Source organism: Acipenser ruthenus, chromosome 28 (assembly GCF_902713425.1).
Source record: "Acipenser ruthenus chromosome 28, fAciRut3.2 maternal haplotype, whole genome shotgun sequence".
In the NCBI taxonomy this organism is placed as follows: domain Eukaryota; kingdom Metazoa; phylum Chordata; class Actinopteri; order Acipenseriformes; family Acipenseridae; genus Acipenser; species Acipenser ruthenus.
In genome coordinates, this window is record NC_081216.1 from 3,125,116 (window position 1) to 3,197,204 (window position 72,089).

The 72,089-nt window shown below is 45.6% G+C and overlaps 2 protein-coding genes across 4 annotated transcripts in view; one reads left to right on the plus strand and one right to left on the minus strand.

Moving 5' to 3' along the window:
• Positions 1-6,831: 6,831 nt before the first annotated feature.
• On the minus strand, positions 6,832-50,060 carry LOC117434764 (thyroid hormone receptor alpha). Of its 2 annotated transcripts, none has more exons than XM_034057407.3 (9): positions 49,665-50,060; positions 19,635-19,870; positions 14,295-14,356; positions 13,682-13,782; positions 12,472-12,619; positions 12,088-12,293; positions 9,101-9,247; positions 7,917-8,175; positions 6,832-7,457 (listed from the first exon to the last, which is right to left on the minus strand). In XM_034057407.3, the coding sequence occupies exons 2-9, from the start codon at positions 19,688-19,690 to the stop codon at positions 7,207-7,209; spliced, it is 1,230 nt and encodes a 409-aa protein (XP_033913298.1). In that variant the 5' UTR covers positions 19,691-19,870; positions 49,665-50,060; the 3' UTR covers positions 6,832-7,206. The 2 variants fall into 2 exon arrangements, with proteins under 2 accessions (XP_033913298.1, XP_058858885.1); XM_059002902.1 differs by having other exon boundaries at positions 13,682-13,803; positions 49,665-50,059.
• Positions 50,061-70,971: 20,911 nt separating this feature from the next.
• Positions 70,972-72,089, plus strand: part of LOC117434810 (uncharacterized) — a 23,127-nt gene continuing 22,009 nt past the window's right edge. For both annotated transcript variants that reach the window (XM_034057473.3, XM_059003226.1), the window contains exon 1: positions 70,972-71,117. The gene's annotated coding sequence lies outside the window, so the exon portion shown is untranslated. The remainder of the gene's footprint in view (positions 71,118-72,089) is intronic.

Below are 72,089 nucleotides of genomic sequence, written 5' to 3' on the forward strand. Positions count from 1 at the left end.
TCACCTGTTAAAGCAAATGACAGCTCTGAGAACGCCAGCTGATTGGTTGGACCTCGACAAGCCTTCCCAGCAGCCTCTGCGATCACAGTGAAGCGGGGACTCGGTTTGAAGAACACTATAGAAAAGACTTTATCATCTGAGCAATAGTAGTTACATTTTAGCTTTTTTTTTTACTGCTGGTTAATATCCTTTTTTTTCTTTTTTTGTAAATCAACACCAAACATGTATTTGTTTTTGCTGGATTCTGTTTTGCTAAATGGGTTTAAAAAATAAAAATATATATACATACATACATACATATATTATATCACAAACAGAGTAGATGAGAAATTGAGGGTATTCCTGCACGGTTTTTGTTTTGAGTGTAAAATCAGAGAAACGCACACACAGTGCAAAAGTGGAACACAAACGGAACATCTAGCAAGCTAGCCATTAAAACAAAGACCCATATTATTAACCACACTGTTCTGAACACACAATGGAGACGGGGGGGGGGGGGCATTGTGGGATTCCCCTTTTCAGTTCTGGGGACCAGTATTTTAAACCAGATGCACCCCATTATGTTTTCGAGTCTATCCAAAGAGAGGCTGTCAGTATTATCCGTCTATTATATCCCCTTCAGTCACATTTCTTTAAATACATTTTTTTTTCAGTTTGTGTGAACTATACGAGAAGTTGCCCTTCTATGCATTACAAAATAGATGCATAGATTGGAAACTTAGTATGGCACGATCATACACACACTGCCTGAAGGGGATAGACAGTTTAAAAAAAATAATTGTAATTAAATTTAGATTTTTGGCAATTTTGTAAATAAAATGGAAAAACCTTCTTTAAGATCCTGAGAAACTCTGGTGAACAATTTAGAAACCGTAATATCCAGTCTGCTTGAGATCACCTCATACCATGGCTTGTACATTCCCTGTAAAGATGAGGGAACACAGAGTCACTGTGTGGTTTGGAACTTGGTTTCAGGAGTCTAGGTTTCAGGCCCCTGCAGGGCACACCAGGGGAGACTTGGGGTTTGATACAGCCACCTCAGACTGGATCTCCCGGTCTCCTGGAACCAGGTTTCAAGCCGCTGGTCCTGAAAAAATTTCTTCGTGTTCCCTTGGTTTGCCATCTTGATTACATTTGGATAGCCCGATTAAACACAGTCTGGGGGTGGGTGGGGGGCTGGGGTACAGCAAAGGGAACCTCTTTGTGTTCTTGGCACTATGAGATCTGGCATCAGACCCCCTCTGCTCTGCCCCACTGCAGAACAGGTTAAGCCACTGGCCGGTCTCTCGTCTCTCTCTGGATAGGTGCAAAGGGACTGCAGCTGTTTTAAAGACAGTCCCAAAAATCAGGACCTACAAAATCGAAAGCAGGAAATGCCATTATCTGTAAACTGGCATTGTGCAAAACAGAGCATTTGAGTTCAGCTCACATCGGAGGAGTCAGGCACTGCAGCCTCACAATGGGTTCAGGTTCCCTGCCCAGTTTGTCAGTTCAGTTCGCTTTCTTTTCATTACATGCTACTTGAACACTGTTGTTTGTTTCTTGGTAATGCTGGTGGATGCAGCCGCATTCCCAACACAGAGTCTGTACCCTTGAAGCACACAGCACTGTGTGAGCTTACATAGGAATGGCAACGAGTCAGGAAACGCAGGGTCACCAATCAGGATCGCAGACAGTAGCAGCAGCAAGATTCTCAGAGTATCCACGGCTGTGTGTGTGTGTCTCTGTGTGTGTCAGTGTGTGTGTCTGTATATGTGTCTCTCTTCCTGTGTGTGTGTGTCTGTCTCTGTGTGTCAGTGTGTGTGTATTTCCAGCTACACCATGTAAACACTGAAATGAAAAGGAGCGTCAGATCCCTTCCACAAAGTAATAAGTACAAGTGAAATTAAATACGGTTCTGCACAAAGAACCAATCACCACGGGGCTAGACTCTGTTTGGGAGACTGCCACACCCACCCAACAACCAATCACAAGAGAGATAGAGCACAGAGCAGAAAATACAAAACAAAATACACAAAGAGAACAGCTTCCAATGTGCAGCGAGACGAAGAGCGACAAATACAACGGATTGTCTACACCATTTCTCTTTTACCTGAGATATTCATTCACAAGTTTTTTTTTCTTTTTTTTTCAGTCCAGGGGTGAGTGTGTGTTTGTTTAATTCAGCTCACGTCCTGATTGGTTGTTCGATCAGTTCTGCATCTGCATGAGTTACGATTGTGATGTCATAATTGTCATTCCACGTTCCGGATGAACGATACAGCCAATCAGGGGCTATCAAGTCTCTTTGACTTGTGTGAAGCTGAACTATACATTATCCGAGACGGAGCTCTCTACATCATTCCTTTAGATTCGTAATATCATTTAGAGACAGGAATAACTGCATTCGTTTCTATGCTAAGGGTCTGCGGGTCTCTTTTTGTAGCGAGTGACCAAGATCAAACAGCACGCTGTACTTTTCAAAATAAACAGACAATATAAATCATTTATGTATATATATATATATATTGGGGGCATTTTATTTCTTTGTGTTTATATATTTTTTCTTAATCTAGATTTATTATTATTATTATTTTTTTAAGTTGTCGTGCGTATCTTAATACACGATGCCTGCCTTTCACAGACTGGACTGAACCTAGAGGAGACTTAAACAAACACGTAAACACACCCCTCATCATCATGCCCAACAACAAGGTCACTTTTCAATCCTCAGTTTCTTCATACAGAAAGGGTGAGTGTGTGTGTGTGTGTGTGTGTAGCTCTACAAGTGTGTGCTGTGTTTGTGAGTCAGGCTTTGCCAAGCAGTATAAAGCGAGCTAAGCAGAGCTTAGAAGGGATTACTTCTTAGTTGGGAGATATTTATATATCTCTCTCTGTATATACACAGTGTACATTATTTTTGGCTTGGATACATGGTGACAAAAGGTCTACTATTATCCAGGAGATGCAGCGAGCCAGCCACGTGAGAATGCACTGTGGCCACCGTAGTGGACTGCATAGTGAGCAAACACACCACGTGGTTTTGATATCGTTTGAAACGTTACATTTGGCATCAAAAATCATTGTCAAGGACTCTTCCCCCCCCCGCCCCGCCCCGCACAAGCCTGTCTGTCGCAGCAGTGGAGATGGTCTCTCAGTCTGCTGCTAATCAACTGTGACGTTAACTCCAGTCACTAGGCTCTGCAGAAAGGGAAGTCAAGCCAGGGAGCTTCACACAGACCATGCCTCTCAATCTCGCAGCCCGTCAGAGACACACACACGTTGTACGTCTCAGTGCGCACCTGTGATACAGAGAGCAGGGGGTGAACTACGCAAGTCGCTTTGGATAAAAGCGTCCGCTAAATGACAAATGAATAATGTGACAATAGAAATTCCCTGAAAAGCAGCTTTTTGATTCATTTTGATGACAGCGATTTTCATGCTCAAGGATCGCTAGGTTTTTGGAGTGGCTGGATTGCAACATCCTCCGAGCTGTGAGTGAGCGGCGAGGTAGGGTTGGCAGTGCCAGCGCCACAGGGCATCCCTTTCTGAAAAGCTGGCCACGATTCGGGGCACAAAGTTAACAAGACGAGACCCCACCCTGATCAGTCAACTGGAACCCACATTCTCTTTGACATTACAACCCTGGGCAGCTTAATACAACTCTCCGGTTGTGTAGTTGCTGATGTCCCCCCCCCCCCCTTCAATCAAATGTTACACAATGGGGTAGGAAACAGTCAATTGCATCTATACAATTTGAGTTGCCCCATGTTAGAAAGCCATTGGGGTGCCTCTTCCCATCCAAACCAAATAAAGTTGAGGTAATAATACTTAAACAATGCATAAGATAGGGAAGAAAAAAGTGCATTCTATTGTAGCTTTAAATAATCCCGCCCCTCACCATATCCTAGCAACACAGCACCCTGCCCAGTTATAACACATGGGTTTGTGTTCACTGGCTTGTGCCGGAACTGCCATCGTAAGAGACTGAAGACAAAAACATGAGCAAAGCAAATAACAGCCAAGACTGGATTGGCCTCCCTACCCCCCCTGGGGCCCCGTCCCTACCCCGTCTCTCCGCCCACCTCAGGGCTTCTCTCCCTTTCCATTCCCTCCCTTTCACCCGAGGGCCAGCCTCCATTCTGTCCTCTGTTTTATAGTGCCCTCAGACTCTCACGGTGGTTACCCCAGAGGGGTGACAAACACAGAGGCAAGAAAAAGAAGAAAATCACATGGAGAGAGAGAGAGAGAGAGAGAAGTCAAAATTGATTGTTACCTGTTGCACTATTCTTTACATCCTTGGTTATGGCCAATAAAAAAAAAAAAAAAAAAAAATAAAAATCATCTTGTAATACTGTCAGTTTGTTGTGTGTGTGTGTGACCCAGTTCCTAGAGGCTCCTGAGGTAGGCTAGGCTGGGATAGCGCCCCCTGCTGCCTAGCTCCCACAGTTGTCCTCAAATCTCTGTCAGCTACATTCATTCAATACCTTTGTTTTAGTTTTGTTTTCTTAAATTTTTTTCTGCACTCGTACTTTCAAAAAAAAAAAAAAAACACCCGAGTTTTGTGTTTGTGTGAGGTATGTGATTCATGACTCAGTCAGCAGAGTTTTATTTTCAGTTTTTGTTTCATTAGGTTTTCCTGTTGTGTGTGTTAAAAAAAAAAAAACAAACAAAAAAAAACAAAAAAAAAATGTTGACTACTTTGTCACTCCTCTGGATTTGAAAAAAAAATATTAAATACTGAAAAAACAAAACAACCAAACAGGGACGGACATTTGGACAGACAGACAAATAAAAACAACAATAAAAGCTTGCTTTTACCAATACAATCTAGAGGTGATGTGCTAGGATAATAAAACTACACGCATGATAAAGTGATCACAGCCCATTTACACGGAGCAGTTTGCAACGACAACGGAAACTAAAACAAAATCGAAAAATACTAAAAAAAATCAAATAAAAAAAAGCAGCATTGGAGATTGCTTAAGTCATGAGGGTTGTTCTAAGTGCAGACAGAACTCACAAGGATACAGAAAACCATTCTAGAGTCTTGCTCCCCTCGATTTCTGCACCTGCACCAATGCAATGCAATCTCTCGTTTGGGCCAAGCTTTAATCTTAAATACAAAAAAACAACGAGAGGGTTTCAATACAGCGGAGGAGCAAAATTGCCCTTTGCATCCTTTTTTAGTTACTGAAAGATGGATGAGATTGGTTCTCCAACAGCTACGTTGTGGCTTGGAACTTGGTTTCAGGAGACTAGGTTTCAGCCCCCTGCACGGCACACCAGGGGAGACCTGGGGTTTCATACAGCCACCTCAAACTAGGTCTCCTGGAACCAGGTTTCAAGCCTCTGTTCCTGGAAAAGTGGCTTCGTGTTCCCTCCTCAGCTTAAGGGAGCTTGATTGAGTCAAGTCTCAGAGGTTTTCCTCGGCCGGCTTAGTGATGGGGAAACTGTAATCCAATGAAAAAGGACTCCCAAAAAATACGATGAATGAAGACGGGGGGGGTGGGGGGGGGTGTCGGAGGTAATCTGACAAAGAGAAGTGTCAGGAGTTCCAGAAATACAGAACAGTACAGAATTCAGCACGTGGAATCTGAGAACCAGCAAATTCAATGTTAGGGTGTCCACTTGCTTTTAATACCGTACAGTGCATTTCCTTCATAATCCATGAGATTTCCGTGGTAGAAAGCCACGGAAAATGCCTCGCCACGGGGCACAGGGCTAGTGCAAAATACTTGTGGCTTGGGATGGAGTGTTGGAAAAACCCACTTGACATTTTTCTCAAGTTGTTGAGTTTTTAATTACAAGAAGAGAGACAGACAGGCAGGATGGCAGCACTTAGAGGACTGGATCCACGTGGATTAAAATCAAACTGACTGCCTCTCTTCGGATGGCTGAGATCTCCACTCCCCCACCAATAACTGTATGGCATGCAAAAGCAGGCTGGCCCCCCCCCCCTTTGCAATGTGACAGCCTCCCTGCTACGGATCCACCAACCCCTCCTCTAGCTCAGCAGGAGGGTCCCAAGTGAATTCTTTTTTTTCGAAAAAAAAATTATAACAAAAGTTTTAAGAAAGTAAAAAAAAAAAAAAAAAACAGTGTTAAGTGGCAGCTTCTGGCTTTCGCACGATTAAAATAAATAAAAATAAATAAATAAATAAATAAAGATGGATTTTCGGACCGGGATAAGATCTCTGGTTCTAACTCTACACTTCAATAATCATCATCACAGGCCACTGCTGTAAAAGTCTTTTTTAAGGAACAGTGGCTTGAAACCTGGTTCCAGGAGACAAATGGGAGACCTAGTTTGAGGTGGCTGTATCAAACCCCAAGTCTCCCCTGGTGTGCCATGCAGTGGCCTGAAACCTAGTCTCCTGAAACCAAGTTCCCTCAGTTTCAGAGACAAAGTCACTTGCACCCTATTTAACCCTCTATTGCATGGCTTTTAAAATATATATATATATTTATATACAAAATATTTATATAGTTTTATATAGGTTATGTTTTTAAAAAACATGTTTTCGTTTTTTTTCTATTAAATATTCTTTTTTTTTGGTAAACTCTGTCTCTCTAAGGTAGTTTGTCCATTCTCTTGGACTGAAACAATAAACAAATAAAGTGCAAATTAAATGCAAGGCTGCTGCTTGAAACCACAAGTCCCGTGGCCCGATGCGAAAACCAAATACCCACGCCTGGTCAGGAACAGAATGGTCTTAATCTGAAACCACTGTGTTTCTGCACAGGGCCACTGGCAGCAGTTGGATCTGAATTTGGAGGGGGGTTAAACTTTTTTTAGTAGTACAGCCCCCCTACCCCCTACCCTACCCCACCCCCTACCCCCTACCCCTCAATAAGTGGCGACTCACAGGTGATTTTATAATAATACCAGACACCTTTGACTTTATAAAGTATTGGAAAGGAGGGAAGAATCTGAGATTTATCCACCGGTCCAAAAAAAAAAAGAACAGAATGTTAAGGGGAGGAAGTCTTCAGCTGAAAGAGTGAGAAAAAAAAAGAGAAATAGCAGGAGAGACCGTCGCCCTGGTGGTGGCTGGTGGTTGTGGATTGTGATTTAGCGGCAGAGCCCTGGTGATGCGTCATTGAAAAAAGGCAGGTTCCCATATCGATTCTCTCTCATTCTCTTGCTCAAACACCTGGAGGCTCCGGGTGGGACACTGAAAGTGCGACCATCAGGTCTTCAACCTCCCCCCCTGCCTCGGCCCCCTAGACATCCTGGTCCTCAAACACCTCCAGGAAGAGCGGGGGGAACAGTTCCGTGGGACACTCCACCTTCATGTGCAGGAAGCGGCTGGCGTGACACGCCCCGATCATGCGGAGGTCCGTCACTTTCATCAGCAGCTTGGGCCAGAAGTGGGGGAGGCTGTGCTTGCGGTAGTTGATGTAGTGTTCAAATGCCAGCAGGTATCTTTCCTGGCACTTCTCTATCTTATCCACGCAGAGCAGCCCAGACCGGTCTGGGAGAAGGGGGGAGAGAGCGAGGGGGGGGGGGGGGGAGAGAGAGAAAGTTGTTGCCAATTCAACCTCCTATCCACGGTACTAAGGTCAATGAATCAATAAATAAATACAAACGGCTGGTTTCACAGACCCTGATGAGTACTAATCTTGGAATACCTCACCTAAATGAATACTGGGCAGTCCATGATTCATTCTAAATCGGGGTCTGTGAAATTGGTTATTGTGCAGATGGGCCATGGATGCTCCCCAGGCTGCCATACAGTCCGACTGTCCACTGACGTCGTTTGCAGCGTTTGTTAACCCTATCCTACATGACGGGTCATTAAATACACACAGTCATTTTAAATGATTGTTTTTCATTATTAATTATTATTTGCTGAAATTTAGGTCTGTGTTACCCCCTTGCACCCCTACACCCCTCCAGCCTCTCACCCCCATGCCCCTCCACGGTCCCTCACCTGAGCTCATGAGCAGGACGGCTTGCAGCAGGGCCACCTCTGCGTCGTCCAGGCTGAACTGCGCCAGGCTCTTGCCCAGGTCGAAGATGGCGTCCGAGACCACCCCCAGCCCCCCGTTCTTGAGCTGCTCGCGCTTCACGGCCATCTCTCCGCTGAGCGTGAGGGTCTCGCTGTCCGGGTCGTAGCGCACGGCCGCGCGGAGAGACATGATTTCCATGCAGCAGCCCTTCAGCAGGATGATCTGGTCTTCACAAGGCAGCTGTAAGAGGGCAGTGGGGCGGCTTGTCAGAGTCACGCTACACTGCGACACACACACACACACACACACACGTGAATGGGATGGGATGCTTATCCAAGCTTATCCCTCATCCCACCCCAAGGGTGGGCATTCAATTCTCATGTATCACACACTACCCCATCCAGTGTTTTTTATCTGTGGTGAGCAATCTGTTTTCTAAGGTTCTGTGCTGCTTGTTGTGTGATTGCTTTCATTTTGATGGCTCGCGCTGGCTCTGGGGTTAATGAGCGTGTGTTAATGAGTTGAACATGCAGGAAATGTTTGCCGCCCGGAAAAACCTGAAAAATCTGAAGAATTCCATTCCATCGCCTGGATTTCACTACGAGACTGTTTCTGTTTTATTTTTTTAATGAGAAAAAACCTACTTTATTTAAGTCACTAGATTCCGTTTCTTGTACAAAACACAATTAAATTCATTTTTTTTCAGTCTGCATATGAAAAATTCTGGCTTGTAAGGCTGGATTTAAAACAAAAATATTAAAACAAAAAAGTGTGCTTGCAGTCTTTTCAAAATGCATTAAAATATAGGAGGCTGTGTGGTCCAGTGGTTAAAGAAAAGGGCTTGTAATCAGGAGGTCCCCAGTTCAAATCCCACCTCAGCCACTGACTCATTGTGTGACCCTGAGAAAGTCACTTAACCTCCTTGTGCTCCGTCTTTCGGGTAAGACGTAGTTGTAAGTGACTCTGCAGCTGATGCATAGTTCACACACCCTAGTCTCTGTAAGTCGCCTTGGATAAAAGCGTCTGCTAAATAAACTAATAATAATTATAAGCTAAGCATTGTCTCACATGTGCTACAGAAATGAGCATTACAGGGTTAATTATAGACTGAAGGCATGTTGAATATAAAATAGCCTTAGTGTTTAACATTTCATTTTGCACAAACCTCGGAGAACATGGGCAGTTTTTTGGCAAAGTCGACGACTCGAGTGATGGCCGGGGTGATTATCTTGGTGAACTCGCTGAAGGCCTCCAGGTCAACCTTGTCTCCATCCGGCGTGGGGGCGACTGGGGACTGACCAATATCCTCGGGCTGAGAGACAGGAGAGAGAGAGGGGGGAGAGAGGAGAGAGAGGAAAAGGGCGAGAAAGAGGGGTGAGAGAGGAGAGGGGAGGGAGAGGTGACAGAGAGAGGGGAGAGAGGAGAGAGAGGGGAGAGATGGGAAAGGGGCGAGAGAGAGGGGTGAGAGAAGGGAGAGGGGACAGAGAGGGGAGAGAGAGAGAGGGGGGAAGGAGAGAAAGGGGACAGGTGAGAGAGAGGAGAGGAGATGGGAGTGGGAGAGGGGGAGAGAGACGGTGGGAGAGAGGACAGATAGAGAGGGGATAGGGGCGAGAGAGAGGGGAGAGGGGTGAGAGGAGTGGCAAGAGAGAGAAGGGTGAGCGAGAGAGGAGGTGAGAGAAGGGAAAGAGGGGGGAGAGGGGAGGGAGAGAAAGGGGGAGACGGGGTGAGAGAGAAGGGAGAGAGGAGAGAGAGGGGAAGGGAGAGAGGGAGGAGAGAGTCAGGGGGCATGATTCAGAAACACTACATCACAACAAAAATGCATTGATAAAAATGACAAAACTAGAAATGGCGATGGGGGTGTAATGGAAAGGGGGTGTAATGGAAAGGGGGTGTAATGGAAAGGGCGGTGTAATGGAGAGGGGGTGTAATGGAGAGGGGGTGTAATGGAGAGGGGGGTGTAATGTCATAGCGAATGGGTTGTAAAGATGCAGTATCATGGATGCAAAATCTCTATGTCCAGAGGCTGAAATAAGAGCAGTAAAATGGTTAATATCCACTGGACACCACTGGCAATGAAACACAGCTGTGCGCCGGACTGCAGAGACATCATGTCACAGTGTGCGGTCTGTATGCAGCACAGCTACGGCTGGAGCTTCCTTTTCTACTGCTGATCTTTAGCCGCTGTTTCAGAATCCTGTTTTTTTGTCAAGGCGTTACAAAGCCTACAGTGGAGAGCAGCAGAAATGCCCAAAATGAAGAGAAAATATGAAGGGAAAGAGGAGGGGAGTCTATAAAATCACAAATAGAGCAGATAAAGTTAACCAGACGCTACTTCAATTACAGGAGGGCATAAGTGGAAGATGAGTAGAGTTTAGAACAGAAAGTAGGAAGCATTTTTTTACACAGAGGGTTAGAAATGCATGGAATAGCTTACCAGGTGAAGTAGTAGGATCTAAAACACTGGGAACATTAAAAAAAAGACTAGATTCTGTGCTTTTAAATTCTCCCCAGTAGGGGAAAGTGATGCGCTAACAAGGGACTAGCCTTGATGGGCCGAATGGCCTTTTCTCGTTCTCAGATTTTTCTTACAGTACCCAGTGCCTGCTGGGCTGTCTCAGCTGTGCTCCAAATCAGTTGCTTGTGCACGGATTGTCAAAACAGCCGCATCGCTGTTGTTTACTAGTCTGCTGCACTCCTGGTCTCGCCGTGAAAGGGAATGCTCAGCTCCTGCCAGCGCTGCATAGTTTCACAGCAACACCAACCCAGGCCCTGGCAGGCGGTGTGCCAACACGGCTCGAATTCCAGCTCTGTGAAAGACCATTCCCACACACGGTGGAGAAACTACTTTGTTTTTCTGCTGCGCGGGGCGAGAGAGTCTTGACTCTGCGCACAGGGAGGTGATGAGATTGACAGCACTTTGAAAATCAGAGGCAGTTTTATAAAGCCTTTGAGTGGAATGCAGCACAACGAGTAAGTATTGCGGTTCCGATAAATACAGCGTTCCACGCCCACACGTGTTGCTGCAACTGTTGAATTTACGTACCTGTAATTTTTCTTTTGATTGTTAACACCCTGACAACTTTTTACACTTCTAATTTTAAAGTGTGTTTCAAAATATCTGCTGTAGTGTCTCCAAATCAGAGGTGCGCAAAAAGTGGGGCGGGGTGCGGAGAGTCAGTAAGGGGGGCGTGACTATGAAAGGGGCAGTTATATAAATATATATATAAGTATAGACATTTTTAAATAAATACATAAATGACAGCTAATTAGTTGAAGTTCTTACCTTTCAAATGAGCCATTGACAATCACTCTACGACTGAACGCTTATGTTTTTCAGGTGTATCTATTAGGTCAATTTAGAATCGGCAAGTTTTTTTTTTTAACCAATCGCGATGCTCTTCGCTGCTCCAGTTTACTTTGTGAATGAATGGAACCTCTGGAGGGGTTCCCTTGTTGCTTAGCGACACCCGTTCCGTGCTCTTCCATTTGCCTCCAGTTGCTATAGCGTCACACGCCATTGTAAGCGTCACCCACGCTGCCTGTAGGGCTGGGAGAAGCAGGTGCGCAGTCCTGGACCGGGCACTCTGGGGGGTCCGAACTGGCAGATTTTTTTTTTTTCACAGCTAAGAGGCATCATTCCTACCACATGCAACTAATGCAAATTAACTATCCTAGTTAATTGCCCCTGGTATTCCAAGAATGTGCTGTTGTGCGCAAGCTTTTGTTTCAAATAATCTTGTCTCAGGGATAGAGGGGGTGGCCTGATTTAAAAACTTGTCCCGGGTCTGAACATTTCTGTGGCAGCACTCCCTCCCTCCCTCCCTCCCTCCCTCCTCCTTTTATATCCTACACACCCAGGGTTGTTACATTTGAGGAATTTGAAAGCCTGGGGACAGTTTGCACAAACAGCATCTATGAGCCAGTTTAACTTTCACTGCATTTAATTATTTAGAGGACAGCTTTAGAGAGAAGTGTTCCCTTTTGTGCCCCTGCTACAACCAGAGGGATAAATTAGAAAGAACAATCTGAAAACTATTGAGCATCGCAGCTCGTTTTTCAGTGGCAGAGTTTACAAACTAAAAGAAAAGAGAGAGAGGGAGAGCGAGGGAGGGAGGGAGCAATAGAGAGAGCGAGGGAGCGATAGAGACTGACCAGGAACTTGCGCTTCTGCTTCCAGTGGGATCCCTGTGCGTTGGTGTGCCGGTGAGCCTCAGTCACCATGTGGATCAGCTCCCACTCGGGGGCTGTGGGCTCGGGCCGGTCCTGCAGGGTCCGCAGCGTCTCCTCCTTCCTCCTGCGCTCGCGATTCTCCTCGATGAGCCGTCGCTTCGCCACGCGCTTCGAGTCGTCCAGCACCACTAATGAAGAGGAGGGGGAAGAGAACAGCTACACGTGTTACAGTGTGTGCCATGGGGTGCGGTGCGTGTGCTACAGTGTGTGTTACGGGGTGCGGTGTGTGTGTGTTATGGGGTGCGTGTGTTACAGTGTGCGTTACGGGATGCGGTGCGTGGTTGCGGGCGCAGTCCTGTTACTCACAGTCCATGGCCATGCCCACAGTGATGCATTTCTTGAAGCGGCACAGCTGGCACTGGTTGCGCGTGATCTTGTCGATGATGCAGCAGCCATCGTACTTGCAGGAGTAGGCGGGGTGCAGGTTCTTCTGGATCGTGCGCCGGAAAAAACCCTGGGGGGGGGGGCAGAGAGGCAGGCAGACAGACAGACTGTCAGCGCAGCGTCTGAGCCTGGCTGCATCAACACTGCGAGATTCGCAACATACATGACGGTGACTTTAGCTGCTGTTCAATAATATGGAAATTGACAGAATTAAGACTCCTGTTGCACAGCAGTTTCACCCATTCCAGGTTTTACTGCAAGCTTGATCAGCCCCAGCGTGTATAGGTAACAAGCTTGTGTGCGTCTTACTAAGCTCCTAGTAAAACCAGGAATGGATCACACTGCTGTGCAACAGGAGTCTTATTTCCATCCCTGCAATGCATCGTGGAGTTTACTAAACAGACACTGCTTTAGTGAGTTTTCTGCTCATTTTAAACATCAGGTTTCTTTTTTTTTTTTTTTTTAATTTAAAATCTCCAATTATTTAAAAATTTCTCCCAGTTTGGAATGCCCAATTATTATTATTTTCCTCCTTCACCGCGACGAGTGACCCGAGGGCTCAGTGGGCGTCCTCCGATCCCACGAGCCAATCGGTATCTTTTTACACACAGGAACTCAAGAGCGGATGTCTGCAGGCTACCAGCCTCTGGAGGCCAAAGATCAGCCCAGCAAATCTCCGCCCCCAACCTGGCCTGTAGGGGTCGCCGCAGAGCGGTGAGGAGAAACAGTCTAAGCTGGATCCCAACTCCCCCACCCCGGAGTCCCCAGCAAAGACCGGCTGCCTCACACAACCAGGATTCAAACTTGCGATCTCTGGTTGTATGACTCACCCTGCATGCCGCCCGGCAGTGCTTTAACCAGGTGAGCCATTCGGCGACCTCCCCATCATCAGGTTTAAACACGTCAATAATATGCTCAAGAACTGTGCTTCTACCCAAGGCTAGAAAGAGGCTGTCCTTGCAGTCTTTTCAAAATGTATTAAAATCCTTGAGTGGGCGTAATAAAGAAAGTGCTGCACTGTGAAGCTCAGCGAACCATGTAAGGCCTCAAGATCCCTGCAGTGCTGGTGCGTGTTAGCGTGGCACGGAGCGTGTGTGTGTTAGCGTGGCATGGAGCGTGTGCGTGCGTATACCTTGCAGCCCTCACAGGTGATGCAGCGGTAGTGGTACCCAGTGGCCTTGTCCCCGCACACAACGCACGGCTCGTCCTTCTCCAGGTAGCTGGGGATGTACCCTGAAACAGAGAGGCTCAGCGCTAGGGGGGCAGCACCAGCCAGCCGGGGCGCTCGTGTTACCAGAGGAATCCACAACATCAAAACTTCAAAATGAGGAGTCCACAACATCAAAATAAAAAACTGGACAAAACAGCAGGGCACCACTGCCACCGGCACTGCCCCTCACCAGCCAACCCTACACTGCGACAAACCCAGGTCTCCCGTTGAACGTTACAGAAATGACCAGGTGCCTGGGAGTTTGAACAATCAGGCCGCTGATAAAAAATGAGTTAAAGCCGTCGGGAGTGACCGGCACAGATGCACGGGACAGCAAGTAATTCCTCCCTTCCTTTAGAGCCCCCCCCCCCGTGACTGGTGTTTCTGCTTCCCCAGTCTGTATGGCTTAACAGCGCTACAATGAAAACATCTATAAAACAGTAATAAATTCAATTTTTAAAAAGCAGATTTTCCTGGCGATTAGAACCAGACGCAAGCAATGGCTAATAAATGAGGACGAGGCTTCGCTCCTTACCAGACATGCTCTTCACAGAACACTGACTGTTCTTTCTTTTCCTCTTTGAACCATCGAGCCACCTGGAGGGAGAGGGGGAAGGGGGAGAGGGGAGAGGAGAGGGGAGGGGAGGGGAGGGGAGGGGAGGGTGCAGGGAGGGAGAGAAGGAAAATAGAAAGATAGCATTAACCTCACATCGCAACACACAGGACAATGGATTCCGGTTATACTTCAGTTAGTCAGAGATCCACTCCATGTTAGGCTGCATACAAATGAAGTACTAAATCTTAAATGCATCGCTTAAAAGACTAGTTTTCTTTATCAAAGTCCTTTATTACTGGAACACCCTAAAACAAAACAAAAAAACACTAAAGGGGTTCACTACGTGAAACCAGCCTTAAAACTTACAGCTTGTTTCACTGACTTTGATTGGTATTCATTTGGTATTTACATGCACACATCAGGAGTTCTTTTTTCATGTATTTTCTTTTTACCATGAACAGACTAACCCCGAATCAGCAGAATTCATAAATACAAACCAGACAAACTGGGAGAACCGAAACTCACCTGGCAATTAAACTAGGCACGAGCTCTCCTTGCAAACAAGTCCATGGATGGGCATGGCTTGACTGAACAGCTCCCTCCTTCCCTCCTCCACTCCTCACTAAGGGAACAGGGTGCCCCCCCCTCCCTCCCCTCCTCTCTCAGCTGTGTGAAGGGGTGCGTGCAGCCAGTCTCTGCAGAGTGCAGGATTGATGGAGCTCTGTGCGGAGCAGTCAGTGAAACTAATGGGAGCTGACACTTGCACACACAGCAGAGCAGAGCTCACACACACAGCACAGCACAGGACAGCAGAGCAGAGCAGAGCACACACAGCAGAGCAGAGCACACACGCACAGCAGAGCAGAGCACACGCACACAGCAGAGCAGAGCAGAGCACACACACACAGCAGAGCAGAGCACACACACACAGCAGAGCACACACACACAGCAGAGCAGAGCAGAGCAGAGCACACACAGCACAGCAGAGGAGAGCACAGCACAGCAGAGCAGCGCACACACACACAGCAGAGCACACACACACAGCAGAGCAGAGCAGAGCAGAGCACACACAGCACAGCAGAGGAGAGCACAGCACAGCAGAGCAGCGCACACACACACAGCAGAGCAGAGCAGAGCAGAGCAGAGCAAAGCAGAGCACACACACACAGCAGAGCAGAGGAGAGCACAGCACAGCAGAGCAGCGCACACACACACAGCAGAGCAGAGGAGAGCACAGCACAGCACAGCAGAGCACACACACACACACACAGCAGAGCAGGGGAGAGCACAGCACACAAAGCACAACTCAACACAGTACAACTCAACACAGCACAGCACACACAGCATAACTCAGCAGAGCACAGCATAACACAACACAGCACAACTCAGCAGAGCACAACTCAACACAACTCAACACAACTCAACACACCACAACACAGCACAACTCAACACACCACAACACAGCACAACTCAACACACCACAACACAGCACAACTCAACACAGCTCACACTGAACATTTCTACATACGCTAAGTCACAGCATTCAGGAGGGGCTATGTTAACAGCCATTAAAAGGGGATCATTAATTTATAAACAAGCCATCTTAACACCAACACTCATGTCTATTTTTAGTGCCACGTTTATCTTTTCCTCCAGCAAATGACATTTCACCCTTGCTTTACAGTTCTGTACGATTGCTAAAACACTTTATTCAAAAGATTACCAAAACGTTCAAAACTATTAACACAAAAAACAGAACAGTTCCAAAAGCCTAAATTCGAAACACATTTTCACATGTTTACATACAAAATGCTAAATTCTGAATCACCCACTCAATTCTTTAAGTGTGATTACCGCTCTGCAAGACACATTTCAAATGCTAATATCTACTCTTGCAAAACACTTAATTATATTTTCATTTACTAATGATTAGTACTCATTATTGCAAATGGCCTTGTCCATGTGAGAATGTAGAGAGGCTTAGTGAACAGAGGCTTGTCATTGAGAACAGCTGGACTGCCAAGAATGATATTCGCTTCAGGGAAATCCAAAAGGATAATTGTGGCTGACAACAACGTGTTTCGAGGGACTGATTCGATAAGCACCAAATCACAATGAAGCAGATCTAGTTGGTCCCTTTTCAAAGAAATGAAGAAAGGGTGAAGGTATTGCGACATCAATATGTTCAAGTAAGTGTACTACAGTAATGGTATGACTGAACATCTTTTTTTTTTTCACAGAGGAGGATGGAGTTTGATGTCAGTGCCAACCGACATGAATTCCTTTATATAGATGAAGCTGGCTTCAATCTGGCCCATCGTCGAATTTCCGAGAATGGTGTTGTGGCACGAAGCCCATTACTAGGGGCATGCAAGTCAGTGAATCTGCCGAATTCCCTGGACGTGCTGCACAATTGCCTCGTGCAACCAAATGCAGTAATCACATTTGTGGTGGTGTGGGACAATGTAAATTTCCATCACGCAGTGGTAGTGCGACAGCGGTTTGCAGCACATCCTCAATTCATAATGATGTTTTCTGCCACCCTATTCCCCTTTCCTTAACCCTATCGAGGAGTTCTTTTCGGCCTGGAGGTGGGAGGTGTATCTTCGCCACCCACATGCGCAAGCCACCCTTCTCCAGGCAATGGATGAAGATTGTGACGACATAACAGCAGAGCAATGCCAGGGATGGATGTGCCATTCAAATGCTGCCTTGCAAATGAAGACCTTAGATGCGATGTCGATGAAAATCTGTGGCCACAAGCACAAGAGAGGCTTGATGCTCAGGGATGACTGATCTATGCATTTGCATAGTATTGTATTAGCTTATTTTGTAAATTTACTAGAATGTATTTATATTCTTTTGTTCACTATAATTTATAGCCCTTTGTAACTTGAAAAAGATGTATGCATCCTGAGTTTAATTTACTTTTATTTAGTGTTAGGTAACAATATTTGACAAAGATTCAGGTATGTTATTTTGCTTGGATGATTAAACTCAAAATTTCTATTTGGTGTTTTGGTGCAGGATATGCTTTTGCAAAATGTGCTTATCAAATCTGACCTCAAAACTTTTACGCGTTAGAGGCTTTTGCTGCTGGAGTTAATAGTTTGGTTTTTTGTGTTAAAAGTTTTGAACTTTTTCACAATCTTTCGAAAATCCCTGTAAAACCATAAATAATTGCAGTCATATAATACAGGAATGGGAGTAAGACTTCTATTGCATAGCAGGTTCATCCACTCCAGGTTTTAATACAAGCTTGATTAGCCACAGTGTACAGGTAACAATCACACACACACACAGGGAGATACACACACACTGAGACACACACTGTGATACGCACACAGAGACACACACACTGAGACACACACACTGACACACACACACAGTCTTGGGAGGTTATAATCATTAGGGAGATGTCATAATCACAGCCTAGCACAGATATATAATTGCTAGGGAGTTGTCACGTTGTCACAGTTTAGCACAGATATATAATTGCTAGGGAGTTGTCACGTTGTCACATTTTAGCACAGATATATAATTGCTAGGGAGCTGTCACGTTGTCACAGTTTAGCACAGATATATAATTGCTAGGGAGTTGTCACCTTGTCACAGTCTGGATTTCAAAATGTAATTCAAGATGGTTTTTAAAAATGCATATGGGACAGGGAGGAGGGAGAGTGAATTTGCTTCTCCCTCCCTTGCTCGCTCTCCCCTCTCTCTCTCTCCCTCCTTCCCTTGCTGGCCCTGCGGAGCTCGGCTGGGCTGCCAGGAGGAGTCACATTCACACAGTGTCAATGGAGCCCAACTTTCAGGACTCCTGAGAGGAATCTGGCTGCTCCGTGAAAGGAGAGTAAAGAGAGGAAAAGAGCCAAGTAAATCTACTCTGAACCAATCACAGCATGAATAAATCACTATTAGGTTCACCAATTCAATACAGTCTAGTATAGATAACTCAGTGCTGTACTGAGGATCTGAGAGCCAGCTAATTCAATACAGTCTAGTATAGAGAACTCAGTGCTGTACTGGGGATCTGAGAGCCAGCTAATTCAATACAGTCTAGTATAGAGAACTCATTGCTGTACTGGGGATCTGAGAGCCAGCTAATTCAATACAGTCTAGTATAGAGAACTCAGTGCTGTACTGGGGATCTGAGAGCCAGCTAATTCAATACAGTCTAGTATAGAGAACTCAGTGCTGTACTGGGGATCTGAGAGCCAGCTAATTCAATACAGTCTAGTATAGAGAACTCAGTGCTGTACTGGGGATCTGAGAGTCAGCTAATTCAATACAGTCTAGTATAGAGAACTCAGTGCTGTACTGAGGATCTGAGAGCCAGCTAATTCAATACAGTCTAGTATAGAGAACTCAGTGCTGTACTGGGGATCTGAGAGCCAGCTAATTCAATACAGTCTAGTATAGAGAACTCAGTACTGTACTGGGGATCTGAGAGCCAGATAATTCAATACAGTCTAGTATAGAGAACTCAGTGCTGTACTGTGGATCTGAGAGCCAGCTAATTCAATACAGTCTAGTATAGAGAACTCAGTGCTGTACTGGGGATCTGAGAGCCAGCTAATTCAATACAGTCTAGTATAGAGAACTCAGTGCTGTACTGGGGATCTGAGAGCCAGCTAATTCAATACAGTCTAGTATAGAGAACTCAGTGCTGCACTGGGGATCTGAGAGCCAGCTAATTCAATACAGTCTAGTATAGAGAACTCAGTGCTGTACTGGGGATCTGAGAGCCAGCTAATTCAATACAGTCTAGTATAGAGAACTCAGTGCTGTACTGGGGATCTGAGAGCCAGCTAATTCAATACAGTCTAGTATACAGAACTCAGTGCTTGTTCAATGACTGGTTAACATCTTATTTTGTTGATTCCAGCCTTCCATTTACATAATAGAAGCTGGTCTATTTTAAGATCCTCTTAAGCTCGTCTCTGTCTCGCTCTCGCTCTTTTTCTCCATCCACTCAAGAGGCAGCTGTCAGTCCCTGTGACTGTAAATCACTGTGTGTCGTGCAAGTTCATATTTCATATTTTTATAGTACAGTGAACCAATTAAATGATTGATCGATTATTGATCGGCATGGCTTTTATTTTGCAAGCCCGATAAAACACGCCTTGATTGAGTAAAATTGCCCGGGTGCCCTAGTTATAGACTAATTGATAGATGATATCTATTATACCTCAAATGCATGATATTCTTGTGCATGTTTTCAGGTGTATTGAAGGCTTGATAAGAGTCCACACATTTTTCTGACTTTTATATTGAATAGTGAGGTTCTCAAAGCATTGGTAAAGTGGGCGGGCTCACCTTTTCTCTTCTCCCTCTGATTGGTTGCGATCCTGCTCTTTGGGCATGTGTTCCATTCACCTCAATTCCATCCAGCAGCCAATCACGCGAGACTGAGGCAGGCCCCACCCTCCGATGCAGGCTTGGCATTCGCGGGTTCTGATTGGTCGAGCTGCAGCGGCGGTGCGGCCGCGGGGGTTACCAGGGCGACACCACCTGGTGACATCAGAGACACACTCGTGTTGGCTAATAGGACTCTAGAAAAAAAAAAAAAAAAATCTGAAATAAAAAAAAATGGGTTTGGTTGGATTGATTTAGTGTGACTCAACTATTAGTTAACTAATGTAATTAAAGTAAGACTTTCACTGCTGCAATTTAAAGGATGTACAAATTAACAGCGTGTTGCCCACACTCCTTAAATGTTTTTAAAATTGTGATTCTTCCCTGCCTTTTAATAGAACAGGGAGGGGGGCCTTTGGTCACGCTTTCGGTCCCTCTGCACATGCAGAATTCAGTCGGTGACACACACAGCAACACACATGCATGCACTATCCCAGGAAGCAAGGATCAGTCACTGGGCACACAGAGTCCGTGTAACCCCCTTCTGAACAGCAAAGCATTAAAACGAGCAGAGAGCGCTCCCGAGTGGCGCATCTGGTAAAGAGTGCAGGATGCGCTCTATAGCCTGGACGTCGCCGGTTCGAGTCCAGGCTATTCCTTTGCCGACTGAGGACGGGAGCTCCCAGGGGGCGGCGCACAATTGGCCGAGCACCGCCCGGGGGGAGGGAGGGTTAGGTCGGCCAGGGTGTCCTCGGCTCACCGCGCACCAGCGACCCCTGTGGTCTGGCCGGGCTCCTGCGGACTTGCCTGTAAGCTGCCCAGAGCTGCGTTGTCCTCCGACGCTGTAGCTCTGAGGCGGCTGCACGGTGAGTCTGCAGAGTGAAAAAAAAAAGCGGTCAGCTGACGGCACACGCTTCGGAGGACAGCGTGCGTTTGTCTTCGCCGCTCCCGAGTCAGCGTGGTGGTGGTAGCGGCGAGCTGAGCCTAAAAATAATTGGCTATTCCAAATTGGGAGAAAAAAAAAATGATATAAACAATTGTCGACTATTAAATTAAAAAAAAAAAAAACACAACAACAACAGAGAGTCAATCACATCACACACAGAGCCTCACAGAGCACAGCCGCCTGATCACAGAGCGCATGATTGTAACTCATTGCAAATATTTAAACACTCTTCCCTTACAGGAGCCACTGAGGGGCCTAGATCGCCCAGCATTCCTCAGCTCTCACCACTACAGCCACGCTGTCTTTAACTCGCAGCTGGTTCCTTGCTGAAGGCTTCGGAAGCGATAGTAAAACTGTGTTCCCACACTCTGGCATCAATATGCTTTCTTTACACACACACAGAGTCTCTCCAAACCACAGCACAGCTCTCTCTCTCCCTCGCTCCCTCTCGCTCTGTGTGTTTGTGAGTCGAAGGAAGGAACGGGGAGGGGAGGGAGGGGGGGGGGGGCATTTCTCTAAACAGCTCTGCTGCCTCATTCAGTCCAGACAGACACATCCACAATGCCAAGGGGGAATTTTCCATTGGCTGTTTACTAGGCAAGGTAGGAAAGTGAAGTGCTACTTTCTCATGTTGACAGAGACACACAGTGCTCTGCGCTACAGATTGTTAGAGAACAAAAAAGTAAATGCATTGATGCTTGCTGGTCCAGTGGTTAAAGAAAGGGGCTCGATACCAGGAGGTTCAAGACTCCCACACCCCTAAAGTCGCTTCATTTAGTAGATACAGATTTTTTTCTCTTTTTTTTGTGTGGTCCGTTTCCAAAAGGATCTCAAACCCCAAACCTGCTCTCTGTTCTACCCTCCTTCACGCAGGAAAAAAAAAAGATGTTTTAAAAGACAACTCAGCTGTCTTTGATGCAGACTTTATCATTTCCACACGAGAAATGCAAAGCCTGCTTGCGCAGGAAATCATTTATCATGGTATAAAAAATGACTTTATCAGCTACATTAGTGTGCTGGGCTGCAGTGTGGAAGGAAGTGGGTTTGAGTAGCTTAGTGGTTAGAGTGCTGGGCTGCAGTGTGGAAGGCAGTGGGTTTGAGTAGCTCAGTGGTTAGCGTGCTGGGCTGCAGTGTGGAAGGCAGTGGGTTTGAGTAGCTCAGTGGTTAGCGTGCTGGGCTGCAGTGTGGAAGGCAGTGGGTTTGAGTAGCTCAGTGGTTAGAGTGCTGGGCTGCAGTGTTGAAGGCAGTGGGTTTGAGGAGCTCAGTGGTTAGCGTGCTGGGCTGCAGTGTGGAAGGCAGTGGGTTTGAGTAGCTCAGTGGTTAGCGTGCTGGGCTGCAGTGTGTTTGAGTAGCTCAGTGGTTAGAGTGCTGGGCTGCAGTGTGGAAGGCAGTGGGTTTGAGTAGCTCAGTGGTTAGAGTGCTGGGCTGCAGTGTTGGAGGCAGTGGGTTTGAGTACCTGCCAGGCACAGAGAACAGAACAACACCGTGCCTGCTTAACTTCTAAACATGAAAACAAAACCACTCAACATCAGTGCAAAAGAGGCATTGCCAGGGGTGGGAATAGGACTCCTGTTGCATAGCAATCTGATCCATTCCTGGTTTTACGGTCAGTTTAATAAGACACACCTGAGGTTGTTATCTGTATGCTGTGGCTGATCAAGCTCGTAGAATGGGTGAAACTGCTATGCAACAGGAGTCTTATTTCAATCCTTGCAATACTAATATATAATATCAAAATAAGTCTTAGTGTAGATTTGTACAGTAGAAAACAGATAAAAATACAAACATTTAATTATTCTCAATCTTGTGTTCGTAACACACCTCTGCAGTTGATCGAGCAGTGCTATATAATAATAACCACATGTGACGTGGTTGTTTGGGTGTACTAGACATCTCAGTCAGTCACACTGCCTTGTTAAAAGCAAGGTCCAAAGATTAGGGTTAAAACACAACACAACAGGTCATACAAACTGAATAACACACTCTTTAAGAGGAGGTTCAGGGTATAACACACTGTCTCTTTAAGAGGAGGATCAGGGTATAACACACTGTCTCTTTAAGAGGAGGATCAGGGTATAACACACTGTCTCTTTAAGAGGAGGATCAGGGTATAACACACTGTCTCTTTAAGAGGAGGATCAGGGTATAACACACTGTCTCTTTAAGAGGAGGATCAGGGTATAACACACTGTCTCTTTAAGAAGAGGATCAGGGTATAACACACTGTCTCTTTAAGAGGAGGTTCAGGGTATAACACACTGTCTCTTTAAGAGGAGGATCAGGGTATAACACACTGTCTCTTTAAGAGGAGGATCAGGGTATAACACACTGTCTCTTTAAGAGGAGGATCAGGGTATAACACACTGTCTCTTTAAGAGGAGGATCAGGGTATAACACACTGTCTCTTTAAGAGGAGGATCAGGGTATAACACACTGTCTCTTTAAGAGGAGGATCAGGGTATAACACACTGTCTCTTTAAGAGGAGGATCAGGGTATAACACACTGTCTCTTTAAGAGGAGGATCAGGGTATAACACACTGTCTCTTTAAGAGGAGGATCAGGGTATAACACACTGTCTCTTTAAGAGGAGGATCAGGGTATAACACACTGTCTCTTTAAGAGGAGGATCAGGGTATAACACACTGTCTCTTTAAGAGGAGGATCAAGGTATAACACACTGTCTCTTTAAGAGGAAAATCGGGGTATGGTTGGAGCTGCGTGGTGCAGTTCACCTCCGCACGGACACACAGATGTCTCTGTTGTGTAAAAGCATTACACAGCGTTACTCTGCTTGGCTTTGTCTGCTTAAAAATAAATAAATAAATAAATAAATAAATAAATAACAAACACATCAAACCCAGTTTGTATCACTGGCACACACACACACACACACGCACACGCACACGCACACGCACGCACGCACACACACACACACACACACACACACTGCTGAGGCTATCTGAGCCCAGACCCTTGAATGAGAACAGGACAGGCCCCCATCCCCACTAACACAGCCAGGCCCGTCTGGCAAGATAGGAATGAACTGGCTGTGCCAAGAATGTGTCCGCGTTCAAAAACAAACAAACCAGGACGCTTTCCTTACTGAAGACATCTCCCTCCCTCCCTCCCTTACTTACTCCATCCCTCACTCCCTTCATCTCTCACTCCCTCTCTCTTCCACACCCCCTCCCTCTTCCACACTCACTCTCTCTCTCCCTTCATGGGATGGAATTTTACTATTAGTTTGAAATATTATGTTTATCCTTCCTCCTGCATACTCTGTTTTATCACAGGGTAAGCAGACCCTGTTAACAGTGCATAGATGCAGAAATAAAAATAAAAACATTGAAAAGTATTATTATTATTAGTTTATTTAGCAGACGCCTTTATCCAAGGCGACTTACAGAGACTAGGGAGTGTGAACTATGCATCAGCTGCAGAGTCACTTACAACTACGTCTCACCCAAAAGACAGAGCACAAGGAGGTTAAGTGACTTGCTCAGGGTCACACAATGAGTCAGTGGCTAAGGTGGGATTTGAACCGGGGACCTCCTACTTACAAGCCCTTTTCGTTAACCACTGGACCACACAGTACTACCCATTAAATAAGAAATGCCTTAAAATAGTCAATAACCATACAGAAAGAACTGGGTTTTGGAGATTCTTAAGTACTGGTAGTAGGAGCAGTAGTAGTAATAGCTGTAGTATTTGTTAGCAACCTGCCAACCCTCTTCCTGTTAAATAACATTTTAGAACGAGAAAAGGCCATTCGGCCCATCAAGGCTTGTCCCTTGTTATCGCACCACTTTTCCCTACTGGGGATAAACTAATTTAAAAGCAGAGAGTCTTTTTAATGTTCCCAGTGTTTTAGATCCTACTACTTCACTTGGTAAGCTATTCCATGCATTTCTAACTCTCTGTGTAAAAAAATGCTTCCTACTTTCTGTTCTAAACTCTACTCAGCTTCTATTCATGTCGTCCTGTTCGACTCTCTGTGCTAAACTTGAAGCTGTGTCTTGGGTTAACTTTAGCAAGACCGTTTAGGATTTGAAAGACTTCAAATCAAGTCCCCTTGTTCCCTTTCTTTTTTCGAGGCTGAGGAGATTGAATTATTTTAACTCCATTCACATGCTCTACACTGTGGCTGTCTGTGCTCCCCAGGGCTCCCCTTTCACACACCCGATAAACAGCCAACTCAAGGTCTCTGATAAAAAGATGATTAGACAGGGAAAAAAAAAATGACATGGCCATTACCCTTAATAATAACAAACGCTAGTCTAAACACAATCCACTCTCAGCTCTGCAGCGCTGTCATTACCAGCACATTAATAATAATGAGCGCGGGTCTACAAACAGTCAATTTAATGATCTCTAGACTGCAGATAACCCACACAATGCAGTAGGTGTTTATTTGACAGTGGTGGGACAGTACAGTGTTGAACTGTGGTCCCACTGGTCTGTGATCTCGACGACGCTCCTCACTGCTAAGCCTCTAAGCCTCTGGCTTACAGCTCATTACTCCTCCTCGACCATTTTGCCTGAAGTGAAAAGCTGTATAAAACTGCAGCTCTGGAAGCAGTGGACTTGAATAACACAGGCTGGGCCCCGCAGTACTAAATCAAACACTTACTCAATCTCTCTGAACATTTCCTGTCTGGGATATTGGAGGGAGGGGGGGGGGGGCAGGCTTCTCCTTACTTCATTCAGGAGGAATCCTGGGCAAGCAAGCAAACGAGTGAGAGAGAGAGAGCGAGAGAGAGAGAGAGGGGGAGGGAGGGAGAGAATGAGAAAGTGAGAAAGAAAAAAGAAATAGAGAAGAAAAAGGGAGAATGAGAGAAAAAGAAAAAGCAAGAGAAAGGAAAGAGAGAGAGAGGAAAGAGCAGACCAGAGTTGAGACTGACTCTGAGCCAGGCTAGTCTGCAGGAGTGGTTATTGGCAGTCTGCCGAACAACACAGCCCTGTCCAATACAATGAGCTGAAAACTTTCATTCACCTTTTATTAAAATACTAACAATCATTAATGAGAGAGCTATTTTTTATTTTCTTACCTAAAATAATCATTTAGAAATCCTCTCTAGTTGGTGTAGTTTTTATCCTGTCCCGTCTCTGTTCCGCTCTGATTGGCTGGGGGTCGCTGTCAGTCATCTCAGTGGTCTGTTTGTACTGTAGTTTCACCCTGTTCTGACATCGTTGACTGAAGCAGCGCTACAATGCTCTCATTCGCTTAAATGACTGTCAATCATCAAGACCTGCACCGACTGTGCACTTTCATTTGCCAGCTACAGCGCCTGTCATTCAAAACGCCTACTTTGAAATTAGCGGGTTAAGGTGTAGGTAAGCTTTTGCTTTAGGTAATCTAGCTGGTAGTAAAACCTGGAATAGGTGAAACAGCTATGCAACAGGAGTCTTATTTACATCCCTGAAGGCATATGGGAGGTCTGTTAACTAGCCTGCACTTTCACACGCCCTACAGAGATCTCTCTAAACAGCTCCCCTGATGGTGGGAGGAGGGAAGACAGACAGATTTAACTACTGTAAAATGGTCTCTCTACTGGTATAAATTCTACTGCCAGGTAAAAATAAATATAGAAATATATAAAAGAAAGAAAGAAAGAAAGAAAGAAAGAAAGAAAGAAAGAAAGAAAGAAAGAAAGTGTGCTTGCTGCCAGGGCGGGAGAAACAGAAATGTTGATATTTTATTGTTCATTTTCAGTCATGGGATATCGTAGTTATATTAACCCTTTCATGCATAAAATGTTTTGGACAGATAATAAATATATTTTTCATAGAAAATTAAGAAAAAAAAAGCATCCAGCTCATGTACGGCTATCATGCATATTTGGGTCTTCCATTATGTCCCCATATAAAAATTGTATTGCAACACAGACTGCAAACAAATTGGTGCCCTGTGGGAATTAACAATATCAGTAATTAACTGAATTAGCATTATCAGTAAGTAACTGAATTAGCATTACCAGTAATTAACTGAATTAGCATTATCAGTAAGTAACTGAATTAGCATTATCACTAATTAACTGAAAAGGAGCCGATTACAATGTTTAAAACCCAACTTTCTTCCATCAAAAACACTCCACAGTTGTATCTGAATCCACGATAAACGAACCCTTAGAATAATGGTTCCCCTTGTAAGAAGCACAGCAGGGCATAGCAGTGAAAGAAAGCAGAGTGTTTTAAATGTTACAATACTGTGATTGCAACGCTCAAAGTGACATTGTTATATTACAGCAGCTTCTTATCACAAACTTAGATTTTAAATCATATTATTATTATTATTATTATTAGTCGACATGCTTTCAATGTGCTTTATCACACTTTCTTTGGCTTTTACCATCAGAGTAACTTATTTTCGCCTTGGTTCCCTGCCTCACAGTCCAGAGGACAAATGATTTCGAGGGGATAGATTACATAACCAACCCTGTGTTGTTTTCAGCCAGACTGGGTGCCTGACAGCGCTCAGCGAGGCACAACGTTTTACACACCTGGGTTTAAAACGCACAGGGTGTCGTTTTCTTTATGAAAAACACGTGGACTGCTGGCACTGATAATCTCTCCAGTCTCCTTATACTTACCTCGAGGCGCATTCCTGTGGTACTGTTTTCTCTGGCCGTGCCCAATGCCTTACGCATTTCATTGAAGAAAAAAAACAAACCAAACGAAACCAAAAAACCCTGTTATTGGTTATTGAGGCATTTCCAGTGAAGCGCAACATTTCACACTGTTAATCGCGCCGCGCCGTGACCTACTTTCGCAAGACTGGGTTTTCTCCTTCAACAAGAAAGAATCCGAGCACGTAACCCGTTCATGCAGGAAACCGTTTTAAAAATAGCCGAGCAAAAAGGTCGTTTTGGATTCGTGATATATATTGCTACTTTTCATTCAAATGAAACATTCTCGTCTTCCATGTGTTCCCATATCTATAGAACAGAAGAGAATCTTTTTTTTTTTTAAATCCGTGAAAGGGTTAAAAAAAAAAAAAAAAAAAAAAAACGCTTACCTAATTATTGTGTAGTTGAACTTACAGCACTATAAACCCCTTACCTTGCTTTACCTTGCTGGTATGGTAAAGCACTTTTAAATATGCTTTACCATGCTGTCACTATGCTTTATTACACTATGCTGTGCTTTAATGAATGGAAACGTTTATAAGGGTTAGTTTACCATGGCTTGTATTTTAATATGCTTTACCAGACCTCTCTGTGCTTTACTATGCTTTCATAGTGGGTGAGGAAGCAGTTCAGTCTCCGTGCCTCAAGCCTGCCCTGGACTGGACTGGAGGGAGCACCCTTTCTCTTAGGGGGTGAGGGAGCAGTTCAGTCTCCGTGCCTCAAGCCTGCCCTGGACTGGAGGGAGCACCCTTTCTCTTAGGGGGTGAGGGAGCAGTTCAGTCTCCGTGCCTCAAGCCTGGCCTGGACTGGACTGGAGGGAGCACCCTTTCTCTTAGGGGGTGAGGGAGCAGTTCAGTCTCTGTGCCTCAAGCCTGCCCTGGACTGGACTGGAGGGAGCACCCTTTCTCTTAGGGGGTGAGGGAGCAGTTCAGTCTCTGTGCCTCAAGCCTGCCCTGGACTGGAGGGAGCACCCTTTCTCTTAGGGGGTGAGGGAGCAGTTCAGTCTCCGTGCCTCAAGCCTGCCCTGGACTGGACTGGAGGGAGCACCCTTTCTCTTAGGGGGTGAGGGAGCAGTTCAGTCTCCGTGCCTCAAGCCTGCCCTGGACTGGACTGGAGGGAGCACCCTTTCTCTTAGGGGGTGAGGGAGCAGTTCAGTCTCCGTGCCTCAAGCCTGCCCTGGACTGGACTGGAGGGAGCACCCTTTCTCTTAGGGGGTGAGGGAGCAGTTCAGTCTCCGTGCCTCAAGCCTGCCCTGGACTGGACTGGAGGGAGCACCCTTTCTCTTAGGGGGTGAGGGAGCAGTTCAGTCTCCGTGCCTCAAGCCTGCCCTGGACTGGACTGGAGGGAGCACCCTTTCTCTTAGGGGGTGAGGGAGCAGTTCAGTCTCCGTGCCTCAAGCCTGGCCTGGACTAGCCACACCTCCCTACCTATCAGTGATGAGTAGCACACACAGCCCATCCCTGCAGTACACTAGCTTCGCTGGCACTTGCAGGAGGGACATTGTAGGATTACTGTGGTTTGACATCCCTGCTCTGTTTTTAATAAACACACACACAGGATCAGATGTTATCTCCCAGCTGGCTGGTTCTTCTGATGCAGCAGCTTCATTAGAAAGCGGAGCAGGGGGCTCGGCCCAGATTATTGCTTTGATTGGCTAATCCTACTCACAGAGACACACGCCTTTACAAATTGGCAAATTGGAGCCTTGAGACAGGAGCTTTTTAAAAAGGAGCTCTTACTGTGTTTTGTTACATTCTAAAACCCCCCTCTCTTCAAAGCAGCGCTACCCAAGGCTTTCAAATCCAGTTTCTTACCTCACATTGAGACGTATTCTCAAAGCATTTACTCCAGTCTTTAATGAACTAAATCCACCCAAAGTACAATACAAAAGGAAACTTGATCCAAAGTAGATGACCACTAGATGGCGCTGTCTCTTACGTCAATCAGCTTTTAGGACCCAGACAGAGCACTGATGGGCTGAATGACCTCCTCCCGTTCAGACACTTATGTATGTCATTTTTATATTCCTGCTGTATTTATTTCTAGCAAGACATTTTGGCCGATCTATCCCATGTTGCATAAGTCTCTGGCAGGCAACTAGAAAGAAGAGCAGCTCCTGAACTTAGAGTCAAAGCCCCTTCTCACTGACTTATCAAGAAAGTTAGAAAGTTTACTGCTGTATTTTTGTACGGTGTTTTTGCAGTTTTCCCATGTTTATACTACGCATGGTATGCCATGTTTATTAATATGCTTTACCACACCTCTCTGTACTTTACAATGCTTCCCTATGCTTTGCCATACCTCTCTGTACTTTACAATGCTTCCCTATGCTTTGCCATACCTCTCTGTGCTTTACAATGCTTCCCTATGCTTTACCATACCTCTCTGTACTTTACAATGCTTCCCTATGCTTTGCCATACCTCTCTGTGCTTTACAATGCTTCCCTATGCTTTACCATACCTCTCTGTGCTTCACAATGCTTGCATATGCTTTACCACACCTCTCTGTGCTTTACAATGCTTCCCTATGCTTTACCACACCTCTCTGTGCTTTACAATGCTTCCTTATGCTTTACCATACCTCTCTGTGCTTTACAATGCTTCCCTATGCTTCACCAGACCTCTCTGTACTTTACAATGCTTCCCTATGCTTTACCAGACCTCTCTGTGCTTTACAATGCTTCCCTATGCTTTACCACACCTCTCTGTGCTTTACAATGCTTCCTTATGCTTTACCATACCTCTCTGTGCTTTACAATGTTTCCCTATGCTTTACCATACCTCTCTATGCTTTACCATACCTCTCTGTGCTTTACAATGCTTCCCTATGCTTCACCAGACCTCTCTGTACTTTACAATGCTTCCCTATGCTTTACCAGACCTCTCTGTGCTTTACAATGCTTCCCTATGCTTTACCACACCTCTCTGTGCTTTACAATGCTTCCTTATGCTTTACCATACCTCTCTGTGCTTTACAATGCTTCCCTATGCTTCACCAGACCTCTCTGTACTTTACAATGCTTCCCTATGCTTTACCATACCTCTCTGTGCTTCACAATGCTTGCCTATGCTTTACCATACCTCTCTGTGCTTTACAATGCTTCCCTATGCTTTACCATACCTCTCTGTGCTTTACAATGCTTGTCTATGCTTCACCATACCTCTCTGTACTTTACAATGCTTTCCTATGCCTTATCATACCTCTCTGTGCTTTACAATGCTTTCCTATGCTTTACCATACCTCTCTGTGCTTTACAATGCTTGTCTATGCTTCACCATACCTCTCTGTACTTTACAATGCTTTCCTATGCTTTATCATACCTCTCTATGCTTTACCAGTTTAGTGCAGGAAACTTTCACAAGGGTAATTGCAAGAACGACTGCAGAACTGATAAAGGTTGTTTTGTGTGCATGCAGGTTCACTGTTCACAGATTGAAACGCTATCTACAGCATCGAATGACATCACACTCAGAGCAGTGAGATTGGGGATCTAGGATCTCCCTGACACACACACACACACACACACACACACACACACACACACACACACACACACTGAGACTAAAGGAGCGCTTACAATTAAAAGCTATCTATTGACTTCAAAATGGCTTCAAAGCAGGCTCGTCCATTTCCATCTTCCAGATCAAATCAGTTTCAATGAGGACTGTCTGTCTGCCTGCCTTTCTTTCTTTCTCCAGCTTGAAATCATTACAGAGCTCCCTGGAAGAGATATATATTTTTTAAACACAAACACTGCTCTAAATTTAGCAGCCGAGACTTACTTTCTTCTATTTTTTTGAATGTACGCAGAGATGAAGCAATATAAGCAGCGATCCGGGACCCTGCCTGCGCAGCCTAACTACAGCTCTGAAACAGCTCTGCACTGGCGATTGTGTTTTGACGGTCACTCACTTACGGCGAGGTACAGAAAGGACTTACAGTATTTTGTGGTTTCCCCTCTTCCTCTATTCCTCCCCCTCTCCCCTCCCATATCCCCCTCCCCCCTTCCATATCCCCCTCTCCCTATCCCCTCCCATATCCCTCTCCCTAACCCCTCCCATATCCCCCTCCCCCCTTCCATATCCCCCTCTCCCTATCCCCTCCCATATCCTCCTCCTCCTCCCCCTATCCCCTCCCATATCCCTCTCCCTAACCCCTCCCATATCCCCCTCCCCCCTTCCATATCCCCCTCTCCCTATCCCCTCCCATATCCCTCTCTCTAACCCCTCCCATATCCCCCTCCCCCCTTCCATATCCCCCTCTCCCTATCCCCTCCCATATCCTCCTCCTCCTCCCCCTATCCCCTCCCATATCCCTCTCCCTAACCCCTCCCATATCCCACTCCCCCTTCCATATCCCCCTCTCCCTATCCCCTCCCATATCCTCCTCCTCCTCCCCCTAACCCCTCCCATATCCTCCTCCTCCTCCCCCTCCCCCCCCTCCCCTATCATCCTCCTACCCATCCCCCTTCCATATCCTCCTCCTCCTCCCCCTCCCCTCCCCTCCCCTATCATCCTCCTACCCATCCCCCTTCCATATCCTCCTCCTCCCCTCCCCTCTCATCCTCCTCTCTGCTCTCATATCCCCTCCTCTCCCCTCCCCTCCCCTCCCCTATCATCCTCCTACCCCTCCCCCTTCCATATCCTCCTCCTCCTCCCCCTCCCCTCTCATCCTCCTCTTCGCTCTCATATCCTCCTCCCCCCTCCCCTCCCCTCCCCTCCCCTATCATCCTCCTACCCCTCCCCCTTCCATATCCTCCTCCTCCCCTCCCCTCTCATCCTCCTCTTCGCTCTCATATCCTCCTCCCCCCTCCCCTCCCCTCCCCTCCCCTCCCCTATCATCCTCCTACCCCTCCCCCTTCCATATCCTCCTCCTCCCCGCTCTCATATCCTGCTGATCATGGCTTTGCGCAGAAACTCTGTAATGTACAGTAACGCGCTTTGGGGGGGGCGACGACAATAAAGCAACACAAAGCGTCTAAAAAAACACAGAATTGTAACAGACGTGATTATCTCACTAGAAATCACGAAAAACAGGAAATACTGTCAAACATCAAAAAGAGGGGTTCGTTTTAGAACTATGCACACAATAACAGCCCTGCACAGACTAGCTAGGTGGGTTGTACAAACAGCGAGGTCTGGTACCTGGGTAAACTAACCCATATAAAAGTGTCCCACAGTAAAAGCACAGCACAGTGTAATAGAGTGAAAGCATGGTGAAGCATAGGGAAGCATTGTTAAGCACAGAGCGGTCTGGTAAAGCATAGGGAAGCATTGTAAAACAGAGAGGTATGGTAAAGCATAGGGAAGCATTGTAAAGCACAGAGAGGTCTGGTAAAGCATAGGGAAGCATTGTAAAGCACAGGGAGGTATGGTAAAGCATAGGGAAGCATTGTGAAGCACAGAGAGGTCTAGTAAAGCATAGGGAAGCATTGTAAAGCACAGAGAGGTCTGGTAAAGCATAGGGAAGCATTGTAAAGCACAGAGAGGTCTGGTAAAGCATAGGGAAGCATTGTAAAGCACAGGGAGGTATGGTAAAGCATAGGGAAGCATTGTGAAGCACAGAGAGGTCTAGTAAAGCATAGGGAAGCATTGTAAAGCACAGAAAGGTCTGGTAAAGCATAGGGAAGCATTGTAAAGCACAGAGAGGTCTGGTAAAGCATAGGGAAGCACTGTAAAGCACAGAGAGGTGTGGTAAAGCATAGGGAAGCATTGTAAAGCACAGAGAGGTCTGGTAAAGCATAGGGAAGCATTGTAAAGCACAGAGAGGTCTGGTAAAGCATAGGGAAGCACTGTAAAGCACAGAGAGGTGTGGTAAAGCATAGGGAAGCATTGTAAAGCACAGAGAGGTCTGGTAAAGCATAGGGAAGCACTGTAAAGCACAGAGAGGTGTGGTAAAGCATATTAATAAGCATGGCAAACCAGGGAGGGTACACTATGGGAAATGCAGAGCATATCCATGGGACAAAGCATTTGTAAAACTGTTAAAATTACCATGGTACATTTTTATAAGGGAAAACCTGGACTGGCTCAAACTGCACAGCAATATTCTTATGATAATTATTATGATGATGATTTGTGCTTGGTTGTACTGTCTCTCTCTCTCTTCTCCACTGTCCTGGAATGATTTGATTTCTCTGATAATATATTCCCCCCCACCCCCCCCAGCGCAGACACAAACACACACACAGGCACACGTACGCACGCACACAGACTCTCACACACACACAGCGCAGATGGCAAACACTATCCCGGCCAGATGGCATCTTCCCTTTTAATAGGAGCATTACCAGATTGTTACATAACCAGTCTGTGAGTCTGTGTGTGTGAGTGTGAGTGTGTGTGTGTCTATGTGTGTGAGTTTGTGTGTGTGTGAGTCTGTGTGTGTTTGTGTGAGTTTCTCTCTCTCTCTGGTGTGTGTGTGTGTGTGCGTGTTTCTGTGAGTCTGTGTGTGTGTGTGTGAGTGTGTCTATGTGTGTGAGTTTGTGTTTGTGTGAGTTTCTCTCTCTCTCTGGTGTGTGTGTGTGTGTGAGAGAGAGTTTCTCTCTCTCTGGTGTGTGTATGTGAGTCTGTATGTGTGTGTGTGCGTGTTTCTGTGAGTCTGTGTGTGTGTGTGTGAGAGTTTCTCTCTCCCTGGTGTTTGATGAAATCCTCTTTGCTGGTGTGTGTGTGTGAGAGTTTCTCTCTCTCTCTCTCTCTCTCTCTCTCTCTCTCTGGTGTGTGTGTGTGTGGGTGCGAGTCTTGCTCCCAGTCCATGTGACACAGCAGTCAAATTGTTCTCTCTCTGCATTGTGGGACTGTGGGAGGGGCCACCTTCTTTTTATCTTGAAACTCTATTTATTTATTTTTATATAGCTATGTATTTACTTTGGGTCTGGCAATGCCGCCGTCGACTCTGCTTAAGAAAGTCACTTTAGCGAATGTTCCCCCTTTTATCCTGACACGAAACAGGGCAGGTCTCTTCACAGGCAGGTGTAGAAACCAGAGCAGGAGCACAGTGCAGCTTGAAAGTTTTGTGACAACAGACTCAATGAAATGTTTTAACTTCAAAGTTGTACTTGCCAGAGCAGCTTGGTGGCATTTTGCTATTGCACGGACTGGGGTATGCGGACCTGCGTTCAGGCTGCAAGCGGCCCAGAGGCAGCTGTACAAACCTGAGAGTTGAGCTGAGGGGTCTGGGGCTCTGGCTCTTCTGGGACAGGCTGTGGGGACTCAACTTGGACAGAAACTCCCGGCAAAGTGAGTTTTTATTTTTGCAGAGCTGCTGTTTTTTTAACGGCATTTTTCAATGTGAATTTTTTTGTAATTCAAGATAGCTTTTTTTACAGCCCGGCACTGTAACCCTGCCCCCTGACAGATTGGGTGCTTTTTGCTATGAGATACATTGGCTGCTTTTTGCTATGAGATACATTGGCTGCTTTTTGCTATGAGATACATTGGCTGCTTTTTAATATGAGATGCATTGGGTGCTTTTTGCTATGAGATACATTGGCTGCTTTTTACTATGAGATGCATTGGGTGCTTTTTGCTATGAGATACATTGGGTGCGTTTTGCTATGGGAGAGACGATGCACTGTGTATTTTGAGAGTCCTGGTTGTGAGCAGGATACAGATGGACATTTTTTGAAGTTATTGGATGGCTTGTTTTGTGCACTTGGATTTATTTCTGTTTTAATAGAAGGGATTCTAAACTCTCTTCCCCCCCCCCCCTCCCCCAGCATTGCTCACGCCCACTCTGAACCTTCAGGGGTCCTCATGGGAACCACTCAAAAGAGGCCAAAGGGCGAGTGCGGAGAATCTCAAAGCACACTGAACACTACAGGAAATACAACAGCAGGAGGGCAAACAGTCACGATAGTTTACCTCTCTGTGCTTTACAATGCTTGCCCTTTACTATAGGAAACTATTATAAGGGTTAGTTTACTGCTCTGTGTATTTTGGGTCCCCTGGTGTATGGTGCAATAAACTATATTACAGGGATGGGATAAATACTACAGCAGTTTCACCCATCACCCATCAAGCTTGATTCGCCCCAGGTAACAAGCTCAGGTGTGTCTCATTAAACACACCGTCAAACCAGGACTGGATCAAACCACTGCTATGCAACGGGAGTGTAAAAATAACCTTCAAATCACTCTTTCCTTTTCTGGACAGTGCTTCTGTATCTCTGTGAATTAGCCCCCAGTTCTTGGAGCTGACTCAGAACACACAAGCCTCTGTTTCCGCTGCGAGACTTTTCCATTTTTTTTCCGTTTCGGTTTTGGAATCACACCCCTCTGCAGAGCGTTCAGTGCAGTACAGAACAATACAGAACAGAACAGAGCTCCAGGTCAGGGCACATGCCACCGAGCGACTGGCCTGGGTTCAACGAGGAGGAGAACGCTGGTACACATAAAATACACCCTGCTGTGCTTTAACTGTGGGAAGCTTTTATAAGGGTTAGTTTATCCTGTTTTTTAATATGCTTTACCATACCTCTCCATGCTTTACAGTGCTTCCCTATGCTTTACCATACCTCTCTGTGCTTTACAATGCTTCCCTATGCTTTACCAGACCTCTCTGTGCTTTACAATGCTTGCCTATGCTTTACCATACCTCTCTGTGCTTTACAATGCTTCCCTATGCTTTACCAGGCCTCTCTGTGCTTTACAATGCTTCCCTATGCTTTAGCATACCTCTCTGTGCTTTACAATGCTTCCCTATGCTTTACCAGACCTCTCTGTGCTTTACAATGCTTCCCTATGCTTTACCATACCTCTCTGTGCTTTACAATGCTTCCCTATGCTTTACCAGACCTCTCTGTGCTTTACAATGCTTCCCTATGCTTTACCAGACCTCTCTGTGCTTTACAATGCTTCCCTATGCTTTACCATACCTCTCTGTGCTTTACAATGCTTCCCTATGCTTTACCAGACCTCTCTGTGCTTTACAATGCTTCCCTATGCTTTACCAGACCTCTCTGTGCTTTACAATGCTTCCCTATGCTTTACCAGACCTCTCTGTGCTTTACAATGCTTCCCTATGCTTTACCAGACCTCTCTGTGCTTTACAATGCTTCCCTATGCTTTACCAGACCTCTCTGTGCTTTACAATGCTTCCCTATGCTTTACCAGACCTCTCTGTGCTTTACAATGCTTCCCTATGCTTTACCATACCTCTCTGTGCTTTACAATGCTTCCCTATGCTTTACCAGACCTCTCTGTGCTTTACAATGCTTCCCTATGCTTTACCAGACCTCTCTGTGCTTTACAATGCTTCCCTATGCTTTACCAGACCTCTCTGTGCTTTACAATGCTTCTCTATGCTTTACCATACCTCTCCGTGCTTTATTACACTGTGTCTGTGTGTGTCTCAGGGATGGGAATTTTAAACAGTTAAATGTATTAACTCTAAAGAAGTGGTAAAACGTTTAATAATATGCTAGCCGTCACGTGACAAACGTCACCAAACGCATAGTTTTTTATGCATTCATTTTAGTAATTTATCATCAGTAGTCCGTCGCGTATCAGACTGCTCTGGTGCCACAGTAAGGGCAGATATTATAAAAAGGAAGGGGTTTGGCAACTGCTTCCAAGTAGTTTTCTAATTGGTGCAACAGAAAGACTGACACTGGGGCGGGTATTATTCTCGGTCGATCTGGCGTTTCATTGGTGCACTGTGTGTGTGTTTATGCCTGTAGTAGGCGTGGCATGGTATTAATTCCACGGCAGGGTTAAATAACGTTAATGATTTTTCTGAGTTTGTTCTAGATTTAAAATGGCATCTCTAAACAAAGAAAGCCACGTTTGGAAGTATTTTGAGGAACCGGATGAGAAAACTGTGGTATGGAAATAATTATGCCAAACAAAATTGCCGTACCACAAAAACACAAGTTCAATGCTTCACAGTTTGAAATGAAAACATTCAGGATTATTGCGGGTACCAATGAAAAGCAAACATCCATAACAACATTTGTTATAGATTTGGCCAAACAGGACGTGATCACGTTATCCCCTATGAGGGCAGTGCGTGTGAATCGTGAATGCTGCAGTTTTGAAATCGATGTCAGATTATCTCAATACTGTGCCGACCAATAAAACAATAACAGCGAGGCTGGAAAAACTTAAAGAAAATCGAGCTGCAGCTGTTCAGACAAAACTTTCAAAGGCAGAAAAAGTTACCACAGACTCGAGGACCCCATTCCCCAATCTTCCCATAGGTGGAAGACTTTGTTCTGTAAGCTTTTGGTCCGAACGGCCGTTTCTGTTTAGTACAGTTTTTATTTGTTGGAACGACTGCACTAAAGTAAAGGACCTCTGAGACATACTTCAAACAGATAGGCCAGGCACCTCTTTTTACAATTTAATATAAAGTTGTGTGGATACCTGAATTTGAATACTTTACGTTATTTAGTAACACTTGACCATATACAATTAACTGCACAAGAAGACAAACACAAAATACTTGTCTCGAGCAACATGATTTCAAAAATCCCACCGCTACTATCAAAAACCACAAACTTTTAAATCTCTTAGGCAGACTTTTTAACATCAGTCACAGTGCTCTTTACAATTCCAATATATTGTGCTATTTTATCTGTCAGCCTGTGTCTGTCTGTCTGTCTGTCTGCCTGCCTGCATGTATGTCTGTCTGTCTGCCTGTATGTATGTCTGCCTGTCTGTCTGTCTGTCCATTAAGGGTTTCTGCAAGCAGGTTTATGGTTTCTGTCTCAGGAGTAAAAACAAGACCTCCATTCCAGACAGTTTGAAACAGAAACAAGTCTCCGCCCGCCCCTCGTGCAAACTGGTTTATCAGGATTGAGGGAGGGGAGGGGAGGGAATATTTAACTTTATTTATTTATTTTTTTACCTCCAACAAGTTCCTGGCCTCGTTATCCTGTAGTCAAAAATAATCCCTGATTTAATCACATCCTAATGTAACTATAACTATTTAATCATATCCTGATGTAACTATCACTTATCTGCTGTATTATTGAATTGTGGTTTGTCACACTTGAACAAAAGTTATTGTATTTCTTGCTCTCATTGTATTACTTGTATTGTAACACTTGAAATGTATTTGCTTACGATTGTAAGTCGCCCTGGATAAGGGCGTCTGCTAAGAAATAAATAATACAGTAACGTGTGCCATAGAGAACAGTGCTGTTCTGGGGATCTGAGAGCCAGCTAATTCAACACAGTCTAGTATAGAGAACTCAGTGCTGTACTGGGGATCTGAGAGCCAGCTAATTCAACACAGTCTAGTATAGAGAACTCAGTGCTGTACTGGGGATCTGAGAGCCAGCTAATTCAACACAGTCTAGTATAGAGAACTCAGTGCTGTTCTGGGGATCTGAGAGCCAGCTAATTCAATACAGTCTAGTATAGAGAACTCAGTGCTGTTCTGGGGATCTGAGAGTTAGCTAATTCAACACAGTCTAGTATAGAGAACTCAGTGCTGTACTGGGGATCTGAGAGCCAGCTAATTCAATACAGTCTAGTATAGAGAACTCAGTGCTGTTCTGGGGATCTGAGAGTTAGCTAATTCAACACAGTCTAGTATAGAGAACTCAGTGCTGTACTGGGGATCTGAGAGCCAGCTAATTCAACACAGTCTAGTATAGAGAACTCAGTGCTGTACTGGGGATCTGAGAGCCAGCTAATTCAACACAGTCTAGTATAAAGAACTCAGTGCTGTACTGGGGATCTGAGAGCCAGCTAATTCAACATGGTCTAGAACTCAGTGGTTGCCTAACTCTCTCCAGGGTAGAAGTTTCTCTACTGCTGTGTTTTTGTAGCAAGGCCAACACAGAGGTAATTTCACTCTGTGTACCATGACGTGAAAGATGGTGGGAGGGAGGGAGGAATGCAGCTGTGACGGGCGGTGTAATCAAACCCAGTCAACGACACTCTGTGTGCGGAACAGGGCTTCCCCGAGAATTATTTAACCCCTTGCTCACTGCACAGTACCTGAGTTCTCATTTTATAAACCTGCTGCTTCGCTGTGCGCTGGTGTCATGCGGTGCTGTGTTTCCAAGGCTGGCTTCGTCTCCTCTCCCTGTGCTCTCTGACTCCCTCCCTCCCTCCCTCGCTCGCTCGCTGAGGCCTTTTGGGGGATCCCAGCTCCCGCCAAATTCCTGACAAGAACACAGTGTCTGGAACCCCCGGCCAAATATATTTGAAGCAAACAAACAAAAAAATGTAAAAAGGAAAGGAGGGAGAGGAGCCAGCGAATTTCACACAGGAAAACAATGGCATCGCCTCCGAGACAAACACACTGGAGTGCTGTCAACTCAGCACAGCAGCGGCACAGAGCACACTTACAAAAGTTTACTGCTGTAGTTTTCTGCAGGGTATTTTTGCAGCTTTCATGTGGTTACACTGTGCATTTACCACGGTGTGCTTTTACTGTGGAAACATTTATTTTTTAAATATCCTTTACCACACCTCTCTGTGCTTTACAGTGTTTCACTATGCTTTCACTGTGCTCTATTAGTCTGTGCCGTGCTTTTGCTGTGGGGAAACTTTTATAATGGTTAGTTTACCCTTATACCCTTGCAATGAACAATGAAAGAAAGCAATCTCTCCTCCTTCCCCTCTCTCTCCTCCTCCCTCTCTCTCACCCCTCCCTCTGATCTGTTTCACAGCACATCTGGAAATTCTATACAAAACAAAATTCCCCAGAAAACTGAGCCAGATATCTTTCACTGGTCAGGGAAAGGAAGAAGCAGTGTGGCCAAGTGGTTAAAGGAGAGGGACTGGGAGCGAGTCAGGGAGGGAGGCAGTGTGGCTCTAGTGGTTAGTGTGAGGAGGGACTGGGAGGGAGGCAGTGTGGCTCTAGTGGTTAGTGTGAGGAGGGACTGGGAGGGAGGCAGTGTGGCTCTAGTGGTTAGTGTGAGGAGGGACTGGGAGGGAGGCAGTGTGGCTCTAGTGGTTAGTGTGAGGAGGGACTGGGAGGGAGGCAGTGTGGCTCTAGTGGTTAGAGCTGAGGAGGGACTGGGAGGGAGGCAGCGTGGCTCTAGTGGTTAGTGTGAGGAGGGACTGGGAGGGAGGCAGTGTGGCTCTAGTGGTTAGTGTGAGGAGGGACTGGGAGGGAGGCAGTGTGGCTCTAGTGGTTAGTGTGAGGAGGGACTGGGAAGGAGGCAGTGTGGCTCTAGTGGTTAGTGTGAGGAGGGACTGGGAGGGAGGCAGTGTGGCTCTAGTGGTTAGTGTGAGGAGGGACTGGGAGGGAGGCAGTGTGGCTCTAGTGGTTAGAGCTGAGGAGGGACTGGGAGGGAGGCAGTGTGGCTCTAGTGGTTAGTGTGAGGAGGGACTGGGAAGGAGGCAGTGTGGCTCTAGTGGTTAGTGTGAGGAGGGACTGGGAGGGAGGCAGTGTGGCTCTAGTGGTTAGTGTGAGGAGGGACTGGGAAGGAGGCAGTGTGGCTCTAGTGGTTAGTGTGAGGAGGGACTGGGAGGGAGGCAGTGTGGCTCTAGTGGTTAGTGTGAGGAGGGACTGGGAGGGAGGCAGTGTGGCTCTAGTGGTTAGTGTGAGGAGGGACTGGGAGGGAGGCAGTGTGGCTCTAGTGGTTAGTGTGAGGAGGGACTGGGAGGGAGGCAGTGTGGCTCTAGTGGTTAGTGTGAGGAGGGACTGGGAGGGAGGCAGTGTGGCTCTAGTAGTTACAGCAGAGAGAATGTGCTAAAGCGCTTGCTGTAGTACAGAATACCGTTGTGTTTACAGGAGGTTTTGCAAGGGTTTTTTTTTTTATTTTATTTTTTTAAGTTTCGGTTCCAGTGCTTTATCTGCACGTGTGGCAGGTTCCCCTGTCTGTCTGTCAGTCTAACTGGTTGCCATGGCAGCGGGGCGGCGGGGGAAAGACCCCGTCACCAGCGTTACTGAACTCTGAGCTCTCAGACAGGAAGACTGTTTTCGTGTTTTCTTTTGTGGTGTTTTTTTTGCTTGTTGAAAATTACAGAAGCAGGAGAGGAAAGTTGAAGGGTTGTTTTATTTTCTTTAAGCAATACAGATCCACCCCTTAGAACAGCGTCCTGCAGTAAAAGCACAGCACAGTGACAGAATGGTAAAGCATAGGCAAGCATTGTAAAGCACAGAGGTGTAAAGCATAGGGAAGCATTGTAAAGCACAGAGAGGTATGGTAAAGCATAGGGAAGCATTGTAAAGCACAGAGGTGTAAAGCATAGGGAAGCATTGTAAAGCACAGAGAGGTATGGTAAAGCATAGGCAAGCATTGTAAAGCACAGAGAGGTCTGGTAAAGCATAGGGAAGCATTGTAAAGCACAGAGAGGTGTGGTAAAGCCTAGGCAAGCATTGTAAAGCACAGAGAGGTATGGTAAAGCATAGGGAAGCATTGTAAAGCACAGAGAGGTCTGGTAAAGCATAGGGAAGCATTGTAAAGCACAGAGAGGTATGGTAAAGCATAGGGAAGCATTGTAAAGCACAGAGAGGTCTGGTAAAGCATAGGGAAGCATTGTAAAGCACAGAGAGGTCTGGTAAAGCATAGGCAATCATTGTAAAGCACAGAGAGCTCGCTAAGAAATAAATAATAATAAAGAGAGGTATGGTAAAGCATATTAAGACACTCCAGTAACCCCTAGACAGGACCGATGTACAAACGAATCGCTGAGCGGTCGGTAAGCGCCCTTCGCAGCGAGCCCCAGTGCCTCGGTCTTTCTACACAAACTGAAACTGCTGCTGCTGCTGATGTCGTAATTTCAGGAAGGTTTCAGAGAGTTATATAGGAACAAATAAAAAGAACACAGTGTGTGGTCAAATGCTGCCCTCACCAACCCACTGCCTTCCACACTGCAGCCCAGCACTCTAACCACTGAGCTATTTAAACCCGCTGCCTTCCACACTGCAGCCCAGCACTCTAACCACTGAGCTACTCAAACCCACTGCCTTCCACACTGCAGCCCAGCACGCTAACCACTGAGCTACTCAAACCCACTGCCTTCTACACTGCAGCCCAGCACGCTAACCACTGAGCTACTCAAACCCACTGCCTTCCACACTGCAGCCCAGCACTCTAACCACTGAGCTACTTAAACCCACTGACTCCACCCCCACCCTCACCCCCCCAAACTCAGTGTCCCGAGGGAAGACTTTCCTTCCAGAATGAGGGATTATTTCAGGACAGATTAGAGTTTCATTTTGTTATCCTGCTGTTCTGAGAAGGAGAGAGGGAACAGAGCCTGAAACAATTCTCAAAGGATTAATCCCCTGCCGTGGAGTCTAACACACCACTGGTATATAAACACACACACAGACACGTTGATACACACACACACACAACCTGTCATCTACTCAACACACACACACACACACACAACCTGTCATCTACTCAACACACACACACACACACACAACCTGTCATCTACTCAACACACACACACACACACACACAACCTGTCATCTACTCAACACACACACACAGACAAGGACACATGCAAACACAGACAAGGACACACACGCAAACACAGACAAGGACACACTCACACACACACACACACAAAGTAACTGCTTGCAGTAATTTATAAAACACTAATGAAGGGATTATTATGATGTCACTGGTTACAAAATTCAAGTTCAAACATTTACGAAACCCCTAATGATTCCCCCATGGTTATCCTCTGCATTTACCATAGTATACCCTGGCTTGCCATCATTATCAATATTCTTCACCATACCTTTCTGTGCATTTACAATGGTTGCCTATGCTTTACCACACTTTCACTGTGTTATATTACACTTTGCTGTGCTTCTACTGTGGGACACTTTTATAAGGTTTGTTTAGTTATGTTTACCTATGCTTTACAATGCTTTCACTGTGCTTTATTGCACTGTGCTTTCATTGTGGCTGAATACAAGGGATGAAACTGCCTCCTTTGTTCATATAGCACAGGGATTTGTTTCAGCTCCCTTGTTTGCAATCACGGCCGGCTGCTCCTGAGCTCTCATAATCGCTCTGCATTTTTACCTGCCTCTGTTGCTCTGTGTGCAGCGCGGATTAATGCTGTCAACGGACAGTCGGACAGATAGACAGATGGACGCATTTCACTCTTGACTGTTACACTGTTTACCCCCCAAACCAGAGTAAACTATGGTAAATGCAGTAAAACTAGAGTGGAAAAGCATGGGGAGATAACTGCAAAAATACCATAGTAAAGTTTGTAAGGGTATAGAAGATGGTTTGTTCCAATCCTGCCCCGGTCACAGTCCAGGGAGATGCTTTCAAACGGCAGTCAGGTCTCAGGGCTGTATCCTAACCCTGACCCTAACCACAACCACAACCCTGAACAAGCACTCGACAGCTTATCCTGTGTTACTGATTTAGAAAAACGCAAATCCAGCCTCTAAGCCAGCTCTGACAAGCTAATTACACCCTCCCGCCTTCTACACACACACACACACACACACACTGTGATACACACACACACACACACACACACAAACTGTGCTACACACACACACACACACAGATACACACACATACACTGTTACACACACTCTGATACACACACACACGCCCCTGTGCTGATGTTGTGTTTTCTGTTGCGTGTGGTGTGGTGTTGTTGGCATGTGTATATTGGTGCACGGGATATAATGTGGGATATGTAGCACAGGTGATGTAAACTGTATAATTGTATTTAGGCACGGGGATTGCACAAATGAGTTCACATGTTGGGACTCCAGTGAATGATTAATTTGCAATTGAATCCCGGCACACCTGTATATATAGAGACATGAATCACTCCCTCAGGGTTGGTGTGGAGAGAACGAGAGTCGTGAGTCATGAGATCAACAATAATAACAATTGCTACTCGTGCTGGCTTGGTACCAGCGTGATACTTGTATTTAGGGTTTGTTTAGAGTCTGTTTTGGCCAATGTGCCTGTTTGTTTTGGAGATGTGTTTTGTTTTGTTTAAACTTTTTATTTACAATAAACTGGCGCAACAGCGCATTCACTGCACCAGACTGTATCCATTCTCTTCCTGGTCTGATGTCACCACCCGAGCAATCCGTGACAGATACACACACACACACACACACACACACACACACACACACACTGTGATACACACACACACACACACACACAGTGATACACACACACACACACTGTGATACACACACACACACTGTGATACACACACACACACACAGTGATACACACACACACACACACACACACACTGTGATACACACACACACACACTGTGATACACACACACACACACACACACACACACACACACACTGTGATACACACACACACACACAGTGATACACACACACACACTGTGATACACACACACACACACACACACACACACACACACACACACACACACACACTGTGATACACACACACACACTGTGATACACACACACACACAGTGATACACACACACACACACACACACACTGTGATACACACACACACACACTGTGATACACACACACACACACACACACACACACACACACACACTGTGATACACACACACACACACACACACACACTGTGATACACACACACACGCACACACACACTGTGATACACACACACACACACTGTGATACACACACACACACACACACACACACACTGTGATACACACACACACACACACTGTGATACACACACACAGTGATACACACACACACAGTGATACAGAAACACACACAGTGATACACACACACAGTGATACACACACACACACACACACACATACACTGTGATACACACACACACACACTGTGATACACACACACACACACTGTGATACACACACACTGTGATACACACACACATACACTGTGATACACACACACAGTGATACACATACATACACTGTGATACACACACACACTGTGATACACACACACACACACTGTGATACACACACACAGTGATACACATACATACACTGTGATACACATACATACACTGTGATACACACACACACTGTGATACACACACACACACACTGATACACACACAGTGATACACACACACACACTGTGATACACACACACACAGTGATACACACACACACTGATACACACATACACTGTGATACACACATACACTGTGATACACAAACACACACACTGTGACACACACACACACACACACACACACTGTGACACACACACACACACTGAGATACACTCACATACACTGTGATACACACACACACACACTGTGATACACACACAGTGACACACACACACTGTGATACACACACACACACTGTGATACACACACACACACTGTGATACACACTGTGACACACACACTGTGATATAAACACACACACACTGAGACACACACTGTGATACACACACACACACAGTGATACACACACACACACACACACACACACCCCTGGGGATGGAATTCCCATTGCACAGCAGTTAGATCCATTCTTCCTGGTTTCACTATGAGTTTAACCAGACTCACCTGAGCTTGTTACTGATAGATTGGGGCTAATCACTCATAATAAAACCTGGAATGGGTGAAACTGCTACACAATAGGAGTCTTATTTCCATCCTTGCACACACACACACAATCCCTCCCTGGGTGTATTAGTTACTATGAGGAAATTCTGAATAATCTGATTACAGTTCAAGGGTAAAAATCACAGTGCGTTGCACCACACAGTGATCGGAGCGCTTTCATGCATTGCTGCCGGACACACCTCCTGATAAGAGACCAGCAATAAACAAACCAACAGCAGATTATGTTACTTTTAAGACCTGGAACGTCAGTACCAAGTCCAGCATCACAGCTGCATTATGGGCAGGTTATCTAGCTGTATCCCAGCGTCGATGCACAGAGACATAAGCAGAGCTTCAGAAACCCAGGGCAGCTTGTCTGTCTCTCTCTCTCACTGTGTCTCTGTCTCTTTCTGTGTGTCTCTGTCTCTTTCTGTGTGTGTATATGTGTGTCTCTCTCTGTGTGTCTCTGTCTGTGTCTCTCTCGCTCTGTGTATCTCTGTCTCTCTTGCTCTGTCTCTCTCTGGGAATATCAAAAACACACCAGGTGTGCAAAGTTGCCTCTTTAGACATCTTGATCCCAGCCCTCAATGCCTTCTTACTGAGATTAATTAGCAGGTGTCTGTTTTTGAGACAGAGAGCTGGGGGCTGGGAGCTGCTTCATAAAGTGGGTTCTTCCCTTAGAAAAGTTTACCCTCGGCTGTATGGCCAGGCAGGTTAGGGAATGACACAGGGGGTGACGTCCTGTTAGTTTGACAGTGTAATTAAAGGAGGGAGTGTGCATTTCAGTGCTGTGTGTGCATTTCACTGCTCTGTGTGTGTGTGTGTGTGTGTGTGCGGAGGGAGAGGGAGGGGGGAGGAAAGAGAGGGGGGAGCTCCCCCAGTAGGAATGCCCACAATGCATCGTCACTGTGACCTCTGTTGACCCCACACTTCCTCCCCCCCTCATGCCTACAGCAGGGTCACTTCCAGGTCAAGTTCATAGAGAGACGACCCGCGCTGAATTGAAGAGGCTCCGAAAACATGAAACCGGCTGGGACTGAGAAAATAATCACAGCAATAATAATAATAATAATAATGTGCTTTACCATGCTGTCACTGTGCTCTATTACACTGTGCTGTGCTTTTACTGTGGGAAACTTTTATAAGGCGTTGTTTACCATGTTTTTAATATGCTTTACCATACCTCTCTGTGCTTTATAATGCTTGCCTATGCTTTACCATACCTCTCGGTGCTTCACAATGCTTCTCTATGCTTTACCATACCTCTCTGTGCTTTATAATGCTTGCCTATGCTTTACCATACCTCTCTGTGCTTCACAATGCTTCCTATGCTTTACCATACCTCTCTGGGCTTCACAAGGCTTTCACTGTGCTTTCTCACACTTTGCCATGCAATAACTAACGTTTAGAATGGACCTTTGACCATAAGTTTTTTCCCCCTGCTCAGCAATGTGTACAAGTTGAACAGTTTGCTGGTCTTTTCTGTTTATGGCTCCTGTTTGATGATGCTTTGATGTACCGGCTCCTGTTTGTTATCCTGCTCTGAGTTGCCTCAGGCAGGTAAAGTATATCATTACACAGAACCTGTTTAACTTGGTGAAGAACAGGCTTCAGGTGTACTGCAGGGCTGCGCAACACACAGCCCTCCCCTTATAGCAGTGTCCCACAGTGCAAAGTGTAACACAGCACAGAGGTGTGGTAAAGCATAGGGAAGCACAGAGAGGTATGGTAAAGAATAGGGAAGCATTGTAAAGCACAGAGAGGTCTGGTAAAGCATAGGGAAGCATTGTAAAGCACAGAGAGGTATGGTAAAGCATAGGGAAGCATTGTAAAGCACAGAGAGGTATGGTAAAGCATTGGGAAGCATTGTAAAGCACAGAGAGGTATGGTAAAGCATAGGGAAGCATTGTAAAGCACAGAGAGGTGTGGTAAAGCATAGGGAAGCATTGTAAAGCACAGAGAGGTATGGTAAAGCATAGGGAAGCATTGTAAAGCACAGAGAGGTGTGGTAAAGCACATGGAAGCATTGTAAAGCACAGAGAGGTATGGTAAAGCATAGGGAAGCATTGTAAAGCACAGAGAGGTATGATAAAGCATAGGAAAGCACTGTAAAGGACAAAGAGGTATGGTAAAGCATAGGGAAGCATTGTAAAGCACAGAGAGGTCTGGTAAAGCATAGGGAAGCATTGTAAAGCACAGAGAGGTCTGGTAAAGCATAGGCAAGCATTGTAAAGCACAGAGGTATGGTAAAGCATAGGGAAGCATTGTAAAGCACAGAGAGGAATGGTAAAGCATAGGGAAGCATTGTAAAGCACAGAGAGGTGTGGTAAAGCATAGGGAAGCATTGTAAAGCACAGAGAGGTATGGTAAAACATAGGGAAGCATTGTAAAGCACAGAGAGGTGTGGTAAAGCATAGGGAAGCATTGTAAAGCACAGAGAGGTATGGTAAAGCATAGCTAAGCATTGTAAAGCACAGAGAGGTCTGGTGAAGCATAGGGAAGCATTGTAAAGCACAGAGAGGTCTGGTAAAGCATATTGATAAACATGGCAAACCAGGGTAAGCTGTGGTAAATGCAGAGTATACCATATGAAAAGCACTGCAAAAGTACTTGTCGATTTAGTTACCGATACAATAATAAATACAAAGGAGAACGCGGTACATGTTCCTTATGTAGAACAAAACTAAAAACGAAAATCACCACTAACGTTTATTTATTTAAGACAAATGCAAATGCCACCTTCAATGCCAAATTCTCAACTAGCTAAGCACTGCGCATGTGCACATACGTCTTCACTCGCGAGTCACGGGCGGAATGAAAACGTATTTAAAAATAAAACTGTTTATTTGTCTACATTGACATATTTTTATCATCCATTTCCAACATAAAACACACACACACAAGTTGAGCACAAAAGTTATTTTCAATAATATGTAATTGGAGATACTGCATTTTACCCGCGTGATAATATTACTAGCACCGTTATTTGTATAGCCTAGTTTATTTTACAATGTACCAGAACTCCAGCCCTAACAACAACACAAACACACATACATACATACATACATAAAAATGCACGGATTACGGGTGCGTGAGATGGAAATGGCTTCTGACAGTTTCGATCAATATTTCAAACTAACCCCGCTGTCTCAGACGTGGTTACCTTATTTAACCCGCAACTATCTGCAGTATTGGGGGAAAAAAATAAAGAAAATGTGTATTTGAGCCAGGTGCGTATGTTACTGAACTTAATAATAATAATAATAATAATAATAATAATAATAATAATAATAATAACAACAGTATATACGGTATATTTAAAATCTACTAAAATTAAACAGTCGAATTTGTGTCCATCTGTAAAAAAAACGATTACTCTAGGTCTAATGTACGCTTATTTGTGGCAATAATACTTACAAGATTTATTATTATTATTATTATTATTATTATTATTATTATAAGTAAATGGCATGCGGTATGTTACGCTGTCGTGTGTATGTCTGTCTTTTGCGCAGTCTTTAGTCAGCTTTTATATACCTAATAACAATTAATTTTGCAGCTGTTAAATCTGTAAATGACACAGTATTTCAATTCAAAACCATAAAACCTCACACTGGCACACGGACGGACACACACACTCACAAACACCGTCCTCGGCTCGATATACACTTTCTCACGACGTCAAAAAGAAATGAGCAAATCAATATTTATAAAAACAAAGACAACAAAATTGCAAAACATTGACCCAGAAATGATTATAACATTAGAAGCTTGACAAGCCAGCCGACCAACACACAGATTTTTTTTGTTTGTTGTCAAAACCCACGTATCTTGTGACGCCAGTTCAGCAAAACCTAGTTATTTTTACGACCAATAAAATGCATGTGTTTTTGTTTTTATTTTACACTTATTATTGTATTAAAAATAACAAACTTACGTGGCGTGGCGTTTTCTCGCTGGAGTCGCCTTGTTTTTATATTTTCAGAGAGGTGAAAGTACTGTTGATTGAACCGCCGCTGAGCGAAGTTTCACCGAGTGTCTTCCCCAGTCATATCAGTCACTAATAATAATAATAATAATAATAATAATAATAATAATAATAATAATAATAATAATAATAATAGATGCTTTTCCCCCCCAAAGAGGACCGACAGCTGGTTTGTTTTTTTAAGATACGCCCCTCTCTCTCTAGCTTGCTCCCTCGCGTCTAAGTGAAGTCGAAGTTTTTTTCTTCTTTCTCAAAATGAAAAAAAAAAAAAAAAAAAAAAGTAGCGTCCGCTTGTTTGTAGGAACGGGGAATGATTTCAACTGAAATATTACACACGAGCTCCTCCCTCTCTTCTCCCCTCTCGCTCACTCACTCCCTCCCTCACTCTCTCACTCTTCTCAGTACAGTATATTATTTACTGTAGTAAACTCGCCGCTGCCCCCTACCGAGCGTTCTGTGTTTCGACACAGGAATGTTGAGTTGCCTTTGCAGAATGCACTGTTAACAGAACCGGCCAATATTGTTTTTTAAATGAAATGTTAGATTAGAAACGCATTCTTATCTGAGTGTCTGAATACCATGGATGATCTACAGTGAAGTGGGCCGTTTTCGTGGAGTTTGCACAGAGAGGTGATGAAAATAGACACCTGCCTCCACTCTTACTAGGATGCTTGTGCATGCATTCAAATTCAAACGGGAAAGCAAGGGTTAAAAAATAAGAGCTTCAGTTGCATTGTAGCACACACTCACAGATACACACTGAGCTACACACACACTCACTCTCACACACACACACTCACTCTCACACACACACACACTGAGACACACACACACTCTCACACACACACTCACTCTCACTCTCAGACACACACTGAGACACACACACTCTCACACACACACACTCACTCTCACACACACACACTCACTCTCACACACACACTCTCTCACACACACTCACTGAGACACACACACACTCTCACACACACACTGAGACACACACACTCACACACACTCTCACACACATACTGAGACACACACACACTCTCACACACACACTCACTCTCACACACACTCTCAGACACACACTGAGACACACACACACTCACACACACACTGAGACACACACACTCACACACACTGAGACACACACACTCTCTCACACACACACTGAGACACACACACTCTTACACACACACTCTCACACACACACTGAGACACACACTCTCACACACACACACTCACTCTCACACACACACACTGAGATACACACACACACACACTCACTCTCACACACACACACTGAAACACACACACACACTCTCACACACACACTCACTCTCACACACACTCACTCTCAGACACACACTGAGACACACACACTCTCACACACACACTGAGACACACACACACTCTCACACACACACTGAGACACACACACTCTCTCACACACACACTGAGACACACACACTCTCTCACTCACACACACTCTCACACACACACTGAGACACACACACTCACTCACACACACACTGAGACACACACACACTCACACACACACACTGAGACACACACACTCTCACACACACACACACACACACACACACACACACACAGTCTCACACACACAGTCTCTCTCTCACACACACACACACACACAGACACACAAACACTCTCTGAGCCGCGCTCTCTCTTGGTTTCCTGGCTTGGTTTTATTAGCTCGCGGGTTTTGCTTTAGACCCAGACAGGAGTACCGGTGTTAAAGGGGCCAAACTTTTGGCCACAGCTCTCGACCCTTCATTAAAGGGATGCCTCCAACACTTCAAAACACAGACGAGATGTGAAAGGTCTAATCTACACAGCCGCTAGAGTTTATTACCCTTTGACCTCTCCCCCTCCCTCCAGGACTATCCCCCAAAACTACTAACCTTTAACCCCCTTGCAACACAGTCCATTGTGAATTGTGAATTGGTTTATTTGATACTATTTCAGTCTGGGATGACATACACTTAGAACACCAACATTGTAAACCTGACTTTGACAAATGTCTCCTCTGATCAGACTCTCCACGGAGAGTCAGTGAAAAACCTTGTGTACAGTTTGTAGCTCCAGCATCATTATCCATAGTGCAAGAAGATTTCTATTTTTTTTTACCAGATTAAATAATAAAGAGACAAGCTCTTCTACTGAAGATATTCCCAGTGCCCTCATCTGTGGAATGCATTTAACATGCAATGTGCGTCCGACACAGAAACGGCATGTTTAAAACGAGCTCAGCATGGAGGAAACCACAGCAAATAGAAGATGCTCGAAAACCTATTTCTGTGCTCGCAGAACATTTGCATGCTGCAGTACATTTCCCACAGTGCATTTGCATGCTGCAGGTTTCCCCATGGTTATATTAGACATTCATCATGGTTTGTTTTTTAATATGCTTTACCAGATCTCTCTGTGATTTACAATGCTTCCCTATGCTTTACCATACCTCTCTGTGCTTTACAGTGCTTCCCTGTGCTTTACCAGACCTCTGTGTGCTTTGTAATGCTTCCCTGTGCTTAACCAGACCTCTCTGTGCTTTGTAATGCTTCCCTGTGCTTAACCACTATTATTAAGGTGCAGGGTAATGACAGCGCTGGAGATCTGAGAATGGAGTGGTGCAGACTCTGAGCTCAGCCTCCTACCTCTGCTCACTCTCCAGAAGAAAGGCTTCATTAGGACTCTCTCTCTCTCTCTCTCTCTCTCTCTCTCTCTCTCTCTCTCTCTCTCTGTCAAAATTCTGCATTTAATTGATTCCCCAGAAACTCAGCCAAGTCTAGCCATCACTGTCCAATATTCCACCCCCGCACTGACACATAGGAGCCCAGGCACACACACAGACACGCAGGCACAACACACAAACACAGACACACTCAGGAGCGCATGCACACATACACACACGCACACACACACAACACAGACACAGTCAGGAGCGCGTGCACACATACACACCAGCACACAGACACACGCACAACACACAGACACACACACTCGGGAGCGCACACATACAGACACAGACACACACACCAGATTGCGTTGCATTATAATATTATTCCGCTGTTTTCCTTATTCTGTTTGAGGATTCGTTCAATAAATCTCTTTGAAGCAGGGTGCAGGAGTTTCTCGTTATAAAGGGGTTCATGTGGATTTCTCCTCAAGCGCTCGCTAGCACCACTCGCTCATTCATTCACAGATTGACTTATTACCCATTATTATTATTCAGATGTAAAACCGGCTCCTTGACTTTCTATTGTTAATCAGAGCTCCGCGGTGTTGGTGGGATGTCTTTGGGGACGGACTCCGCTGTGAGTCGCATTGCTCCGAGTGTGTTTCTGTGTCCTCCCCATGCGTCCTGAACTGTGCCATGAGAATCCACAACACCCGGCAGCAAGCTTCTTTCTTACTTTCGTGTTTTCTTTCTTTCTTTTTATGTCGTTTTTTCTTTCTTTCTCTTTCTTTGAGAATGCTGAAACTAAACCTCAATATCACAAACCTGTGTTGATACACTGTGTATATAAATATATGTAATGACATTTAAAACACACAGGCGGACTCATCTGCGTTGAATCAACAGAGAGGTAAAAGTACAGTACAGCGAGCCGGAGGCAGGGCTGTGTGAGGAGAACCTGCTCCCCTTTGCTGTACCCCGCTCCCCTGTGCTGTACCCTGCTCCCCTGTGCTGTACCTCGCTCCCCTGTGCTGTACCCTATGCTGTACCTCACTCCCCTGTGTTGTACCCTGCTCCCCTGTGCTGTACCTCGCTCCCCTGTGCTGTACCCTGCTCCCCTGTGCTGTACCCTATCCCGCTCCTCTGTGCTGTACCCTGCTCCCCTGTGCTGTACCTCGCTCCCCTGTGCTGTACCTCGCTCCCCTGTGCTGTACCTTGATCCCCTGTGCTGTACCCCGCTCCCCTGTGCTGTACCCTGCTCCCCTGTGCTGTACCCCGCTCCCCTGTGCTGTACCCCGCTCCCCTGTGCTGTACCCCGCTCCCCTGTGCTGTACCCTGCTACCCTGTGCTGTACCTCGCTCCCCTGTGCTGTACCTCGCTCCCCTGTGCTGTACCCCGCTCCCCTGTGCTGTACCCTGCTCCCCTGTGCTGTACCCCTTTCCCCTTGGTTGTCGATTGTGTCTGTCGGTGTGATCGAGGAATATCAATTACTCGCTCACCTAGTGGACACCTTGGGACGGTGGGTGTTTTTAATTTGCGCTCCCTGGAAGCAGCTCAGTAATTACATTAGACGTAATCTGCAGCCAAATCGCTACATTGATCACCTTGCTAAACAACAGCAGAGAGAGAGAGAGAGAGAGAGAGAGAGGAGGGAGAGAGAGGAGGGAGAGACCTGGTTTTGTATCTTTTCAATGTGATTTAGTACACTGTGCTGTACTTTTACTGTGGGAAACTTTTATAAGGGTTAGTTTACCGTGGTTTGTTTTTTAATATGCTTTACCAGACCTCTCTGTGCTTTACAATGCTTCCCTGTGCTTTACCATACCTCTCTGTGCTTCACAATGCTTCCCTATGCTTTACCAGACCTTTCTGTGCTTTACAATGCTTCCCTATGCTTCACCACACCTCTCTGTGCTTCACAATGCTTCCCTATGCTTTACCAGACCTTTCTGTGCTTTACAATGCTTCCCTGTGCTTTACCACACCTCTCTGTGCTTTACAATGCTTGCCTATGCTTTACCATACCTCTCTGTGCTTTACAATGCTTCCCTATGCTTTACCACACCTCTCGGTGCTTTATTACACTTTGCTGTGCTTTTAGTGTGGGAAACGTGTCATTCGGCTCTGTTGTCTCATGTCTGTGACTCTGCTCTCCGATTCCTCTCTCTCTCTCTAACCCTGCGGCTCATGCAATCTCGCAGTGACGCTCGTTCATTTTCATTTCATACAATTAGATTTAATTTGATTTCTTTACCTTTTATTTCCTCTTTTCCTTTCTTCCTGTGCCAATGCAGTCCATTGGGCTTAATCCATTCCTGCCTGTGTATAATTCACATTACAGGCTAGTGTATGAACCTTTGTAGAAGTTTCCCACAGTGAATGCACAGCACAGTGTAATAAAGCAGAGACAGCATTGTAAAGCACAGAGAGGTCTGGTAAAGCATAGGGAAGCATTGCAAAGCACAGAGAGGTATGGTAAAGCATAGGCAAGCATTGTAAAGCACAGAGAGGTATGGTAAAGCATAGGGAAGCATTGTAAAGCACAGAGAGGGATGGTAAAGCATATTAGAATACAAACCATGGTAAACTAACCCTGTGCTTTATTATACTTCTCCTCTGTCTCCTCATTCCCTCCCTGCTCCCCCCTCCTCCTCTCTCCCATGCTCTTGATTAATATTTCACGTGACGTTTTCTTTTCAGCTCTGAGATTCACAGTGCAGGGAAGCATCTGAAACAGACGCTCCCGGGGCGAGACTCACGTCAAGTGATCTTCCTGAGAGATGAGAGGGAGATACATGGAGAATTCGGTACAGTAAGATACAAGCGGATATCCAATCCGCAAGTCAGAGTCCCTACTCAGCTCTACACACTGCCTCCCTCCCTCCCAGTCCCTCAGCTCTAACCACTAGAGCCACACTGCCTACCTCCCTCCCTCCCAGTCCCTCAGCTCTAACCACTAGAGCCACACTGCCTCCCTCCCTCCCTCCCAGTCCCTCAGCTCTAACCACTAGAGCCACACTGCCTCCCTCCCTCCCAGTCCCTCAGCTCTAACCACTAGAGCCACACTGCCTCCCTCCCTCCCTCCCAGTCCCTCAGCTCTAACCACTAGAGCCACACTGCCTCCCTCCCTCCCAGTCCCTCAGCTCTAACCACTAGAGCCACACTGCCTCCCTCCCTCCCTCCCAGTCCCTCAGCTCTAACCACTAGAGCCACACTGCTTCCCTCCCTCCCAGTCCCTCAGCTCTAACCACTAGAGCCACACTGCTTCCCTCCCTCTCAGTCCCTCAGCTCTAACCACTAGAGCCACACTCCTTCCCTCCCTCCCAGTCCCTCAGCTCTAACCACTAGAGCCACACTGCCTCCCTCCCTCCCTCCCAGTCCCTCAGCTCTAACCACTAGAGCCACACTGCTTCCCTCCCTCCCAGTCCCTCAGCTCTAACCACTAGAGCCACACTGCTTCCCTCCCTCCCAGTCCCTCAGCTCTAACCACTAGAGCCACACTGCTTCCCTCCCTCCCAGTCCCTCAGCTCTAACCACTAGAGCCACACTGCTTCCCTCCCTCCCAGTCCCTCAGCTCTAACCACTAGAGCCACACTGCCTCCCTCCCTCCCAGTCCCTCAGCTCTAACCACTAGAGCCACACTGCCTCCCTCCCTCCCTCCCAGTCCCTCAGCTCTAACCACTAGAGCCACACTGCCTCCCTCCCTCCCAGTCCCTCAGCTCTAACCACTAGAGCCACACTGCCTCCACTGCCTGTTGGTATCACACAGATTATTATTATTATTATTATTATTATTATTATTATTATTATTATTTATAATAATTCAGGGTGTACATTCAGTGAAGAATGTTTTTAACTTTCTTTTTGAACTTTTTTTTTCTTCTTTTTTGATCTTTTCCCGGCTCGCGGATTTGCATTTCAATTTTTTTTCTCCTTCTATATAACTCCGAGATGAACCCTTTGATGTCTCTGAAATGTCATTAATAAGAAAATGACAGGACCGGGGGCGGGGGGGCAGGGGGGAGCAATCTCCTAGCAGCTACGGAACACAATCCCAGGCAGAGCGTTCCATATGAGGCACCACAATGGCAACGCATGGTGCAGACTGTCAGGCAGTATTTACTGGCTATTTATATTGTGATATTTGCAGGCGAGGAGCTTGCTGAGGGTTTGAAGCCAGGCTTTATTGAAACTGCACAGCCAGAGGGCTCCATGCTGTAATGAATCCTGGTGCAGATTTAAGCAGAGAGACACTCCACACTAACCCATTAACATCAAAAGAGCCGAGCGGCGTGGCTGCTACGAATCCCAGTGACTTTTAAAATGTAATTACCGGAGTAAGCAGGGGATTGTTCCCTTGAACCCGAGACCTGATATACACCCCAGCTGGAAGCTACACGCCCCTGCAAACATCTCCATCCTTAGATCAAACTGCATTGCATGCTTCTAAAGCCGAAGCGGGAACAGGAAGCCACTTTTTCAGGAACAGTGGCTTGAAACCCGGTTCCTATTCTCCTGTCCTCCCTCGCTGACCTGGGACTATCCGGCACTCCTCCTGCCTGGTTCTCCTCCTACCTCTCGGAGCGCACGTACCGGGTGTCCTGGCGTGGCTCACCCTCCGCCTCATGCTCTCTTTCGACAGGTGTCCCCCCAAGGGTCCTGGGACTCCTCCTGTTTTCCCTCTACAGCTGCTCCCTGGGTCCCCTCATCTCCTCCCATGGCTTCTCGTATCACTTCTATGCTGACGATGCCCAGATCTTCCTTTCCTTTCCCACCTCTGACTCTGACATTTCCTCCTGTATCTCTACCTGCCTCTCAGCCATCTCTTCCTGGATGCACTTGCATCTGTTTCTATTCCCTCCTGTCTCCAGACTATAATTTCTCCCTACACCCCCTCTTGCCCCCTCCGCTCCTCCACCTCCGGCAGATGAGCTGTACCCCCCTTCGCTCCCCCACCTGCAGAGCCGGCTCCTTCTCCACCCTCGCCCCTCAGTGGTGGAACGACCTACCCACGGATATCAGGACTGCTCAGTCCCTGACCACTTTCCGGCGCCTCCTCAAGACACACCTGTTCAGACAGCATCTGTAAACCTCACAACTCTCCACTATACTGGACTATATGGCACCCAATTGTACCAGGACTTGCATCAGCTTGTACTTGCACTGAACTGCTCCATACCTTACCGCATTCAACTACTGCTCCTACCTATAACTACATACTGTATCTTGTATTTGATTTTACTCTTATAGGTATCTGTATTGATGTTTTCTGTTCTTGCTCTTATTTGAAATCAGTCTCATCCATTTATCACACTTACTACTTGTTGTTACTGGACTTTACTCATACAGGCAAATATTTACTATAAGTTGTAACTGCTCTTAGTCGAACTCGTTCTTATTTATAATTTGCTGTATTCTTTATTTTCAACTTGAATTTGATCTTATTGTACTTTTTATATCTGCTCTTAATCTGTATTGTGATATTCTGTAATATTTTATAATGTGATAACTTGTAATGTGATACTTTGTAACAATTGTAAGTTGCCCTGGATAAAGGCATCTGCTAATAAATAAATAATAATAAATAATAATAATAGTTTGAGGCAACTTTGCTGTATCAAACCCCAAGTCTCCCCTGGTGTGCTGCGCAGGAGTCTGAAACCTAGTCTCCTGAAACCAAGTTCCAGGCCACAAAGTAAAGAAACATTAGAAAATTTCCAATAGGAAATTAAAAAGAGACAGACTGAGGACAGAGGGAAGGAGACACTTCTTCACACAGAGAGGGGTGAGGGGATGGAATGGGTTACCAAGGGTTACCTAGCCATGTTGAGTCTGAATCGCTGGGATCCTTTAAGACCCGACTTGACAAAGTTCTGAGATCAATCAGCTGCTCGGAACCGGATGAGCTCTGATGGGCTGAACGGCCTCCTCTCTGAAATGAAAGCATGACAAGTTTAGTTTGAGGAACTGGGAAGCAGTGTGGCTCTAGTGGTTAGAGCTGAGGAGGGACTGGGAGGGAGGCAGGCAGTGTGGCTCTAGTGGTTAGAGCTGAGGAGGGACTGGGAGGGAGGCAGTGTGGCTCTAGTGGTTAGAGCTGAGGAGGGACTGGGAGGCAGGCAGTGTGGCTCTAGTGGTTAGAGCTGAGGAGGGACTGGGAGGGAGGCAGTGTGGCTCTAGTGGTTAGAGCTGAGGAGGGACTGGGAGGGAGGCAGGCAGTGTGGCTCTAGTGGTTACAGCTGAGGAGGGAGTGGGTAATTTTATATAGAACCCGTCATCAAATTAAAAAGGTAACTCAGCTTTCAAGTGTTAAACATTAAAGACTTTTGTGTTTTGTTGCCAGCCCTGACAAGCATTAGTCTCGCTTTGCAGCGCAGCGCGACTCTCTCAGTTAAACTGAATAATGAACAGACCCTTGTATTTAATTGATCAGCACAAGCCACTAATTGCACCCACCACTGCCACCTCTCTCCTGGCTCGCTGTAAATTCCACTGACAAAACATGAACAACTCTTCAACTCTGTGCTGGTGCAATTTTCACAGGCAGTGTATTGGCAAATAATGATCTAAGCTCCCTTGTAAAAGTTTCCCACAGTAAAAGCACAGCAAAGCGTAATAAAGCACAGTGAAAGCACGGTAAAGCACAGAGAGGTGTGGTAAAGCATAGGGAAGCATTGTAAAGCACAGAGAGGTGTGGTAAAGCATAGGGAAGCATTGTAAAGCACAGAGAGGTATGGTAAAGCATAGGGAAGCACTGTAAAGCACAGAGAGGTCTGGTAAAGCATAGGCAAGCATTGTAAAGCACAGAGAGGTATGGTAAAGCATAGGGAAGCATTGTAAAGCACAGAGAGGTATGGTAAAGCATAGGGAAGCATTGTAAAGCACAGAGAGGTCTGGTAAAGCATATGGAAGCATTGTAAAGCACAGAGAGATCTGGTAAAGCACAGGGAAGCCAGGGTAAACTAATGCATAGTATAACCTTTGGGAAAACTGCAAAATGACCAAACCCTGTCTGGCTGATTAGTAGTTTGGTTTTGATTACTTAGTTATTTAGAACATAAGAGAATTCCTGAGCGAGAGGAGGCATGCTCCCTCAGTGTTTAACCATTGCATAACTCTCTGACCTGGTTAAGCAGGCAAGCTGACGGGACGTTGTTCTGATTCACTGTCTTGTGTTTTTGTAGTCGATGTATAGGTCAGATAAAGCAGAGAGGAGGGGTCTCTCTGTAATTGGGCTCCCTGTGTTGTGTCCTCGGGTCTGGGTTCAGATTGAATGTTCTGTTCCCATGTTAAAGCTTTCTCTCAATGAGGTTACTGTGTGCTGTTTTTTCTGTGCCAACGCAAACAGACAACGCAGTGTCTCTCTTTTTCAGTTCCACGCTTTTGATGTCTGGCCCTGAGGGTGAAAAGAAGTGAACGTGTGTGCGTCGCTGTGTGTCAGTGCGTGTGTGTCTCCGTGTGTGTGTGTCGGTGCATGTCTCTGTGTGTCAGTGTGAGTGTGTGTGTGTGTGTCAGGGTGTGTCTGTGTGTGTGTGTATTAATGCAGCTAAGAGAGAGAGATGGAGCAGTACAGAGATAGTGAAGATAACTTTCATTATCTACACACTGCAGAGAAGATAAAGAAAATAGAATAAGTTACAAAATACAAACAAAATAAAGCTTTTTTTCAATAGCAGATTTACTGCACTAGAGTAAAACCAAATAAAAAATTCAAAAGGATGCAGAGTGACAGTTCAAATCAGTTGGCAGCTGAAGAGGACCTCCTAACCGACACTGAAAATTACACAAATGTTGCTACACTGAGGAGCAGTCCCAGAACCATCAGAGCATTGAAATGCCATACCCTGAGGAACTGTGCTCTGCTCAGGCAAAGAAACAGTATAAAAACAGAGTGCTGAGGGAGTCCCCGGGAATCCTTATTGCAGATTACACTGTACTGGGTGACAGCAGGACCAAGAGCAACCTGCTGTTATACTCACAGCACCCCACCGCCTGGCACACAGCCCTCTGCAACACCATCAGTAAGAGGGGGATCTGTAACGGCAGGCAGATGACTGTACGAGGACGTGACACAGCGGGTCACAGCCGTGCTCACAGTAAACGTGTGCACCACGGCACAGGGGTGGTCTAGGGCAGGGAGAGCAGCCTGGACTTGTTTGAACTCAGTTTCCAGGCACTGAAAGAGCGGGCGGAGAGAGAGAAGCTGAAGCCAGAGCCCACAGCCCTGCAGTCTAATCCCTCCAGCACAGCACGGCCCCCATCAGCACAGCAAAGCCCTGCAGCCTGTCCCCACCAGCACAGCACAGCCCTGCAGCCTGTCCCCACTAGCACAGCCCCCACCAGAACAGCACAGCCCTGCAGCCCGCCCCCACCAGCACAGCCCTGCAGCCTGCCCCCACCAGCACAGCCCTGCAGCCTGCCCCCACCAGCACAGCACAGCCCTGCAGCCCGTCCCCACCAGCACAGCACAGCCCTGCAGCCTGCCCCCACCAGCACAGCACAGCCCAGCCCTGCAGCCCGTCCCCACCAGCACAGCACAGCCCTGCAGCATGCCCCCACCAGTACAGCCCTGCAGCCTGGCCCCACCAGCACAGCACAGCCCAGCCCTGCAGCCTGCCCCCACCAGCACAGCCCTGCAGCCTGCCCCCACCAGCACAGCCCTGCAGCCTGCCCCCACCAGCACAGCACAGCCCTGCAGCCTGCCCCCACCAGCACAGCACAGCCCTGCAGCCTGCCCCCACCAGCACAGCCCTTCAGCCTGTCCCCACCAGCACAGCACAGCCCTGCAGTCTGCCCCCACCACACACACACACACACACACACACACACTGACACCTCTAGCAATGATACACACTAACACCTCTAGCAATGTCAGTGGGCTCTGTGGGTAGATTCACATACAGCTCAGCTCTAGGTAGTAGTGCTATTGGTTTGTTCTATGGCGAGTGCTTGGAAACCGGCTCCTGTTTAATTGCATTGAGACGTTCTCTCCGCTTGTGCCGATCGCGCTATTTTGTAACCTCGGAGATCCACAGCTGAAGTATTCTGGATAGATAAGTCCCAAATTCAAATGATTACTGAACAGCCTTCCCCTCCACGCTCCGCGTTAGGGCAGTGTGTATCGTGTAGGTGTTCTTGCTTGTTGTGTGTAACTATTTTAAGTGTGTTGCAACAAGAAAGAATTGCTTCTTTTAAACGTGTAATTTCACCGCGACTGTATCACTGATTCCGATACAGACAGTATGTAACGTGATAGCCTGACCAGTCAGTTGCTCGGAGGTAGTTAATTATTTTTGGTATTAGTGCACTTTATATTTTTGGACTGTGAGATTCTTTTTTTGAGTGTGAATATATATTTGAGATGTGTGTATAGTTTTCTTTCTTTCTTTCTTTTCACTGATAATATTTGTGTTTGTTTCACATTCGACATGTACTTTGGTTTGATTGTGTTTTGTTGTACACGCTGCTGCTAAGGGCTGAGCCTTGTACTTGTCACCTGATTGCTTCAGAATTGAAACAATCGCTGCTATATTAAATAAAATAAACCTAAACCAGCATTCTAACCTTCTCCCTATTACCATCTTGGGAGTGGCGTAGCGGTTAAGTATATTTTATATTAAGGGGTTAAAACCTGTTACAGTGTGGTAGACTATGCCATTACAGACATGGACCCAGAATCTATTGATGCTTTTACAGTCAGGCAAAAAATACCCGTGTCAGACCACAGTTAAATAACTTTGAACCTGAAAAGCTCAGACCAGCCCCTCAGAGATCTGAGCCCTGGCACCAAAGTGGTCAACCTCAAACCTATTCACAACTGGACACAGACAGGACAGGGCAGACTGCACGAAAGCTCTCTCAGCAGCTTGCAGGCAACACGTCAGCAAGAACGATCAAAAGGGAAGACGTTTGGCTATCAGCAAAGGTGAATAACATATTTGAATCATTAAAATCAAATCTCCGGAAAATAACCCCCATGCAAAATAAATAAATAAATACGCAAAAAACAAACCCGGCTTTTCGAAAGTCGTAGAAGTCAGGGGCGCAATGGAATTTTAGGATTTGCGCTTTTTTGAAAATACACGCGCATTGCGGCATGTTAAGCAATTGAAACTCATAATTGGTTCTATTTTGCAAATAACGCCTTATTTTCAAAAGATGCAAAAACACCAAAATAGACTCGCTAATTAAGACACGCCATAGCTGCAACTATCGAGGTTACACTAGGCTGGTTAACTTAAAATATATCAAATACATAATTAACATACATATGCAACAACCGCATATTAATGTGTACCATTTATATTATGATCTTTTCACAAACATACATAAACATTCAGATATTGCATGTAAAGAATATAAATATTAATATTGCACCAGATAATACATTGTGATATTGAAATTAATTAAAGATTGATTTTTTTCTATTGGCACGCTGTATTATTATTATTATTATTATTATTATTTCGCAACGATTTTATCTAAAGCGACTCACAGAGACTACGGGGTGCATCACAAATTTAGATCCCAGAATCTTGTTTGGACTTTTCCTTATTTTACCTTTTTAATGGAAGAGGTCGTGTTTAGTTTTTCGGTTATATTCTTGTATATTTTAAATTTAGCAGTGGCTCCGGACCTTTTGCAGAAAATAAGTTTGATGTGCTAAAATAAGACCAACTTAGTCAATAATGCATTTTTCCTTTCTTGTTTTCCTCATTGACATGTGCGCTCGTGTTTTCAGTTCAATGGAAGTCCAGACTATTGAAATGGGACTAACTGGCTTGTTAATGAACCAGAAAATCAATTGTCGTTTCAATTAAATGAGTCATAAGCAAAACGCGCCTTCTGAAAACCAGGCTGATAATCTCTTTCAGCAATGATTTGATCTTGTGAGCACCAGATAAACCACAAGAACACGGACAATATCCGCACAGCCGGAGCACGTCAAGTATTCTCCAGGTTAGAGCTGATTAGAGCTTCTGCACGAATCAGTGAGAGAGCCGAGTGCGTTTGGAAAGCGCGATGTGAAACCAATAGACTTGTAGTCTGGATGAAGCTGCAAATGAACTATTCAAACCCACTAGAAAATCATATATATTTAATCTGAGACTACATTTGCGCATTAACTGAATATTTTACTACTTTTACAAATTGGAATAAAAACAAATACAAAAAAAATGTATCAATCAGCAGTTCGGGTTTTTTTTTTTTAAATTATAATTAATCATGAATTTTGATGAACTGTCTGAAAGTTTTCCCGCAGCTCGGCCTTGAAGCTCGTTCGTCACAGTGGGGTTCTGCTGCCACCTGCTGCCAGCTCTGTGCATGTGCATCTCTTCATAATGACGTCAAAAACATTCGGTTTCATCTGGTATGTATTAGAACATAGAACAAGAGAATGTAAGAACATAAGAACGAGGGAGGCCGTTCAGCCCATCAGAGCTCTTAAAGGACCCCAGCGATTCAGACTCAACGTGGCTAGGTAACCCTTGGTAACCCATTCCATCCCCTCCCCACTCTCTGTGTGAAGAAGTGTCCCCTTCCCTCTGTCCTCAGTCTGTCTCCTCTTAATTTCCACACTGCGTGTCCTCTGCTCCTGGTTTCTGTGCTGCGCTTCAAGTATTGGTTGGGTTTAACTATGTAAGGAAGTACTGTAATTAAAAACTGAATATTATTCATTTGCTACAACGTTTCGGCTTCCGTCTTCTTCAGATAGCTTGCTAGAAATAACCAGGCAGACTGATGCTGTTCTTTAAGGGTATCAATAACTTTTCTGTATTATTTTTATTATTATTATTATTTATTTATTTGGCAGACACCTTTATCCAAGGCGACTTACAGGTGCTGCAGGGCAACACAGGATTACAATGCAAGCTTCATGTTTAAATACAGTGTAGTTTACAGCAAGTGCAAATAATACTGCTAAAATTACAATATGAACTAGGATGCAGCCAGATTACAACAAAGTATAACTACAATCAGGGTTTCCCCTGGTCTTTATATCAACTTTAGTCACTGGAGAAATTCAGTCGCCACTACTGGTTTTATTCCACCTGTACATTAAACTACTATAATATAGATAGATAGATAGATGGCACTAAAACAGAAATATTCCACTATTCATTTTCAAACCTACCAAGTGCATTTCAGATAAAAAATAAATCCTATTCTTGTTTGCTAGATAATAGTGCAATATCTCACTGCTGTTTAAAGGCAGAAACTACAATCTTATTTAATATGTGTGTGCTATAGTGTAGCATTGCATTCCTTTCTAATGTAGGCATACAGATACTTATTTCTGACAAAATACTCATTCCTTTTCAATAAAATCAAGTCTAGAAATGAGAATTTTCCATTGATACAATTAAAATGTATACTTATAATATTTGTTTTGTAACAACAGCTCTGTGATCCATTCAAACCATAACCCTGTGCTTTTTGTCACTGCACCAATATTGGAAAGCCTTCTCAAAGGCAAATTGAGAAATGTTGTCACGATGTTGCGTGTCCACAGGCACTGCATTAGCAAGGTCAAGGTTACAGTGCAGCGGCAGACACCTAAAACAGTGTTTTAAAACAACACTAGCAGTAGGTCGTGTTTATAAGGTGTTGTAAATCCATCTGTTATTTGTAAGTGCTTCATCGTGTTTAAGAATGTTATTTCCATTTTATTGGACCATAATCATTGATATGTTGCATGACAATAATTATTATTATTTTTTTTAAACCATGTTAATTTTCTAATGTTGTAATTCGCTATCCATTCTACACACATGGATGTAGCTGATAGGTCACGTGTTGCGAACCAGCTGCAGAATTATGCTCTGCAAAAGATTACCTACCGAGAAAGATGCTAGAAACTAACACTAATGCTGATGCTGTTTTGTACAATTTAGAATGGCTTCAAACTGTTTTGTAATGCCGGGGCGTGGAATTCATGTAAACGGCTCATCGATGAAAATAATAAATGAGCCATGAGCTACCAGGTGAGGAGGTTGGCTCCTTGAGTAATCGGAACATTTTAAGTTGTGTTCGTGGTGCTTTGGGTGGACCGCGGTATGAAATTGTACCCGATCAGTTTGAACTATTTGTGGAATGTGGCTTTTGTGCAGTTCCGATTGCCAGTGGCATCCAGGAACAATTGGACAGCGTCTGCAGGAATAGTGATGAACTGGTTGAAAGTATTTTAAAGTAATTTCCACACTGGATATCGAATGACGGCTGGGCCTGTGATTTCAAAGGGGCACGAATTGCAACAAAATAGAGTCAGAGACAGCCAAAAGACGTGATTAAGCTGGAACTGCCACTGCTGGAGTGGCCGCCGTCTCCCCCTGCTGTTCCTGAGGGTCCGCCGTCTCCACCTGCTGTTCCTGATGGTCCGCTGTTCCCGCCTCCGCCACCAGAGGGAGACAGGCCGCTGTTCCCGCCTCCGCCACCAGAGGGAGACGGGCCGCCATTTCCACCTCCACCACCAGAGGTGCTCCTGCTGGAGGGTCCAGTTTCCCTGCCAGCATTCGCCTGCTTTGAAGGTCTGGGACCCACGCCATTGAAGAAAGCTTGGGGGATCCGACATCAACCCCGCCCACCACCGCCCGCTGAAATAGCCCACCCGAGGGACATTAGGGGACTCTTGGGGGGGGGGGGGGGGGGGGGGAAGTTTGGCTGATTGTGGCCTGCGTACTTTGTACGTGGGGGAGGTGTGTGGCAGAGCAGGGCTCTGCCTTTGTAAATATTGGCAGGAATGGGGTTAAATTCTCCTCCCTGCCCAGGTTTATTGTAACAATCAATTAGCACCCAGCCACCTGACATAAAAGGAGGCCTCAGCTCCTCATTAGAGAGAGGTAGCTGAGGAAGCAAGGTTGGTTGTTCTTTGTGTGCTGCGGGGGTCTTTGTTAGTTTTGCAATCCAGTGAAGGTAAAGCTCAGGCTGGAAGCCTTATTTTTGTAAGTTTTACTCTGTGTTTTAAAAACCTTTTGTTTGGTCCTCGTGTCTATTTATTTTGTGTTTTCTATTTAATAAAAGTATTTTTGTTTGAACTGCAGTCTGTCTCTGTGCCTCATCCCTTGCGCCATCCTGTCACAGTCACTTTCAAAAAAACATTTGTAAGTGACGAGCGACCGTGAAAACAATGACATATTAGTAGTGCAAGGCCAGTCCACTAGCTGAGGATCCAGTAATGTGGTGCACATGTCAGGGAAGTCCAGTGCATAGTAGGAAGGGTGGATCTAGAGTCTAAACAGGGGGGTCTTGAGGAAAGGAGAGGGAGAGGGAGTAGTCAAGAGTAATACCTTGGAGGTCAGATTTAGAGAGGTTGAGTTTGAAGTGGTGAGAATGCGTCCAAGTTGAATAGCCAAGGAGATGTGGAGGTCAAAGGAGGAAAAGGAGAGGATCTGGGCATCATCAGCATAAAGGTGGTAGGAGAAGCCAAGAGAAAGGAGTACCCAACGAGTGGGTCTAGAGTGAGAAGAGGAGAGGTCCCAGGACAGATCCTCGAGGTACACCTGTAGAGACGGGGCGAGGAGAAGAGAGAGAGAGCCACGCCAGGAGACCTGGAAGGAACGGTTAGAGAGATGGGAGGAAAACCAGGTAAGAGCTGTGTCTGAGATTCCCAGATCAGAGAGAGAGGGGAGAGGAGAATCGCATGATCGACGGTGTGAAGGGAAAGTAGAGGAGAGGGAGTCAGGGTTTCAGTGGTGTGCAGGACGGAGCCCGGATTGAAGAGGGTCAAGCAGAGACTGCTTGCTGAGGAAGGATGCCAGCTGACGGTGGACAGCTCGCTCGAGAGTTCTAGAGAGGAACAGGGGGAGAGAAACAGGGCTGTAGTTCTGGGCGGAGGAAGGGTCAAGAGAGGGTTTCGTAAAAAGGGGGTGACGCGAGCGGTTTTGAAGGCAGAGGGGAAGGAGCCAGAGGGGGGGAGGGAGGGAGGGAGGGGGGGGGGGGGTAATTCCTTGGAACTGCCCCGCCTCTGTTCACTCCCATTCTAATTGGCTGCTGCAGTAACCCTGCCTGGAGCTCATTCCTCCTCAGAAACCTGTCGCATGTTGGATCACATTCAAGATTGTTTTTCATTTGTATCCACCACCTCATTTCCATGGAAGGAAGGAAGGCTCTGGCAAAATGAATTGTTTTTTCTGGGTGATGTGCTTCTGGTTATTGCACATGTCATTTTGCAATGCTTTCCCCATGGTTGTACTATGCTTTTACCACAGTTTACCATGGTTTGTTTTAATTTAGAAAATGGCCTTTTCAAAAGTACTGGCATAAGTGCCTTTTCACCTGGACAGATATCCTTGTGCCACCTAATGTTCAAGTTTTAAACCACAAGACTTTGTTTCTGTCTTTTTTTTTTGTCTTAACAGTTGCCCATTTTCTAAGCGCAATAAGACCCTCCAGGGTGGTTGGTATTGGGGAATACCAGACCTTCCAGGGGCATAAATAAATATAATTTAAGTATTGATATGTAAAGCACAGAGAGGTCTGGTAAAGCATAGGGAAGCATTGTAAAGCACAGTGAGGTATGGTAAAGCATAGGGAAGCATTGTAAAGCACAGAGAGGTGTGGTAAAGCATAGGGAAGCATTGTAAAGCACAGAGAGGTATGGTAAAGCATAGGGAAGCATTGTAAAGCACAGAGAGGTCTGGTAAAGCATAGGGAAGCATTGTAAAGCACAGAGAGGTATGGTAAAGCATAGGCAAGCATTGTAAAGCACAGAGAGGTATGGTAAAGCATAGGGAAGCACTGTAAAGCACAGAGAGGTCTGGTAAAGCATAGGCAAGCATTGTAAAGCACAGAGAGGTCTGGTAAAGCATAGGCAAGCCAGGGTAAACTAATGCATAGTATAACCTTTGGGAAAACTGCAAAATGACCAAACCCTGTCTGGCTGATTAGTAGTTTGGTTTTGATTACTTAGTTATTTTCTTACACAAGAACATAAGAGAATTCCTGAGCGAGAGGAGGCATGCTCCCTCAGTGTTTAACCATTGCATAACTCTCTGACCTGGTTAAGCAGGCAGGCTGACGGGACGTTGTTCTGATTCACTGTCTTGTGTTTTTGTCGTCGATGTATAGGTCAGATAAAGCAGAGAGGAGGGATCTCTCTGTAATTGGGCTCTCTGTGTTGTGTCCTCGGGTCTGGGTTCAGATTGAATGTTCTGTTCCCATGTTAAAGCTTTCTCTCAATGAGGTTACTGTGTGCTGTTTTTTCTGTGCCAACGCAAACAGACAACGCAGTGTCTCTCTTTTTCAGTTCCACGCTTTTGATGTCTGGCCCTGAGGGTGAAAAGAAGTGAACGTGTGTGCGTCGCTGTGTGTCAGTGCGTGTGTGTCTCCGTGTGTGTGTGTCGGTGCATGTCTCTGTGTGTCAGTGTGAGTGTGTGTGTGTCCGTGTGTGTGTGTCAGGGTGTGTCTGTGTGTGTGTGTATTAATGCAGCTAAGAGAGAGAGATGGAGCAGTACAGAGATAGTGAAGATAACTTTCATTATCTACACACTGCATGTGAAAATAGAATAAGTTACAAAATACAAACAAAATAAAGCTTTTTTTCAATAGCAGATTTACTGCACTAGAGTAAAACCAAATAAAAAATTCAAAAGGATGCAGAGTGACAGTTCGAATCAGTTGGCAGCTGAAGAGGACCTCCTAACCGACACTGAAAATTACACAAATGTTGCTACACTGAGCCGCAGTCCCAGAACCATCAGAGCATTGAAATGCCATACCCTGAGGAACTGTGCTCTGCTCAGGCAAAGAAACAGTATAAAAACAGAGTGCTGAGGGAGTCCCCGGGAATCCTTATTGCAGATTACACTGTACTGGGTGACAGCAGGACCAAGAGCAACCTGCTGTTATACTCACAGCACCCCACCGCCTGGCACACAGCCCTCTGCAACACCATCAGTAAGAGGGGGATCTGTAACGGCAGGCAGATGACTGTACGAGGACGTGACACAGCGGGTCACAGCCGTGCTCACAGTAAACGTGTGCACCACGGCACAGGGATGGTCTAGGGCAGGGAGAGCAGCCTGGACTTGTTTGAACTCAGTTTCCAGGCACTGAAAGAGCGGGCGGAGAGAGAGAAGCTGAAGCCAGAGCCCACAGCCCTGCAGTCTAATCCCTCCAGCACAGCACGGCCCCCATCAGCACAGCAAAGCCCTGCAGCCTGTCCCCACCAGCACAGCACAGCCCTGCAGCCTGTCCCCACTAGCACAGCCCCCACCAGAACAGCACAGCCCTGCAGCCCGCCCCCACCAGCACAGCCCTGCAGCCTGCCCCCACCAGCACAGCACAGCCCTGCAGCCTGTCCCCACCAGCACAGCACAGCCCTGCAGCATGCCCCCACCAGTACAGCCCTGCAGCCTGGCCCCACCAGCACAGCACAGCCCAGCCCTGCAGCCTGCCCCCACCAGCACAGCCCTGCAGCCTGCCCCCACCAGCACAGCCCTGCAGCCTGCCCCCACCAGCACAGCACAGCCCTGCAGCCTGCCCCCACCAGCACAGCACAGCCCTGCAGCCTGCCCCCACCAGCACAGCCCTTCAGCCTGTCCCCACCAGCACAGCACAGCCCTGCAGTCTGCCCCCACCACACACACACACACACACACACACACACTGACACCTCTAGCAATGATACACACTAACACCTCTAGCAATGTCAGTGGGCTCTGTGGGTAGATTCACATACAGCTCAGCTCTAGGTAGTAGTGCTATTGGTTTGTTCTATGGCGAGTGCTTGGAAACCGGCTCCTGTTTAATTGCATTGAGACGTTCTCTCCGCTTGTGCCGATCGCGCTATTTTGTAACCTCGGAGATCCACAGCTGAAGTATTCTGGATAGATAAGTCCCAAATTCAAATGATTACTGAACAGCCTTCCCCTCCACGCTCCGCGTTAGGGCAGTGTGTATCGTGTAGGTGTTCTTGCTTGTTGTGTGTAACTATTTTAAGTGTGTTGCAACAAGAAAGAATTGCTTCTTTTAAACGTGTAATTTCACCGCGACTGTATCACTGATTCCGATACAGACAGTATGTAACGTGATAGCCTGACCAGTCAGTTGCTCGGAGGTAGTTAATTATTTTTGGTATTAGTGCACTTTATATTTTTGGACTGTGAGATTCTTTTTTTGAGTGTGAATATATATTTGAGATGTGTGTATAGTTTTCTTTCTTTCTTTCTTTTCACTGATAATATTTGTGTTTGTTTCACATTCGACATGTACTTTGGTTTGATTGTGTTTTGTTGTACACGCTGCTGCTAAGGGCTGAGCCTTGTACTTGTCACCTGATTGCTTCAGAATTGAAACAATCGCTGCTATATTAAATAAAATAAACCTAAACCAGGATTCTAACCTTCTCCCTATTACCATCTTGGGAGTGGCGTAGCGGTTAAGTATATTTTATATTAAGGGGTTAAAACCTGTTACAGTGTGGTAGACTATGCCATTACAGACATGGACCCAGAATCTATTGATGCTTTTACAGTCAGGCAAAAAATACCCGTGTCAGACCACAGTTAAATAACTTTGAACCTGAAAAGCTCAGACCAGCCCCTCAGAGATCTGAGCCCTGGCACCAAAGTGGTCAACCTCAAACCTATTCACAACTGGACACAGACAGGACAGGGCAGACTGCACGAAAGCTCTCTCAGCAGCTTGCAGGCAACACGTCAGCAAGAACGATCAAAAGGGAAGACGTTTGGCTATCAGCAAAGGTGAATAACATATTTGAATCATTAAAATCAAATCTCCGGAAAATAACCCCCATGCAAAATAAATAAATAAATACGCAAAAAACAAACCCGGCTTTTCGAAAGTCGTAGAAGTCAGGGGCGCAATGGAATTTTAGGATTTGCGCTTTTTTGAAAATACACGCGCATTGCGGCATGTTAAGCAATTGAAACTCATAATTGGTTCTATTTTGCAAATAACGCCTTATTTTCAAAAGATGCAAAAACACCAAAATAGACTCGCTAATTAAGACACGCCATAGCTGCAACTATCGAGGTTACACTAGGCTGGTTAACTTAAAATATATCAAATACATAATTAACATACATATGCAACAACCGCATATTAATGTGTACCATTTATATTATGATCTTTTCACAAACATACATAAACATTCAGATATTGCATGTAAAGAATATAAATATTAATATTGCACCAGATAATACATTGTGATATTGAAATTAATTAAAGATTGATTTTTTTCTATTGGCACGCTGTATTATTATTATTATTATTATTATTATTTCGCAACGATTTTATCTAAAGCGACTCACAGAGACTACGGGGTGCATCACAAATTTAGATCCCAGAATCTTGTTTGGACTTTTCCTTATTTTACCTTTTTAATGGAAGAGGTCGTGTTTAGTTTTTCGGTTATATTCTTGTATATTTTAAATTTAGCAGTGGCTCCGGACCTTTTGCAGAAAATAAGTTTGATGTGCTAAAATAAGACCAACTTAGTCAATAATGCATTTTTCCTTTCTTGTTTTCCTCATTGACATGTGCGCTCGTGTTTTCAGTTCAATGGAAGTCCAGACTATTGAAATGGGACTAACTGGCTTGTTAATGAACCAGAAAATCAATTGTCGTTTCAATTAAATGAGTCATAAGCAAAACGCGCCTTCTGAAAACCAGGCTGATAATCTCTTTCAGCAATGATTTGATCTTGTGAGCAC

What these genes read in the sequence shown, in the direction of transcription:
- LOC117434764 (XM_059002902.1), bottom strand. Translation starts at nt 19,690, where the DNA reads ATGGAACACATGCCCAAAGAGCAGGATCGCAACCAATCAGAGGGAGAA. An exon ending in TCACCTGTGAGGGCTGCAAG is followed by an intron (nt 12,620 to 13,681) that starts GTATACGCACGC and finishes CCCCCCCCCCAG; the next exon opens with GGTTTTTTCCGGCGCACGAT. An exon ending in AACTGCCCATGTTCTCCGAG is followed by an intron (nt 8,176 to 9,100) that starts GTTTGTGCAAAA and finishes GCCCTCTTACAG; the next exon opens with CTGCCTTGTGAAGACCAGAT.